Below are 70,954 nucleotides of genomic sequence, written 5' to 3' on the forward strand. Positions count from 1 at the left end.
GCCTCATGCATGCGACGCAAACTCTCTGCCACTGAGCCACAACCCCAGCCCCTAAGCCCAGAATTTCTGTCAGCTCGTCCCAGCCCAGGAAAACACAGAATATGCCGCAGCCCATTCTGGGCAACCAAGGCCCCAAAACCTAAAGGAATTGCCACTTGAGAGGTTAGAAAGCCCCGCCCCCGGCCGCGGTATAAAGCCCAGGAAGAAAGCCAGAACCCTGGGCAGGAACCCAATGTCGAGGGGCGGGGGATGGATGTAGGTGCAACGCAAGCTCAGTCAGGGCCGGAACTCAGCGTCTGGGCTCCCTCCCCGTTTGGGCCGGAAGTGAGGAAGGTGGGGCTGGTCCTTTCCTATGAGAAACTAGAAGTCCCCAGCGGGTGGAGGCAAGAAGAGGAGTGCTTTTGCGACACTGCCGGCTGCGCGGAGGGGCTGGTATGGGGGCGGGTGTCTGTGTAGAGGCACTCGGAAGGGACCTATATCGCTGTGGCACCGCGGGGACTCTTTGAGAGGACGGGTGTCAGTGTGGCACCGGTGCACGCTGAAGGATCCTGTGGAACCGGGTGGCCATGGGGATGTCGGCGTCGCTGGACGCCATGTGGGAGATGCCCGCGGAGAAGCGTATCTTCGGGGCGGTGTTGCTCTTTTCCTGGACAGTGTATCTTTGGGAGACCTTCCTAGCACAGCGGCAGGTGAGCCTAGACAGGGCCCACCTGAACTCAACACCCGCCAGCCCTAGGCCAGGCTCGGAATGGACCCAGCACCAGTTTCAACCCCGTAACCCTTGCTGGGCCTTCTAACTTGGCCCTATGGCGGACTTGGCTTTTAGGGGTTCTTGGTACCTCAGGGAAGTTTTTCGTGAGACCCTAGGGCCTTAAGAAAGGAAAAGGTAGCCCCCTCAAGTTTGAGCTTATGCCTGCCCTACAGCCTCTTTGGTTCTTTGGGTCCAGACCCAGACTCCTTTATCTTTGATGTAAGCCTTCAAAAGAAAGCTGCTGACATATTCGAATCACAACTTCCCCATGATATTCGTGTTATCCTACTCAACCACAGGATTAGGAAACCATTTTCTGAAAATAAAGATGTTGCAATTCTTCCAAGGACTGACACTCTCTTTTTTCTTTTTGATAAATTTTTCATATTTTTTCTTTAGTTGTAGGTGGACACAATACATTTATTTTTACATGATGCTGAGGATGGAACCCAGTGCCTCACGCTTGCCAGTTGAGCGCTCTACCACAAAGCCACAACCCCCTGCCCATCCTTTTTTCTTTTTCTTTTTTTTTTAATAAATATTTTATTTTTTAGTTGTAGATGGACACTATCTTTTTTTTTTTAAATATTTTTTTAGTTGTAGATGGACACAACACCTTTATTTATTTATTTATTTTTTAAAGAGAGAGGGGAGAGGGAGAGAGAGAGAGAGAGAGAGAATTTTTAATATTTATTTTTTAGTTCTCGGCGGACACAACATCTTTGTTGGTATGTGGTGCTGAGGATCGAACCCAGGCCGCACGCCTGCCAGGCGAGCGCGCTACCGCTTGAGCCACATCCCCAGCCCCTGGACACAATATCTTTATTGTGGTGTTGAGGATCGAACCCAAGGCATCGTTCATGCTAGGCGAGCGCTCTACCTCTGAGTCGCAACCCCATCCCCCTTTTTTCTTTTTAATCTCCTTAAAGTACATATGTTTTTGCCAAAAAAAGTATTATATTTACATTATTTTCGTTAAAAAATTTTTAAATAGTATCCTAGCGGCACACACCTTTGGCCCCAGCTACTCTGGAGGTGGAGGCAGGAAGAGCAAAACTTGGAGGCCACTATGGGCAATTATTTGTTATGAATTATGAATCTGTCTCAAAATCTTAGAGGGTGGGGGGGGGCGGTAATCCCAGCAACTGGACCGTCTTTAAAAAATAAAAAGAGCTGGGGATGAAGCTCAGGGGCAAAGCGTCCCTGGGTTCATTTCTCTGTAACAAATAAAAAATGTGAGGTGGGGATGGGGTTTGAAGATGTAGCTCACCGGTTGAGCACTTGACTAGCATGCCTCAGTCCGTGGGTTCAATCTCCAGCACTGGTGGGCGGGGATGGGGGGAGTAGAAGGCAAAAATTACTTAATAGCTCTCTAAAGATAATCCTAATAAATAGCTTGAAAAATTAGAGATCTGAACTTTTTTCCCCCAGTACTGGGGATTGAACCCTATAACTCTTAAGATTGAGTTATGTCCCAGCACTTAAAAAAAAAAAAAAATTGAGACAGGGTCTTGCTAAATTGCTGAGGCTGGCTTGGAACTTTGGATCTTCCTGCCTCAGCCTCCAGAGTAGCTGGGATTACAGGCATGGATCACCTCACCTGACTGAGATCTGAACTTTTAGTACTGGGGATTGATCCCAGGGATGCTTTACCATTGAGTTACATCCCCAGTCCTTTTTATTTTTTATTTGAGAGAGGGTCTTGCTACATTGCCTAGACTGGCCTTGAATTTGTGATCCTCCTGCCTTAGCTTCTTGAGTTCCTGGGATTACGGGCATGTACCACTGTCCATGACTAGATCAGAACTTTTAAATGAGTTTAAATGTTTTTTTTTTTTTTTTTTTTTTTTTTTTTTTTTTATAAAGAGAGAGTGAGAGAGGGAGGGAGGGAGAGAGAGAGAATTTTTTTTTTAATATTTATTTTTTAGTTCTCGATGGACACAACATCTTTGTTTGTATGTGGTGCTGAGGATCGAACCCGGGCCGCACGCATGCCAGGCGAGCACGCTACCGCTTGAGCCACATCCCCAGCCCCAAGTTTAAATGTTTAAATGAGTTTAATTGACATTTTATTGCAGTCTTTCACTGTTGATTGCTTTATTTAGAATCTTCTGTGTTGTCACTGATGATGGTTGTAAAAACCTTTCTAAATGTTCTCTCTTGAGCATTTCAGTCCTTTCTCTTTTCAAATTTTTTTTTCTCAATTTACATTCTACATGAATCTATAAACAGTTTTAATTTTTTTTCTCAATAAGCTATTGACCATCTATCTGTCTTACTTTAATAATAAGCCTTAATAACTACTTATTACTAAGTAGTAACTAACTACTAAGTAGTAATAACTACTTATTACTAAGTAGTACTAAGAGTAACTACTTTTCAGTAGTGCCTCTACTGAATTATGCATTATTTAATGCCCTCAACTTTTATTGACATACAATATATAGAGAAAGCATTTGTTGCAAAACCATTGTAGAAGATGTTTCTGTCCTATTTTTTGGTACCTGCTTCCTGTGGTATGTCTCATGAGCCAAAATTACCTTTTAAAATTTGGCATAATGAGAAAATTGATCTTAGAGACCTGATAATTTCTTTGATTCCTTAAATCTCTCTTAATTTGGACCAAATTTAATGACTAGCAACAATATCTATTATTGCTTGTGGTTAATATGTTTGCTTCTCTTTTTCACAGTTGTATTTTTTTTTTTTCTGTATTATAGGACATAGTCATACCCAGAAAGAGTGGCACCCTTGTGATGTTAAAACTTTGGTTTGCATATGTAAAGTGAAGTGTGAGGATAATCCTGATTTTTATTCTACGTAGTCAGCTAGCCTCATATTCTCTTGTTCTGCCTTTAACTTTTCTGCATCAGTTGTTTCAGTAATCAGTGTACGTGACCAAATGTAGTATTTTCGTATATATGAAACACTCTGCAGATGTGCAGATTAAGTGACAAGTTAATGCTATAAACTATTCAATGTAAGATCATAAATTACTATTGTAATAAATAATTGACTGTTTTGTTAAAGTGTTTTCTTTAAAATATTTCAGAGAAGAATATATAAAACAACAACTCGTGTACCCCCAGAGTTAGGACAGATCATGGATGCTGAAACATTTGAGAAATCTCGACTGTATCAACTGGATAAAAGTACTTTCAGCTTCTGGTCAGGACTCTATTCAGAAGTTGAAGGCACTGTGAGTAATTTACGTCTTGGAGAGATGGTCTCTCAAATTATTTAATACTTTGCAATGTTCTCATTTTTGTATTTTTATGACACAAAAGAGGGTACTATTCCTACCAGTCCCATAGTGCTTTCCTAACCTTTATTGTTGCTATTTTTTACCCACTTGGGACACTTTTATGTCATAAGCATGATCTGATATTTATGATTTCAGTAGCTATCGAGATCTAATTCACATTTCATAAATTCACCCTTTAAAATGCACAATTCGAGTGTTTTATTATAATTATACAAATAACGTGATTCATTACAACATTCTCACACACACATAACATAATTTGGTAAATTTTTTTTGCCTAGTACCTTCTGTTTTCTCCTCTCCTCTTGCTCCTTGGCCCCCTTCTTTACTGTACTAGCCTCTCTTTTTTCTGAGATTCTCCTTTTTTTTTCCTCTTTTTTTGTAACTCCCATATATGAGAGAAAACATATGACTTTTGACTTTCTGAGTCTGGCTTATGTCACTTAACATGATGTCCTTAGATTCCAGGCATTTTCTTGCAAATGACATAATTTTGTTCTTTATAACTGAATAAAACTCCATTGTGGGGCTGGGGTGGTGGCTTAGTGGTAGAGCACTCCCCTAGCATGCATGAGGTTCTGGGTTCAATTCTCAGCACCACATAAAAATAAAATAAAGGTGCTATGTTCACCTACAACTAAAAAATAAATAAACTCCAGGGGCTGGGGTTGTGGCTCATTGGTAGAGTGCTCGCCTAGCACATGCAAGGCCCTGGGTTCGATCCTCAGCACCACATAAAAGTAAATAAATTAAAAATAGAGGCATTGTGTCCAACTGCAAATAAAAAAATGTTAAAAAAAAAAACTCCATTGTGTATATATGTCATATTTTCTTTATGGACACTTACAATGGTTCCAACTTGGCTATTTTGAATTGCACTGCTAAATACATGGGTTTGCATGTATATCTATAATATGTTGACATTAATTCTTCTGGATAAATACTGAAGAGTGGGATAATTTTGTTATTGATAGTAATGGGTGTGGAATAAAAGAATCCGAAACATATCGGGCGTGGTGGCACACACCTGTAATACTAGTAACTTGTGAGGCTGAGGCCATCGCCAGAGAATGACAAGTTTGAGGCCAGTCTGGGCAATTTAGAGAGAACCCTGTCCCAAAATAAAAAAGAAAAAGGGCTGGGGATATTGGTTAGCTCTGGTTTCGATCCCTAGTACTGCAAATAAAAAAAAAAGAAAGAAAAAAAAAAAGGCAGATACACAACTGCATAGTCAGTTGAAATACGATGATTTTCACCTGCAGGTCAGTTGTGACAAAGGACCTTACTATGTGTGTTAATCTTTTTTTTGTTGTGCTATGCTGGAGATTGAACCCATGGCTTTGTGCATGCAAGGCAAGCACTCTACCAACTGAGCTATATCCCTAGCCTGCCAAAGGAATCTTTCTGAAGCAGTTTTGATCTTGTTATTCTATATAAAATCTTTCAGGGGGCTGGGGATATAGCTCAGTTGGTAGAGTGCCTGCCTAGCATTCATAAGGGCCTGGGTTCAATCCCCAGCACCACCAAAAAAAAAAAAAAACTTTCATTGGTTTGCTGTTTTCATTAGGATAAAGTACAAACTTCCTGGCTTGGTTTATGAGGTCCTTTTCAATCTGGCCATAGAGTCTTTTTTTTTTTTTTTTTTTGGATAGTTTTTTAGTTGTCACTGAACCTTTATTTTGCTTATTTATATGTGGTGATGAGAATTGAACCCAGTGCCTCACACATGCTAGGTAACCCTAGCCCTGGCCACAGATCCTTGAGGCTCATCTTTTTGTTCCTTCCCCTTGAATCTTCTTTCCCCTTCTTTATTGACTATCCTATACCGAGGTTGGCTTCCTAGGACTTGGCATGTTTTTTCATGCTGGTATCTCTGCCGAAGGTGCCATTTTCCTCGTGTTTCATGACCACCTTCTCAGTGGAGGTTGGTTAATCCTTGTTCTTCCCTTAGAATCCAGCTGACTGAGACATCATCTCTTCTAAGAAATCATTTGAAAACTCCTTGCCCCTCAAGACTGATCAGAGTACTTCACTTTGTATTAAATATATTTGTTTAATTGATAGATCCTTTTTAAAGAAGGGGTACTTTAAGATCTGTTTATCATTTTATTCCTGGTGCTTGACATATATAATAAGCACAAAACTCATATTTAGTCATTGAAATAACAAATGAGGCAATTTTAGCAAAACACAGGACCAGTCTTACCTGCATGCTAAAAAAAAAGAGAGGCTATGTGTTATAGAGCAGTGTTTGCCATCCTTTTTCATGATCTCCCCTTCATTACCCCCCTCTTCTATTACACTTTTTTTTTTTTTGACCCCTTCATGAATTTTTTTTTTTTTAAAGAAAGAGTGAGAGAGAGTGAGAAAGAGGGAGAGAGAGAGAGAACTTTAATATTTATTTTTCAGTATTTGGCGGACACAGCATCTTTGTCTATATGTGGTGCTGAGGATCGAACCCGGGCCGCATGCATGCCAGGCGAGCGCGCTGCCACTTGAGCCACATCCCCAGCCCCCCTTCATGAAATTTTAATATCCCAGATCTGTTTTTTTTTTTAAATAATTTTCTTTTTTTTTTTTAAGAGAGAGTGAGAGAGGAGAGAGAGAGAGAGAGAGAATTTTTAATATTTATTTTTTAGTTCTCGGCGGACACAACATCTTTGTTGGTATGTGGTGCTGAGGATCGAACCCGGGCCGCACGCATGCCAGGCAAGCGTGCTACCGCTTGAGCCACATCCCCAGCCCTCCAGATCTGTTTTTATACTGTGGGTGTATATATTTGTGCTTCATACATAAAAAGAGTAAGATTTTAGCTGGGCATGGTGGCACATGCATATAATCCCAGTAGCTTGGGAGGCTGAGACTGAAGGATGGTTAATTTAAACCAGTCTCAGCAACTTAGCAAGGTCCTAAGCAACTCAGTGAGACCCTGTCTCTAAAATATATTTAAAAGGGGGACTGAGGATGTGGCTCTATGGTTAAGTATCCCTGGGTTCAATCCAAAAAACAGTGAAATTTTCCTTTCTACTGTCAAGAAGAAAGTTCATGGTGTAGAGATTCTGAGTAACTTTGAGCTTTGTGATTAGTTTGAATCTCAGCTCTGTCATACTAGCTTTGTGACTTCAGACATTCTAACCATTTTGGTACCCCAGTTTTCTCATTCATTAAAGTGGTATGGGAATAATAGTTTCTCATAATATTGTTGAGAGGATTAATTGAGTTTATATATGTAACATTTACAGTTGGGGTCTGATCCATTGTTAAGTGCTCCATAGTGTAGGCTAATACTATGTTTGTCATCACCATTGTTCCTTCAGAACTCTCTCAGGTCTACCAGTTCTACAAAGAGAAAGATTCCTATATCTTTGAAAATAATTGAGATTGGCTACCATAATTGTTACATGAATTAAAGAAACAAAACTGTATTACAGCTTTGTTAAAATGATGAGAATTGTCAGGGGCAGTGGTACACACCTATAATCCCAGCTACTCAGGAGTGTGGGGCAGGAGGATTGCAAATTCCAAGTCAGCCCAGGTAATTTAGTGAGATCCTGTCTCAAAATGAAAAAAAGGAGGGAGAGGTTTGAGATGTAACTCAGTGGTAGAACTCCCTTTTGGTCAGTCCTCAGTGTAGCAGCAAAAACAAAAGACAAAATTGTCTAGCTAGTCATAAAATTTTCCTTGACAAATATGAAATTGTGATTAGATCCAGTTTATTAGAACTGCTTTCATTTCCTTAAGGAAATGGAAAATGACATACTGGAAGAGATAAATCAAATCTTGGTGTTTGTTTTTTTTTGGGGGTGGGATACTGGGGATTGAACTCCCAGGAACACTCAGCCTTTGAGCCACATCTCCCAGCCCTATTTTGTATTTTATTTAGAGACAGGATCTCATTGAGCTGCTTAGTGCCTTGCTTTTGCTGAGTCTGGCTTTGAACTTGCAATCCTCAGCCTCCCTAGCTGCTGGGATTATAGGCATGTGCCACTGTACCAGCAAAATCTTGGTATTTTATTCATTTATTTGTTTGTTTATACTAGGGATTTAACCCAGGGCACTCTATTACTGAGCTACACCTGAATCTCTCTCTCTCTCTCTCTCTCTCTCTTTTTTTTTTTTTTGGGGGGGGGGGTGTGTGTGGTGCTGGGGATTAGAACCTAGGGCTTTGTGCATGCAAGGCAAGCACTGAGCTATATCCCCAGCCCCTATTCTTTTTTATTTTTATTTATTTGTTTATTTATTTATTTATTTAAATATGTATTTTTTAGTTTTCGGCGGACAAAACATCTTTGTTTGTAAGTGGTGCTGAGGATCGAACCCGGGCCGCATGCATGCCAGGCTAGCGTGCTACCGCTTGAGCCAGATCCCCAGCCCTTTATTTTTATTTTGAGACATGGTCTTGCTAAGTAACTGAGGCTGGCTGCCACTACACCCAGCTAATTTGGCATTTTAGAAAAATAAATAAAAGATTTGGGCTGGGGATGTGGCTCAAGCGGTAGCGCGCTCGCCTGGCATGCCGCGTGCGGCCTGGGTTCGATCCTCAGCACCACATACAAACAAGATGTTGTGTTCGCCGAAAACTAAGAAAACAAATATTAAAATTCTCTCTCTCTCTCTCTCTCTCTCTTTTTAAAAAAAGAATCTATTAAAAAAGAAAAATAAATAAAAGATTTGGAAAATAAAATTGCATTGGCTTTTTGGGCACACAGTCTTTTCAATATTGACTTTTTAATTATATTTTTATTAATCAAAGATAATTTAGGTATTGAGACATTGAAAATTAGTATTAAAATTTGTTTTCTTCCAACTAAACCAGGAGAGGTAGCATTATTGCAGATTATATTTGACTTTAATTAACTTATCTGAACATTTTTTTTTTTCTGTTCAGGGCTTTAGTAGGAATTCAGCCTTCAGAAAGAGATGGAAATAAAGCTAGTGAATTTAGACACTTTCCTCCTTCCTCTCTGGTGATTGCTTCATTTTTCTTTTTCTTTTAACTACCCCCTCTCCCCTGCTGGGCCAGGGCCTTGAGTGTGCTAAGCATGCTTCTACTATTGAGCAATATACCCAGCCCTGATAGTTGCTTCTTTGAAGTTCTTTAACTTACCCCATTGATAAACTGGCATGGAAAGCATTTTCAATCTCCATGGTTATCACTAGTAAGTAATTCCAGCAAAGATGGGCAGTCACTTGGTTATTATGGTTGGTGATCATGGGATTAACTCAGTTTTTTCTAGGAGATGATAGAAGTTGGGTGAATATGTATATAAAGTAAGAGGCTTGCAGTAAGCTGTGGCTTAACTAGAAGCAGTACTGATGGGCTAAAGCTGGGCACAGTAATCATGATTTGCACTTCATACAGTTTTTATGCTCATTGTTTTGTTTGATGTTTACAACAATGAAATAGAATGGATAGGCATTATTATTGCCTTCATAAGGAAGTGAAGGCTCAGAGAAATTAAATGGCTTAAATTAAGTGAGACAACTGGGTTTTAAACTCTGCTGATCTAAGTCTTTATAATTATATGGAAGAAACAATTCTTGAAACTCTAAAGATGATAACCTGAATGTGCCAAATTTATCTCTGGGGAATTAGTAGCTACATTTACCATTGGATAGGAAGCAAATTTGGTGTTACTTTGAAACTGTTCTCTTTAAAACAAGTTAATTGATTCCTGTTTTACATTGATAAAAAGTGTTTTTGTCACAAAGGGTGAGATTAACTTAGACCATTTATCTTAATACTTTCTACCTGAGGAAATTAAGCAGTGGCATTATGAATGTCTAGCCTCTCTAAAACAGACTCCCCCCCCCCCCAGTCACACAGATGTCAATAAAAACCCTGTTCAAGAAATGGAATGGCTGGGTGCTGTGTTGTAGGCCTTCAGTCCCAGCTATACTGAGGCAAAAGGATCACTTGAACCCAGAGAGACCAGTCTGAGAAACATAGTGAGATCTCATCAAGAAATGGAATGGCGGGGGTGGGGCTGGGGTTGTGGCTTAGTGGTAGAGCACTTGCCTAGCAAATGTGAAGCCCTGAGATAGATTCCCACCCCTATACACACACACACACACACACACACACTCAAATAAATGTCCATCAATAACTAAAAAAAAAAAAAAAAAAGGAATGGCTGAGGAATAGAGAAGAGTAGAAAAAGCTCAAATTGTTGCTTCTCTAATTTCTGTGTGTTTCTGTGTGAGCAGTTTTGCCTTTTGTAGCCTCATTTGTCTCATCTTTAAAATGAGAAGTGGTGACTTGGGAGGCAGAGGAGGAAGATTATAAGTTGGAACCCAGCCTGGGCAATTTAGCCAGACCCTGTCTCAAAATAAAATGGAAGGAAGGAAGGAAGAGATATATGATTTTACCCAGAGTTTCAGTTGCCTTGTCTATAAAATAGATTATTATACTCCCGCCACGCCTGCTTTTCAAGACTATACCAATGTAGTATGTATAAAAGCACTGGGATTGCTTTTGTTAGGAGCATTAATTTTTTTTTTTAAGAGAGAGAGAATTTTTTTAATATTTATTTTTTAGTTTTCGGCGGACACAACACCTTTGTTTGTATGTGGTGTTGAGGATCGAACCCGGGCCGCACGCATGCCAGGCGAGCGCTACCGCTTGAGCCACATCCCCAGCCCCAGGAGCATTAATTCTTGTCCTAAGACATTCCCAGGAGTGTGCTCAGTGAGATTATTAACATAGGGAAATGTTATAGTTCACCATGCTTGATTTCCTGGTCCCCAAAGTAAATTAAACAAAGTTTGGAACAGCAGTTTCCAGTTACATTCATAAATCATTCAAAGTTCATATTTATTTAAAAGCTGGACTTTTAATAATAGGTGTTTTAGCCTTTCACCAAAAGCATCTACATTATTTATTAGTGTTGGGAATAGGAAAAAGAAACGATAACCCAGGTCAATTCCCTTAATAACTGGAGCATATGCCAAATAGTAGTGCCAAATCATGTCTTTTGGGAACAGTGTTTACTTAACTGCCATGGTTGAGATAATTGTAAGGTGAAGATGCCTGGATATAGAGGTAGGGAAGCTTATAAAACAGCAGTTTATTTAAATTATTTTTAAATGTTCGTTTCCATCAGATTCACCTGTAGCTGGGCCCCACTTCCAGTATCTGATTCCGAAAGTCTGGTTAGGGCCCAAGAAATTGCATTTCTAATACATACTGCTGTTGTTGCTACTTATGACTAAAAGTCAGACTTGAGACCTGTGATATTAAACCAGTCCAACATACTGGTAAAAATCGAAACAGTAGATAATATAAAGTATAGGTAAGGTTGTAGAAAATAGGAACACAAAGATGCTGCAGATGGAAAAGTACAGAAAGCAAATTGTGGGATGAAAAGTATAGTATGGGGCTGGGGATGTGGCTCAAGCGGTAGCGCACTCGCCTGGCATGTGTGCGGCCCGGGTTTGATCCTCAGCACCACATACAAACAAAGATGTTGTGTCCGCCGAAAACTAAAAAATAAATATTAAAAAAATAATAATAATAAAATAAAAAAAGAAAAGTATAGTATGATATCATTTTATGTAGTCTTAAAAATACATAAGTCACTGTATTATTCATACATACAAACTGGGAATGAAGGCATATACCTGTAATCCCAGCAATTTAATTACAAGTTCAAGGCCAACCAGGGCAATTTAGTGGGACCTTGTCTCAAAATAAAAAATAAAAGGTTTTGGGTATAGTTCACTGGTAGAGTGGTTTCAATCCCCAGTGCCACAATAAGTAAATACATATATAAAAATGGAAAGCATATCGAAAAGATATCCATGAAATATGATAGTGCCTAAATCTCTCAAACCACGCCTTGGTTATAGCTCAGTTATGGTAGAGCCCATGCTTAGGATGTACAAGACCACGGATTTAATCCATAGCACAAAAAAACAAAATAACCCTCAAACCACGAGAAACCATGTCTGAATTAATAGAAATATTGTGCTGCTTTTTTTTAATATTTATTTTTTAGTTTTAGGTGGATACAATATCTATCTTTATTTTACATTTATGTGGGGCTGAGATCGAACCCAGTGCCTCGTGCATGCTAGGCGAGCACTCTACCACTGAGCCACAACCCCAGCCCCGAAATATTGTGTGTCCAGAGAAAAAATAAATTGATGCCTTTTGACAAAATGAGGTCCAGAGATTTAGCATCTGTTGTGAGAAGTAGAGTTATTGTTTTATTTTTGGGTTTTTTTTTTTTGGTGTCTGTGTATGTGTTGCTGGGGATTGAACCCCCTCATGGGTGCCAGACAAGACCTCTACCACTGATCTGAACCCCTATCTCCAAAAGTCAAGTTTCTTAAGCATGCATTCTTTTCAACTTCTGAGCTGTTTCTTTGTTCCTGATGTTCTGGTGATTTGGTGAATGTCTGTGTTCACTAAATCTCCCAAGACAAGGGAGGTACTGATAAAAGGGCCTGCTCTTATGAATCCCTGACCCCTACCTCAGGATTCACCTTTTGCTGACCCGAAGAAGGCAAAGATATCCCATTCTATCCCATGATTTGGTAAATTGACTTGACTTTCTACTTCTATATCAGTACTGACACTTAAGTTAGTCACAATGGCATGAACCATATTTATATTTTTAGTTATCGGCAGACACAACATCTTTGTTGGTATGTGGTGCTGAGGATCGAACCTGGGCCGCACGCATGCCAGACGAGCACGCTACCACTTGAGCCACATCCCCAGCCCCAGCCAGTGGTTTCTATTCTTTTTTTTTTTTCCCTAAATATTTATTTGTTTATTTTTATGTGGTGCTGAGGATTGAACCCAGTGCCTCACACATGTGAGGCAAGCACTCTGCCACTGAGCCACAATCCCAGCCCAGTTTGTAAAAACGCATATTTTATTCTAAATGAAGTAGGTGTTTTTTCTTCTGTAATTATTTTATCCTTTTTTCTTTATAAATGCTCTTATGTTACATAATAGTTTCGAGTACTGCTGAGATGTAATCAAAGTATGCTTTGTTTTGTAGCTTATTCTTCTCTTTGGAGGAATCCCTTACCTCTGGAGACTTTCTGGACGATTCTGTGGTTATGCTGGCTTTGGACCAGAATATGAGGTATGTGATTCATTAGCATATATTTGTCAAAATCCTTTTTTATGCTTGCAAACTTATACTAAAGTTAACATTTTGGCTCCTACCATCATTAGACTTGCTTCTCTGGCTGTACAATCCTTGTCTGCCCCTGTATTAGGATGATACTGGAGACTGTAACAAACCCCCAGATTTCAGTGGCTTATCACAATAGTTTTTTTCTCATTCATGTAAAAGCCAGGTGTATTTTTAGTTTGTAGATGACTTTATTCCATGGGTAAACTAGGGTCCAGTCACTTTTCATCCAGTGTCCTAGAGATAGTGGAGAGATTACCATCTTCTTATTTTCCCTCACTCCCAAATCATGCCTGGCCTTTGCCATCACATTTCATTGCTGAACCTGTCATTTAGTCTACCCAGATGCAAGGGAGCTGGAAAATGCACTCTGTGCTTCTTAGGAACAACTCTGTGCAATGAAAAAGAAGCATGAATTTGTTGAACCTATACTAAGCATGTTTGGGTCCTAAACATTTAGCAGATAAGACAGAAAGTTTGAGCTGCTTGAGTTGACCATCCACTTTTATAAGAAATCTAGTTATTATTTAACACTTTACTCAAGGTAAAGTGTTAAGCCTGAGACTCTCCATCTATAATAGATACTACAGCACTACTTCCTGACTTCTACTTGAAAATTGCCAGATGTTACTTCCTTCCTGATTGTGTATTTGAAATCCTGAATCTCCTGTATGTGTAGGCATACCGGGTTTTAATTCAGCTCATTCTATGTCCCTTTTCTGAATACCTTTTCTGAGGCAATCAGACTCTTTAAGACCTCTCTTTCCTATGTAATCTCTTTATCTGCACAAGTTTGGGAGTTTGATTTGCCATGTGGTATGAAAATTTGCTTACACATTCTCTGCCTTGTTTCATAAATTATTTGTGATGGTTTGCTTTATTTTATTTTTTTTGGGTACTGGGGATTGAACTCAGAGGCACTCAACCACTGAGCCACATCCACAGCCCTATTTTGTATTTTATTTAAAGACAGAGTCTCAATGAGTTGCTTAGTGCCTTGCCTTTGCTGAGGCTGGCTTTAAACTTGCAGTTTTCCTGCCTCAGCCTACCTAGCTGTTGGTATTACAAGCATGCGCCCACCCCCAACCAAATTGCTCTTAAGTTTTTAAAAAGAAAGTTTTAAAAAGAAAGTTGTGTTTCCGCCGATAACTAAAAAATAAGTATTAAAAATTCTCTCTCTCTCTAAAAAAAAAAAAAACAAAAAACTTGAATTTCTGGAAAAAAAAAAAAAAGAAGAAGAAGAAGAAAAGGAGGTTGATCTCAGCTAGGTATAGGCAGTATGTGTTTTGGCAAAAATTTCTGCTTTTCCAAACTACCAACAAGGGTCTCATAATCAGTGTCCTTATTTGTGGACAGTGAGATATGACCTCACCCTTCTCAGCAAATAATAGACTTTGAATGCTTTGGAGCTCTTTTGCTGTATCATGAATTTGAGGTGAAATGAGTTGGTTTATCTTCAAAAAAGGGGTGCATTTTGCCATTACTAAAGATGGGTTGGTCTGAGTCATTCCCCTTCATGTTATAGGACTTTTAAATGTTCTATGTCCCATGGCTTTGAGGTGTTCACTGACAGGAATAGAGCCAGATCTTGTTGCCTTTGAGAAGCAATGGATTAAAACCCTTTTCCCCCCACTGCATGGGAGTATCCTGTCCTAGGATATTTTTTCCTTTCTGGGTTGGTTTAGAAATCTTCTGAGAAGGACTAGGATTGTGGCTCAGTGGTAGAGCACTTGCCTTGCATGTATGAGGTCCCAAGCTTGATTCTCAGCACCACATATAAAATAAAGGGCTATTGACAACTAAAAAACTATTAAAAAAAAGAAAAGAAATCTTCTGAGAAAAGCTGCTGGTTGTATACTCTTCACATTTCCCCAGGGTATCTTTCTGTCACGCTTCCTTTATCAACTTTTGTGAATTTTAGGAGTAAACCGTTCATAAAGAGGAGTAATGGAAAGAAGCATTTGAGTTCAGATTATGAAAATCTTTAGATGTACAATAAATTTAACCAGCCAGAAGTGCCTATAATCCCAGCAACTCAGGAGGCTGAGGCAGGAGAATCATAAGTTCAAGGCCAGCCTGGGCACCTACGTGTGACAGTCTCAAAATAAAAAATAAAGAGGATATAGCTCAGTGGTAAAGTGCCCCTAGGTTCAATCCCTGGTACAAAAAAAAAAAAAAAAAGAAAGAAAGAAAGAAAAGTAATTATTGAGGGTAAGTTTTTGCATTTTGTCTTTTTTTTTTTTTTTTTTTTGTGAAAAACTGGGTTTACCCTACCCTTTTTACCCTAGTCCAGATTTTTTAAGTCTCCATTTTAAGTTTCCCTTCCTGTCATCTTGTCATCTTCCACACACTGGGTGTTACTTTCTCTCTCCATACTTTTGCAAATTGCTTGAAATTCCTCCTCCTCTCTCTTCTTTCCTGTCCCAATAATTTCTTTCTCTCCAGAAAGGCATCTCAAGCCTCATTAACTTTGTAAGCCTTTCTTGAATTCATCAGCATGTGTTGTGGTCTCTTTATGAATTTTTTTAACCACTTTATCTATATGATTTAAGATTACTTTGGTATAGTGCCTGTGTAATAGAAGAGTAATTGTTTTGTTCTTTTACTCCTTCCCTTGAATTAAACTTTTTCTGAGGACAAGGGTGATATTTCAGTTTGTGTATTAACCTTAGGATCAAGCACATTGCTTGGAATAGAATGAGTACTCAGCAAATATTTGTTGATTTGCTCCCTAGTAGTTTATTTGAAGAATGAATTACATTAACTGCATTCCCAGCTACTCTGGAGGCTGAGGCAGGAGGATCCAAGTTCAAAACTAGTCTTAGCAATTTGGTGAGATCCTGTCTCTAAATAATAATTGTAAAAAAGGACTGGGAATGTAGTTCAGTGGTAATGCCCCTGGATTCAGTCCCCACTACCAAGTCAGGTGGGGTGAGGAGGACGAATTATATTATATTATATTATTAAAAACTGCCATTATTTTTTTCCTGTGCCTAGATCACTCAATCCTTGGTGTTTCTGCTGTTGGCTACACTTTTCAGTGCATTGACTGGTTTGCCATGGAGTCTTTATAATACATTTGTGATAGAAGAAAAACATGGTTTCAACCATCAGGTATAATAAAAAATACAGGATTTTTTTAACGTGAAAATGTTCTGTGCTTTTGTTTAGTGCTGGTAATAATTTTAACATAATTTGCTACTTTAGAGAATGAATTAATTGTATGATAAAGATCATAATTTAAAATAAAGTCTCGTATATCGGGGCTGGAGTTTTAGCTCAGTGGTAGAATGTTTGTCTAGTGGTAGAGTGCTTGTGAGGCACTGGGTTCAATTCTCAGCACCTCATATAAATAAATAAAGTAAAGGTCCATTGACAACTAAAAAAAAAATGTTTTAAGTCTTGTTATGGGGCTGGGGCTGTAGCTCAGTGGCCGAGCACTTGCCTAGCATGTGTGAAGCATTAGGTTCGAGCACCATATACAAATAAAATAAAGTCATTCTGTTCATCTATAACTACAAAAAAAAATTATGAAAAAAAGTCTTGTTATAAATTCTTTGAACACTAATGTTTAGTGTTTTTCAACTAGTAACATTTAAGTGAATTTATCTTATGCTGTAAAATGCAGAAGATTTACTTATTATCTTAGGTTGCCTAGTGTCAGTCATATAATACAGACTCACTGCATGTTAATTTTAAAAATTGTTCTAGTAATGTATCCTTTGTATTCACTTGCTGGCTATTTAAAAAAACAAAAAGTTTCTCAGTTTCTAGTGGTGGTATTTTCTTTTTTTAGACTTTGGAATTTTTTATGAAAGATGCAATCAAGAAATTTATTGTGACTCAGTGTATTTTATTGCCTGTGTCTTCACTTCTGCTTTACATTATTAAAATTGGAGGTGACTATTTTTTTATATATGCCTGGCTCTTCACATTAGTTGTTTCTCTGGTGAGTAAAATACTTAATTTTCTTTTACAAAAGTTCCTTCATGATATCACTATGATATAGTATTCACTAGCATGTTAACAGTTCTTAAGAAGAAGATGAAATATATATAGGTGCTCCTATAAATTTCCCTCTGGGCAGGCACAGTAGTACATCCCCGTAATCCCAACCACTTGGGAGGTTGAGGCAGGAGGATCACAAGTTTGAGGCCAGCCTGGGCAACTTAATGAGAACCTGTCTCAAAATAAGAAGGGCTGGGAGTGGAGCTTAGTGGAAGAATGCTTGCAAAAACAATTTTCCTTGATTTTTGCTTTTGGGTATATAAATGGAAGAGTTGATGGACTATACATTTTCTTCTTTTTACGCTGACTCTTACAGATCCTAAAAGCTAGTTATTGATCACTTTTAATGATCCAGTTTCCAGGCAATTCTGGGTTGTGCATTCGTGAGTTGCCACCAGAATGGATAACATTGAATGTGATAATTTAATGACTTTTGACTGAACCCCAGAGCCTTAAAATAAGCAAGACTGTTTTGAAGAGAGATTTAAGAGGGACAGGAGAAAGAAAGCATACACTTAATATGGCTTTCTTCTGCCTTCACTTTTTTTTTTTGCCCCTCTTCTCCTCTCCCTTCTTTGCTTCTCCTCTCCCTTCTTTGCTCCTTCTTCCCTGTTCCCTTTCCCTTCTTCGTTTTATCCTGTTTCTCTTCTCTTTAATCCCCCATTGCCACCTCCTCTCCTTTCCTCTCTTCTTTCTCCTTCCCTTGTTCTCAGTTCTTACCCCCTCATCATCTTTTCTTTCTTTCCCATATGCTAAATTGCTTCATAGCACAAATACGACACAATCAAATTGCTTGTTCACAGCCCCCAGAAAATATCATCTGTCAGTTTTTCAGCTTCGCTGATGATGATGTTTATTTTAATCTGAATTACATAATGTTCATTGCTTTACTTCCCACTGGTGGGATCAGTATCAGCAAATGGGTGCAAAGCAGATTTATAGATACGTATGGCAAACTGAACTAAGAGGAAATACAACAGAGGAAATACTCGGGAAGTGCCTAAACAGGTACTGTTTTAACCCTAGTAGACAATTATGAATTGTGGGTAATTGATTTTGGCAGAAAAAACAAACAAGTAACAGGTCTGGTAACAATGTACAGTCTCTTGTGATGTTTGTTTGTTTAGCACAGACTTCAGGTGTATCTTGATTACTCTGAAAGGGAGAATTACTTGTTATGATTGGCTTATGGTGTTCCAGCAATCACTAAAATAGTTTTGACAGGTCTATTTATCACCACCCAGATGTTAGTCATGGTAAGTAGCATTATCTTCTTAAATAAAATTGACAGATATACTATATTATAAGACTACTACTTTGATTTAATTCCAATGAAACAGATATTAAGCTGTTACTGTTTGGGACTATTTGAATCTGGGAATACCAGAGTGTTTCCATTCTTAAGTTTGGGGTGGATGTAATTGTTTCAATATAATTGAATCTATATAATAATGAATAGTTTTTCTTTAAGAACATATTCATGAGTTATTCTGACCTATTTTCAGGTTCTTGTCACAATCTATGCTGATTATATTGCCCCCTTATTTGACAAATTCACACCTCTGCCTGAGGGAAAGCTTAAACAAGAAATTGAAGTAATGGCAAAGAATATTGACTTTCCTTTGACTAAGGTGTATGTTGTTGAAGGTAAGGCTACCTGAGGGTAAGGGTTTATTCAAGTGTTTTGTTTTGAGTACTCTATTCCTAAATTTTAATGAAAGAATGAACCAGCTTTTATTATTTGTTTGTTTTAATTTATTATTTAAGATTTTTAAGAATTAATGACATAGTCCAGGGATAGAAACTGGGGTTTTGATGCCAAATCCTGCTCCTGACTGCATCTGTGTTTGGTGAGCTTTATAGTATTGTTTCTAATCTTTGAGGCCTTTTTTACTTTCTGGTATGTTGTATATTAGACTGATTTATTGTCTTATCTACTTAGCTCCTTTAAGTAATTGAGTTGGACTCTTTTATAGTCAATTCCATTTAGCAATAGTAAAACTGTAAAACAATAGTAAACAATAGTAAAGCTGTAAAATAAAACATTTGTTTCCTCCAGTATTCTGGAGGACTCTGTTTAACCTGTGGATTACCAAAACTATGGTACCTTTGGGTAACTCAGATTAGTTATACTCTGCTTTTCTGATGACTGCCTTTGAGAGTTAAGCCATTTGCTTGTATAAGACTACTAAAGTCTCAAGGAAGCCTACAAAGATGGAAAGAAAAACTGTTTTGTGTGATATCATGATTTTCATAATCTATAAATTAAAATCCTTTTAAATGAGCTGGGCGTGGTTGCGATATGGCTGTAGCTTGGAGGCTGAGGCAGGAAGATTGAAAGTTCAAAGCCCTTTATACACAATGGAGAATTACTCAGCACTAAAAAAATGACAAAATCATGGCATTTGCAGGGAAATGGATGACATTAGAGCAGATTATGCTAAGTGAAGCTAGCCAATCCCTAAAAAACAAATGTCAAATATCTTCTTTGATATAAGGAGGGCAACTCAGAACAGAGCAGGGAGGAAGAGCATGAGAAGAAGATTACCATTAAACAGATCGAGAGGTGGGAGGGAAAGGGAGAGAGAAGGGAAATTGCATGGAAATGGAAGGAGACCTTCATTGTTATACAAAATTACATATAAGAGGAAGTGAGGGGAAAGGGAAAAAAAACAAAAACAAGAGAGAGAAATGAATTATAGTAGATGGGGTAGAGAGAGAAGATGGAAGGGGAGGGGAGGGGAGGGGAAGGGGGGATAGTAGAGGATAGGAAAGGCAACAGAACACAACAGACACTAGTATGGCAGTATGTAAAAACGTGGATTGTAACCGATGTGATTCTGCAATCTGTATACGGGGTAAAAATGGGAGTTCATAACCCACTTGAATCAAATGTATGAAATATGATATGTCAAGAGCTTTGTAATTTTTTGTACAACTAATTAAGAAAAAAAAGAAAGAAAGTTCAAAGCCCACCTCAGCAGCAGCGAGGCACTAAGCAACTCAGTGAGATCTTGTCTCTTTAAATAAAATACAAAATAGGGCTTGGGATGTGGCTCAGTGGTTGAGTGCCCCTGAGTTCAATCCCTGGTACAAAAAAAAAAAATCCATTTAAATGAATATAACTAATTTTGCTTCTGTAACTTATCAGCTATGGGATCTTAGAGCCTCATCCCTCTGGGTTTTAGTTGTGTTTTCACTACAGTTTGGCAAATATTTTCTGGAAAAAGCTAGATAGTAAATATTTAAGGTTTTGTAGGTTACATGGTCTCTGTTGCAACTATTCATCTCTGTCATTACAGTGTAAAAGCAGCCATAGACAATGCATAAGCACAAAAACATGGTTGTATTCTAGTAAAACTTCGTAAAAATACTGCAGGTTGGATTTGGTCTGTAAGCCATAGTTTGCTGATGCTTGCTATAAACAGAAATGTCACTAATGAGAAGTAGTTATGTTAGGTAAAGGCGTAGAAACTGAGAAGCAGTTGCAGAAGGAGAGAACAAAGATGGATGCAACTGAAAAGAATGAATTTAATAACAACTAGAAAAGTGTAAAAGTCTCAGACATTTAGTGGCTTCTGAGGCTTACAGTTCACTAAGGACACATTAGAACAGTTTTAAGATTCTGTGAGGAAATAGTAGTAGAATAAACCAATTTGTACTTCTTTAGCCTCCAGAATCACTACATTTTTAGGTAATATTCAACCAGTAACACATTAAAATCACTATAGTAGAACAATTTCTAAGGAGTTTTTACTGAAGTGATCCCTAAGTTGCTGATCCCTTAAGTTGTGAGCAGGTAATATAAAATAATAGGTAATAATATAACAGTAAAGGTAATCAATAAAATGTGATATGTAGATATATAGATATCACATCAATGGTATTTCTATTTTAGATGAAATATGGAAGGCTTTCTGAAGGGTTATGATATAAGCTGGGACTTCATTGAAAATCAAGGTTTGAGTAGGACAGCAATTACATTTTTGAAGTCAGGCTATGGAATCAGTAGGCTTAGTTTTGAATTCTAGCTATATTGTGAATTTCCTGTGTGACTTTGGGCAACTTAACTTTTGCCAAATAATAGTTTCCTTATCAACTGCATGTTTTCTATTGTTGTTAACGATAGTAACCTTCCTCAAAATATTTTGAATGAATGAATATTGTCACATTAAAGACTTATTAGTCTGGTAGGGATATTATAGTGAAAAACTGAGAATCCTACTCTTAAAAAAAAAAAATCAGATAGCCATGCATGGTGACACATTCCTGTAATCCCCACAATTCAGTAGACTGAAGCAGGAGAATCACAAGTTTGAGGTCAGACTCAGCAATTTAGCAAGACACTAAGCAACTTAGCAAGACCCTGTCTCAAAATAAAAAGGGCTGGGATTTAACACCCCTGGGTTCAAGCATCAGTAACCAAAAAAAGAAGCAAATGCCGTGCAGAGAATTAAGTTAGTATCATGTGATGAAGGATAACTGTAGATATTTTGGATTGGAGAAGACCTTGCTGAGCAAGTGCCTATTAAGCTGAGACCTAAAGGTAGGGACCATTCACACTGAGCAATGGGAAGACCTTCTCAAGCTTGCCTTTTTTAGGCACCATGAAAACGTCCAGTGTGGCTACAGCAAAATAGGACAGTATTATCAGGTAACCTCTGAGACTTAGGCAAGAGTCAGACCACATAAATCTTTGTAGTCAAGGTAAAGAGTTTAGAGTTTATTTTAAGTTCAATGGGAAAAGCAATCAAACTATGTTGGGCTGCTGTAAGGAGAATACATTGTAGGAAGAGAAAGAGTGGAAACGGAGAGAGCAGTTAGGAAATTGTTGCATTAGAAGTATGAGACCTCAGAATAGTAACACAGTTTTTTAGGGCCTGATTTCCTATATTATTGACAAAATTGGACTATATGTTTGACTCTTTTTTTTTTTTTTAAAGAGAGAGAGAGAGAGAGAATTTTTAATATTTATTTTTTAGTTCTCGGCGGACACAACATCTTTGTTGGTATGTGGTGCTGAGGATCGAACCCGGGCCGCACGCATGCCAGGCGAGCGCGCTACCGCTTGAGCCACATCCCCAGCCCTTATGTTTGACTCTTAACATTCAGGCTACCAAACCAAAAAGTGACATAAAATGCAATAAGTAAATAAATAAATACTACCATTTATCAAAGCTTTATTATATTCTAAACATACTGTCAAGTAATTTACATTAGAAATATTGAATAGTTTCAAAATCCACATTTTCTATTTAAGAGATCTCTCATATCTTCTTTTAAAGGAAGGCATGTAAGGTGCTATGGTGCACACCTGTAATTCTATTTATCTGGGAGGTTGAGACAGGAGGATCTCAAGTTTGAGGCCAGTTTGGTCAACTTGGCAAGACCCTGTCTCAAAATAAAATTTAGAAAAAGGGATGTGGCTAGTGATGTAGCTCAGTGGCAAAGTGCTTACCTAGCATGTGCAAGAACCCAGGTTCCATCCCCAGGACCTCAATAAAATACAAATAAAAATAGCCAGGCTTGATGGTACACAAATATAATCCCAGTAACTGGGAGACTTGAGGCAGGAGAATCACAAGTTTGAGGCCAGCTTCAGGAACTTAGCAAGACCCTCCCTCAAAATGCAGAATTAAAAGGGTCAGGACTGGGAATTCAGTGCTAAAGTAGCCCTGAATTCAATCCCCAGTACCACAAAAAAAAAAAAAAAAAAAAAAAGATGATGACGACTATTTCATGAAGTAGATATTAATCTCACTTCATAAACAGGAGACTAAAGCTTAAAGAAAGTTTACTAAATTTATATGACAGAGCCAGGATTGAGCCTAAAGTCTATAACTCTTATCTACTATACTCATGGCACATTGAAGAATATTTGCAAATTAAAGAATACATAAAAAAGAAACTAGGGGCTGGGGATATGGCTCAAGCGGTAGCGCGCTCGTCTGGCATGCGTGCGGCCCGGGTTCGATCCTCAGCACCACATACAAACAAAGATGTTGTGTCCGCTGAAAATTAAAAAATAAATATTAAGAAAAAAAACTGAAGGATTTTTTTAAAAAAAAGAAACTAAAAATTGACCATAGTTTAGTTGCTATTAGTTACTGTTAAAAATTTAGGTATGGCCGGTATGGTGGTGCATGCCTATAATCTCAGCAGTTTGGGAGGCTGAGGCAGGAGCATTGCAAGTTCCAAGCCAGCCTCAGCAAAAGTAAGACGCTAAGTAGCTCAGTGAGATCCTGTCTCTAAATAAAATACAAAATAAGGCTGGGGATGTGGCTCAGTGGTTGAGTGCTCCTGAGTTCAATTCCCGGTACCCAAAAGAAAAAAAAAGAATTTAGGTATGTTTTCTTGTAGTCTTTGCTGTTGTTGTTTTTGTGGTGCTGGGAATTGAACCCAGGGCTTTGTGCATGCAAGGCAGGCCTTCTACCAGCTGAGCTATACCCCCATCCCTTTCTTGTAGTATTTGTAAAAATAATTATGGAAGCAAGTGTTCTATTTTAAAAGATTTAGAAAAGAAAAAAGTAAAAAAAGAGGAAACAAAAATCCATAATTCTGGAAGCTAGTGATAAACCCTTCAGTATTTTAGTACATTTCTTCATAAAAGCTTTTTTTAAATGCTTTTTATTGTTTATGCTTTTCATTTACATATTTTTTTCTTGACAATACTGGAATCTTATATATGTGAAGTTTTGTATACTTCATAATACATTGGTTAGGTGTTTCTTGTTAAAATTCTTTGAAAGTATAATTTTTTTCTGGCTGCTTAAAAATACCATTTCATAGCTTTACCATCATTAATCATTCCACAACTGTTGGATATTTAGAATTATTTTACTTATAAAACTGTGATGAATATAAATATTTGTGTCAGGAATGCAGGGAAACAGTCCACTGCTGGTGGTGATTTTCATTGATACAATTCTTCAGGTGTTAAACAATTTGAAAATGATATGTCCTTTTTAGTAGTTCAGTTTTGTAGGAGTCTCTCCAATGGACCCCAAACTTTTTAATTATATTCCATGCTTTGAACTGTCTTTTCCTTAGGATCTAAACGCTCTTCCCACAGCAATGCTTATTTTTATGGCTTCTTCAAGAACAAGCGAATAGTTTTGTTTGACACTCTACTAGAAGAGTACTCTGTACTAAACAAAGACATCCAGGAGGAGTCTGGCATGGAACCCCGCAATGATGGAGAAGGGGACAGTGAAGAAATGAAAGCTAAAGTTAAAGTGAGTTCTTACTTTCCTAAGAGACTGTGCCTTAGTTTGTATACACAGTGCCTTGACAACTCAAAATGACAACAGTTTCTATGCAGTGAGTGTTGGATTCAAGGAGACTACCAAATAAAAAAATACTATGGCTCTTTTATAGTTCTGGTATTTGGGAGAGATTACTACTATAATTATATGCTAACTACCTTGCAGGCTTTTACAGATCATAAATATATGTATATGGCTTCTTCAAGAACATCAAATAGTTTTGACACTCTACTATTTACAATTAAAGAATTTCCACAGGGAAGATAAAGAGAAGGTAAACATCTAATTTTTAGGTTCATTGAGACAGCAGTTATAGGCTTTGGCACCCCAGAGACAATTTGAATCCTGTTTCTGCTTTTAGTAGATGTGTGTCCTTGATTACATTACATAATTTAGCCAGTTTCATTGTTTAACATGTATTTATGAAACATGTACTGTGTGCTAAAGTTATTTTGCTTCTCATTAGGAGTACAAAAGCAAAGAGGCAGACTTTCAAAAGCTTATAATCTAAAGGGGACATGGTCACATAAGCACACCACAGTGTTGTGTTGCTACTGGGGAGCTTGGATTCTAGGGAACGAAAGAGAAAACATTTCTTAAATCTGACCTGAGAAAGTTGCTTCTGGATCTTTTTCCTCAATGAGGTCCCCTGATGCTGCCTCATAAAATTTACCAACACTAAAGGAAGAAAAGGAAAAAAAAGGAAAAAAAAAATAAAGGAGGAAAAGGGACAATGATAAGAAGTAATACAAATCTCATCAAAAGCAGTCCCAAGTATTTTGATGTATAATTGAATGTGCCCCTGGCTTTGGTGTCATTACAGAGATGATTTTAGATCCCTATTTCCTTACCAACTATGTAAATCTGGGCAAGTAAGTTAATACCTCTGAGTCTGATTTCTTAACCGAAAGACCAGCAGGATTTCTCTCAACCTTGGCACTACTGACATTTTGTGTCAGATAATTTTTTTTGTGTATGTGTGTGTGGAAGGTATCATATGCATTGTAGGACATTCAACAACATCAGTGGCTTCTCCCCATAGACTAGTGACAGATCCTCATGTCCCCCCAAGTTATAAAAACCAAAAATGTTTCTGAAAAATCGCCAAATATCCCTGGGGTTGGAGTCAGGATGCAAGATTGGGACATACCGAACTAAAGAACTACTTAACTTTTAGGGTTGTAACTATGTGAAAAAGCTGTACTCATACGGCGTGGTTGGGACATACTGAACTAAAGATACTTAACTTTTAGGGTTGTAACTATGTGAAAAAGCTGTACTCTTACTGGTGTGGTGGCGCATTTTAGGAGGCTGAGGATCATGAGTTCAAAGCCAGACTCAGCTAATTAGCGATTCGCAGTTCAGTGTGACCTTGACTCTAAATAAATACAAAATAGGGCTGGGAATGTGGCTCAGTGGTCGAGTGCCCCTGAGTTTAATCCCCAGTACCCCCCCCCCAAAAAAAAAAGTAAGATTGGTTTACATTTTTACTACCAAAAAATATTATCACTTGAGCATCTGCTTTGACCCTAAATCGGTGACCTAGTAGCCAGGTGTAATGATGCACACCTGTAATTCCAGTGATTTGGGAGACAGGAGGATCTCAGGTTCAACCTGCCTGGGCAACTTCTCAAGACCCTGTATCAAAGTAAAATAGTAAAATTAAGTGCTGGCTTGTAGCTTAAAGGTAGAACACTCTTGGGTTCAATCCTTAATACTGCAAAAAAAAAAAAAAAAGTCAAGACTTAGTTAAGTGCCTAGCCTGTTATAAATATGTAGATGAAACAAAATTCTGTGAAAGGATTAGATAGCATTGTTAGAGGGTTAATACCTTTGATTATGTTTGTTTTTTAGGATATTAGAATAAAAGCCACTTTGGTCTGACCTAGTATCATATGATTTTAAGCAGGGAAGAGATCTTCAGGTCATTTTATGAGTAGGAAAATTGAAGTCCAGAAAGGGTACTCAGTAACAACACTAAAGAATCATGCAGGTTCAGGGCTGAGGCTATAGCTCAGTGGCAGAGTGCTTTCCTAGCATGTGTGAGGCACTGGGTTCGATCCTTAGCACCACATAAAAATAAATAAAACAAAGGTATTCTGTTCATCTACAACTACAAATGAAAAAGAGAGAGAGAAGAATCATGCATGTCCAGCATATCAATTGCTTAAGAGGCATCCACATGCAGGGGATGATTACATCATACTTAAACCCTTTATTTTATGTATTTATTTGTGGTACTGGGAATTGAACCCAGGGGCACTTTACCACCGAGTTATATCCCTGGCCTTTTTTTTTTCCTTTCTCTTTTAAGACGGGATTTTTCTAAGTTGCAGAGGCTGGCCTCAAACTTGAAATCCTCCTGTCTCAGCCTCCTGAGTCACTGGGATTTCAGGCATGTACCACCATACCCAGCCTATTAGACCTTTAATGTTTGCAAGCACAGTTTTATTTGCTGTGGGGTTGTTTGAAGTGTGTTGAATGGAATTTGACTTCTTTTGCTGGCTTCTTGAAGAGGCTGCTTTATTTCATTGATTTAACTGTAAATGTTTTAACATCTGTCCTTAAGTTACCTGACAATATACATTAGATATAGTCTCACCCTAATTATAACAGGGGAGAGAAATAGACTATAAGGCAATGTGTGATAAATATCATGAATGGCTGAAAGAGTGTGACTTTTAGATAGCCAGGTAAGAATGCAAATTCCAGTGGTCAAACAGGTTTCTGAGAAAGAGGATATGTGAAGGAGACCGAATTTTAATTTGGGGATGAGGCTTTTCAAGGTAAGGAGCAAAGAAAGCTGTAGAGATAAAACACCTTACTGCTGTTCTGAAACTAATGATTAATGGATTTGTGTAGATGGAGATAGAAAGGTAGATCAAGACTAGTTTATAGAATGGTCAATACATCAAGTGGTTTTTTCCTGTGACCTGGAAAGTATAGATTGATTTAGGTAGAAGTCAATGCTTGTTTTAGGAAGATTAAAATTTGGTGGTAGCACATAAGAGAAAGCAAAGATTTCTTTCTTTCAGAGGCAGGGAGACTTTTAGGGCCTACTGCATCAGGATAAGCATGAAATAATAAGGTTCTACGCTAGAATTCAAAGTCAGAAAAAGTGCAAGAATCATAATAAAGGATGGATTTAAAGTACTTGTGATATTAGGGGAGTGAAAAGGGTCAAAAATTGACTCGATCATTAACTATATTGCTTTCTATTGTGAGTAACACTGATGAGATGGTTTTAGGAAGTTTACCAATAATATAAATTTGAATAGTTATGTATTTATTAATGTACACAAGGAAGAGATGAAATTAGCATGTCGAGATCATAATTTCATGTATATTACTGCTAAGTTTTATAAAGGGAATTGGTTTAAGGAGAGATTAAGTAAATAGGTGGAGAATACACAAATGTGGCAAAAGTTTAGGAAACTGATTTATTCAGCACCTGCTACTTATGGCCTACTGTGTACGGGGGATACAATATGGACAATCCCCTTCCTATGTGGAAAGGGATACAATGACAGTTTTAAACCTGAATGATTAGAGAAGATAAAGTTGTTTTTTTTTTTTTTTTTTTTTTTGTGTGTGTGTGTGTGTGTGTGTGTGTGTGTGTGTGTGTGTGTGTGAGAGAGAGAGAGAGAGAGAGAGAGAGAGAGAGAGAGAGAGATTGATTGATTGATTCATTCATTCTTGGAATGGAAGCCAGCACTTCACACATGCTAGGCAAATACTCTATCACCGAACTACATCCCCAGCCCAAGCATTTTATTTTTAACAGAAGTTTTAAAGAAAACTAATGTTATCTAAAATATTTCCTTTTAGAGATAATTTCTATTAATATTTTGATAAATGCTTACATTTTAAAAGATATCTATGAAACTTACTCTCTGGAATTTTACCTTTCACAAGACAAATGGAATAATTGGAACAATGTGTCTCAAAAGCAATAAGAGGAACAATTAAAAATATATGAAAACTGCTTTTGTACAAGAAAGCAAGTGTGAGGGTTATGTTGAAGTCCCAGCTGATAAATGTAATAAAAAGGACACATACTCCAGAGAGGTAGGCTTTATCCAGTAAGATGTTTTCATTTCTCAGCCTCCTTTTCTTCATTTCTACAGTGAAGATAATACTTGCCTTCTTACCCAGCTTAGTGTTGCCTCAAATGAGGCAGCATATGAGTTTTATAAAAAGGAAAGTACTATGGGAAAATAAAAAATGGGTCATACTTATTTCTGTTCTTTTATGTAAATTAGTGCAGGAAGAAAAGATAATCCAGTTCTGTCTGAGAATCTACCACAAATCAGGTCTCTTTTCTTTGGAAAGTGATCCTTGTTTAAAGCTCATTTCATTCCATATCAGCATAGCTTTGAATGTGACTCCCACACTGTTCTAAATAGCTTTTTAAATCCAATATCAGACCAAGAGACAACTGCCTAATGGAAAACTATCTAATAGACAATTGGTTGTTTTGTAAAAGAACTCAAAATTCACACTGGAATGCAGTTGACTGGTATGAACAGAAACCTAAGGACCATGTTACCTGGTGATTGAACCTAAGGACACTTTAACATTGAGCTATACATCCCCAGATTTTTTTTTTGATTCTTTTTTTTTATTATTATTAGTTGTTCAAAACATTACAAAGCTCTTGACATATCATATTTCATACATTTGATTCAAGCAGATTATGAACTCCCATTTTTACCCCGCCCAGATTTTTGTTTGTTTGTTTGTTTGTTTGTTTGTTCTGGGGAGAGTACTGGAAATTGAATCCAGAGGTGCTGAGTTAACCACTGAGCTTAACCACTGAGCCACATCCTCAGCCCTTGTTATTTTTTTTGAGATATATTCTCACTAGGTTGCTTAGGGCCTCCTTAAGTGGCCTTGAACTTGCAATCCTCCTGCCTCAGCCTTCAAAGTCATTATTAGGTTTTATAAACATTATACTTCATCATTTATATGCTCTATCATTTGTTTTTTAGTTCAGTAATAATTTCCAAACATTTACATATGTGCCACTAAAATTGTTTATTTTTTATGACTGATGCACGATGAATAATTTACCTTTGACTTCATATTTTGTGTAAAAGTTGAAAACATAGCCAGGCAAGGTGGTACATGCCTATAATCCCAGCAACTCAGGAAGTTGAGGCAGAAGGATCACAAGTTTAAAGTCAGCCTCAGCAAAAAGCAATTCAGTGAGACACTGTCTCTAAATAAAATACAAAATAGGGCTGGGAATGTGACTCAGTGTTTGAGTGCCTCTAAGTTCAATCTCCCAAAAAAGTCGAAAATACAAGCCTCTGGCATCAGACTACTTGGCTTCAAATCCCAAATTTTCCACTTTTTGGCTGTACAGTTATAATCAAAATAGTTATTTTCTCTGGCTAGATTTTTTTTTTCATCTGTGGGATATAAGTGGGAATAACAAGAGTACGTATCTTATATAGTGGTTGTGATATATAATAAGATAAGTATGCAGTACACAGGCTTGGTATATGGTTACTGTTTAATAAATGTTAGTAACTTTTGTTTTTATTTTTAAAAATCTTATATATGTGCTAAAAAAAGATAAATGTATGTGTGTGTATGCACATACATATAGATGTGATTGTCTTTTTATATAATATTGATTTGCAAAGTTACATGAAATCAAGAGAAGCAGAGCTTCAATAAATTTTTTCATAAATTTTAATATTAGTTTTTACCTTATTAAAATAATGCAAGCTTATTGCTTAAAATTTCAAAACACAAAAAAAGCTTATGAAATTTAGCAGTTTTATGTTCCTTCCTTTCCTGTGTTCCTCCTCCGCCAAGTCCCCTCTCTCATAGATTTCAGTTTTAGTTGTTGCTTTAGACATTTATTTGCACATTTCTTTTTTTCCTTTTCTTTCTTTTTTTCTTTTGTAACCCACCATACCACTGAGCTACATCCCCAGCCCTTTTCATTTTGAGGCAGGGTCTTGCTAAATTGCTCAATCTGGCCTCAATCTTTTTTTTTTTTTTTTTTTTAAAGAGAGAGTGATAGAGGGGGAGAGAGAGAGAGAGAGAGAGAAAGAGAATTTTTTTAATATTTATTTTTTAGTTATCAGTGGACACAACATCGTTGTTTGTATGTGGTGCTGAGGATCGAACCCGGGCTGCATGCACGCCAGACGAGCGCGCTACCGCTTGAGCCACATCCCCAGCCTCTGGCCTCAATCTTGTGATCCTCCTGCCTCAGCCTTCCAAATAGCTAAAATTGCTGGTGTGCAACCCACTGTACCAGGCTTCATTTACCCATTTCTATGTCTGAGTGATATATGTATGTTATTGACTGTTGTCACTATTGACTTTCTATTATGATAAATGAGGATTTATCTCTCTTGTCCTAACATCTATTTTGCCTTCCCCCAATTCTTCCAATATAATTATTACAATTCTAGTTTTTATCAATATTCAGTATTTACATTATTGTACCTATGCAATTATTATTCACTACTGAGCATACCTAACCTTTTTTCCATCCTGGTTAATAATTAACTTTTATATGTGCTAAAATTTTTTCTATCTTTTGGTTAATTGTTCTCATAGCTTCCAGTGTTTCTCAGAATAATTTTCTCCAAGGTTAGTTGCATCCAGTTTTACTTTTAGTTCCCCTCATCCCTCAAAACACCCTAAGAGAGATCTCTGTGCCATTTCTTCTCTGAAGTCCTGCTGTACATCTCTGTGTTAGACTCCCTTGGTCATCCTTGTTTCTAGGTTGGAACCCGTGTTGATTTATTTTATTCTCTTGGTGCCTACATCCTATACCAGTTTGATTTCATGAAAAAGCTGGTACAGTGATGGAAGATGATGATCATGGAAGATGATCATCATCATGGAAGATGATGATGGAAGTCCTCACAGACTGTCTTTGAGTCACCTGGTGCAAATCAGGTTGGAGTACCCTCTGTGTCTGGTATTGTTCTTTCCTTCACTTCTTTCCTGTGCTGATCTCTTGTGTTCTCTAATGCCTGGCTTTGTGTACTTGACTCCCTCATTTTGGTAGAGACAGGTTGCATAGTTGGTAAAGTTTTTGGATTTGTGCCTCAGAATGGCTTCATTTTTTTTGTCATACTTGCTTGCTGCTTTAACTGGATTATACATTTCTACATTGGAAATACTTTTCCTTCAGGATTGTGAAGGCATTGTTCCATTGCCTGCTTGATTCCAGCATTGCCGATTCATTATCTAAAGCCACTCTATTACTGATCCTGAGTATGTCACTTGCATTTTCTTCCTCTAGAATATTGTTGGACCCTTTCTGTTGATTTTGTTTTATTTATTTATTTTTTATTTTAAATATGGAACGCTTCACGAATTTGCGTGTCATCCTTGCGCAGGGGCCATGCTAATCTTCTCGATATCGTTCCAATTTTAGTATATGTGCTGCCAAAGTGAGCACTTTCTGTTGATTTTAATCCATCATGTTGGGTATATGTATTGTCCCTCTTTAACCTGGAAATCAAGATCTTTGGTTCTAGCAACTTCCTGGAATTATTTTGTTGATTTCTTTTCCTCCTTTTTTCTGTTCTCTCTTTTCAGAGCTCCTGTTATTTGAGTGAATTTTCCTGTCTTTTCTTTCTTGTTTTATATTTCTTAATCTCTTTGTTGTACTTTTTGGATGATTTCTTATCTTCCAAACTTTCTTTTAAGCTTTGATTTGTAAGAATTTCCCATTGTTTTAGCATTCTCTGTTTTTTTTCCCCTGGGTGCAGTATCTTATCTTTTTAAACTTTCTCCTTACATAAATTCTGTTTATTCCTTTTTTCCCCCCCTGGATTTGATCTTCCATCTTAACAGCCTACCTCATATATCTGCTTATTGTTGGTTATATGCTTCTTAGTTAGAAAATTAGACTAAAAACCAGATTGTAATTTCTGTCCCTGTAGGTGATGCTTATCATTTTTGAGCTTCACTATAAGGTGTCCTAAGTGAAATTTGGTGGGCAAATACTGGTGTTCAAATTGTTAGTTCTGTTCTGTGGGATGATCAGAATTCACAGTAGATATTCTTCAGTCTTTTGCCTGGAGGATCTATGCTGGGAGCTGAGTGTGCAGAGAGGACTGGGGTGAGAGAAGGGGAGTCCTCAGTGTTCTGCCTGCATAATAGTAGATGTGAACAGACACATTGCATGTTGCTAGTGTACCTGACCCTCAGCTGTTTTGAATTGCAATTGAAAGGGTCTCTTCTTTTGCCCTTTCTAGAAAGATTAAACTTTCAGGCTTCTACCCTGATGAGGGAGAAGCACTTGCCTATTGATACGGAGTTGGAGAGGGAATCTGGAGCTTTACTCATTTCTCAAAACAGCTCTTACCAAGACTTCTTGCCAGCTCCTCTTCCCCGCAGTTCCAGAGGTACCTGGTGTTGTTTTTCCCCAAGACTTTTGAAGATTCAGCAGTATAAATCAGAATTGGTTCTCCATTTTTTCCACTGCTGGCTTATGAGTCAGCTTTCTTTGGTCCCCTTAGTCAGTTATCATTTGTCCATCTGTTTTCCTGCCTTCTAAATATTGTTGCTGTTTTCCGTTCTACCCACCTCCCCCACACCACCATGGTTTTATATCTTTTTAAAACTAAAAATTTTTTAAATTAAAAAAAAAAAAATCACTTGCTGGGCGCAATGGTAGACCTGTAATCCCAGCAGCTCAGGAGGCTGAAGCAGGAGGACCATTAGTTCAAAGCCAGCCCCAGCAAAAAGTGGGGTGCTAAGCAACTCAGTGCTACCCTGTCTCTAAATAAAATGCAAAAAAGGGGCTAGGGATGTGGCTCAGTTGTTGAGTACCCCTGAGTTTAATCCCCAGTACAAAAAAAAAAAAAAAAGAAATAACTACTGCTAATATTTTGCTGTACTTTGTTTCCTGATTTCTTCAACCAATACACCATTTTCACATCAGAACCTAATCTTTGAAAATATTTCTAATTCATATATATATGTGTGTGTGTGTGTGTGTGTGTGTGTTATTTAATTGTATTTGTCTTGAGCAATTTCTCATGTCAGAATGTAAACTTTGAAAACAATTTCTAATGGGATTATCATTAGCTGTCATGACTATTATGATTTACTTAAATATTGTCTTACTGATAAAGATTTATTTTTCCAGTTTTTCTCTCCCCTAATCTAAATTACTATAGATTAAGTAAAATTAGAGAATATCTGTTTTGTTTGGATTCTGTCTTCAGTGCTTAACCCAGTGTCTCACTAGAGCTGTGATTCGGGAATGTTTTGTTAAGCAAATGAACTGTTTTGCACAGAAGTCTGATTGTTTGTTTCTTTCAGTGCTGGGGATAACCCAGGGCCTTATGAATGAATGCTAGGCAAGTGCTGTACTACTGAGCTACATCTCAGGCTCCTGCTTATTTCCACTATGTTTAGTTTTTTTTTTTAGTTGGACACAAGTACCTTTATTTTATTTATTTATTTTTATGTGGTGCTGAAGATTGAACCCAAAGCCTTGTACATGCTAGGTGAGCATTCTACTGCTGAGCTACAACCCCAGCCCCTGGTTTGGGTTTTTTATTTGTTTGCACTGCGAATTTAATCCAGGAGCATTTTACCATTGAGCTACATCCCCAGCCCTTTTTTTATTTTTTATTTTTGCGACAGGTTCTTGCTAAGTTGCTTAGGACCTCACTAAGTTACTGAGGCTGGCCTTGAACTTGAGATTCTCCTCTCAGTGTTCCCAGTCTCTGGGATGACAGGTGTGTGCCACTGTGTCCCTGATTGTTTCTTTAAGTGAGACTCTATGAAGGAAGATTACTGGGTTAAAAGGTTCAAACGTTTTGAAGGTTGTTTATAATTTATTATCTTTTTATTTTTTGATTCAGAATAAGAAACAAGGATGTAAAAATGAGGAGGTGCTTGCTGTACTAGGCCATGAATTGGGGCATTGGAAGTTGGGACACACAGTCAAAAATATCATTATTAGCCAGGTAAGTTTGGAGTGACAATGTTTTTTTATAGTATAAGAGTCAAGAGGTCAAGGCACAATAAATCATATAGTAGAACGAGTAAGACAGACTTCATAGCCAGGATCCCTGGCTTTCCATCAAAGCTCCTAGATTTAACTACTTGTGTGACCTCAGGCAATTTCCTTAATTTCTCTCTGCCTCCTTGCCTTCATTGAATGATAATATTTCATAGAACTGGTTAAGAATTAAATGTATATATGTATAAAGAGCATGGAATAGTACCTGAAACATGGTAAGTATTTATAAATACGTATTGTTGTCACCATCATTATCACCTCCAGAATTGCTCAGATTTAAGAGCTGTAAAAATGAGAAGAAGCAAATCTAGATAAGTTGGACATTAAGATGCTTTTTTAAAAATACCTTTATTTTATTTATTTATTTTTATGTGATTCTGAGGATTGATTCCAATGCCTAACACCTGCTAGGCAAGCACTCTACCACTGAGCTACAACTCCAGCCCCAAAAATGCTTTTTATAAAACTTTTTCTCATGTTAAAGTAATTTGTGTTCATTGAAAATTATAGAAAAAGTAAAAAGAAGAAAACAATTTCTACAGCGTTTCTCCTCTGAATATTAATACCTTTAAACCAATAAATAGGTTCTCAAGTCCTGGGTAAAATAGTACTAAACCTCCTTTCCTGGTTTTGAGCATCTATAGCCTTAATGTCTTAAGTGGGTCTCTACCTTTCTGAAAGGTTACCCAGTTCTGGGGGATGAATTATATGGAAAGACTTGAGCCCCTGGGGACACATTCCTGTTGCTGTTTGTTTTTAGGTAATAAAATGAGTTCTGTAGCTTGAAGCCATGTTATATGGATACATGGCAATGAGTAAGAAATTAAATAAATCCAAACCTAAGTTCAAAGTAAGTATTCAGTCTAATAAGGAAAATCACTACCCCTTCCATGAAGAAAAGTGTCCAGTGGAATCAGTTTACCACAGGAGGTAGGCTGGTCCCTGAGGTGTGGTACCTTGTCAGTGCTGGTGCCAATTGCATCTTCCAACAGATAGGGCACCTGGCAGGAGCCAATGGGGAAAGATCTGTGTTGTTGACTAGTGTATTGACTCCTTTTCTCTCTTGAGCTCCTTGGTCAAGTCCTAGAATGGCTTGAAGAAGTCGGGGCTGACTTCCATAGAGTAGGTTTCTGCTCTTGACCATCAACAGCCTCCCTACCTCTGGGACTCTTTGTTGAACATTCATATAAAGTCAAAATATCATAGTCTGGGCTAATTTTGGAAGTTTTCAATATACCTTTTCCCCAAATCTCTTTGTTAACTGTTTTCTAATTTTGTTCCAAATCCCTGATCATCCAGCCAAACCATTATTTGCCCACTACCAATTAATGTGTGTGTGTGTGTGTGTGTGTGTGTGTGTGTGTGTGTGTATGTGTGTGTATCCTCAGTTCAGGTCCTGAATTAGATTGCCTGGACAGTGAGATATACTACTTAAAAGTTCCCCTCACTGAGAAATTTCCCTTTGCTACTTCTTTTCAAGACCACCCACCCTGAGAGACACTGCGATGCCACAGCAGTCCACTTTGTGCTGATACCAGTATATTGTATCATTATTTGTACAGTAGGCTCCAGTTTTTTTCTTCCTTCTAAATTAAATGATATAAGGGAACTCATAAGTAAGGATTGGTTGAGGAATGTCAAAGTGGTAAGTGTTGGCATCCTAGAGTATGAACACCTGCTCTTTAACTTCTGCTTCCTGACTTGCTTCATTTGCATGCCTGTGTAGAACACTTTTGGCTGATGATAGATACCTCTGGGCAAATCAGTTCTCAGCTAAGCAGCTCCACAAGTGTCCCATGGCCAGGAATTCTATCTCTATAGGGCCAACAGCAACCTAGAAATAATTTTTCAAAGGACATAGACTGTTAAGTGTGGGCATCTTCTCTAGGAGTTTTCTGTTGGCACTTATCATGGATCCACAGAGTTGTAAGGGGTAAGTGGCAAATCTGCTTACACTTCATCCTGGGCTGACTGGCGCACTTCCTCCCGTTGTCAGCCCCACTCTAAGTGGCAGCTTCTCGAGTCATCTGGTAAATGCTTTGGAGCAGCACACTTAAATAGGGTATGTGTGGCTTCCAGATCACTGATCTGCTAAGAGAAAATAATGGTATTTATTTTCTAACTTTACTACAAAAGGTTGTATTTTGGTACAGGTATTTGGTTTTCTTTTCTTTTTTTTTTTCCCTCTGACCTTCAACTCCTCAGTATAGTCCTATAGAGAACTCCAGGGAAACCTCTTGCTTTGGAGCCTCCACACTAAGGTCGGTTAGGAGCCTTGTGTCTGATTGTGGTCTCAACACCAGAATTCATTCTAGCCCTTTAACTTTGTAGAGAGAGAAAGTATTTCAATTACTGTTTACTACTTCAGTCAACAGTATTATAAGAGGCTCAACTCAAATCTACCCCTGAAGAAAACTATGCAGTTTTAAACATTTGGGGAAAATTTTATTTTCCTTTTGAGAATAAAAGGGAAACTATAAAAATGTCTAAATAACTTTTGCTATAATTACACTAACACCATTCTTAAAACCACACCAATCACTTTTGTAGTATTACGGCACAGTGAAATCAGCCTAGAAATAACTTGATTTTTATGTCCTCCTTTCTAGATGAATTCTTTCCTGTGTTTTTTCTTATTTGCTGTATTAATTGGTCGAAAGGAACTTTTTGCTGCATTTGGTTTTTATGACTGCCAACCCACTCTAATTGGACTATTGATCATCTTCCAGTTTATTTTTTCACCTTACAATGAGGTAACGTATAATCTTTAAAATTATCTCAGATATACCCTTGCTTATTTCAAATCTAGAACCTTTAGGGTAGTATTTTAAAAAAAAAATCAAAACTACGGTTTTAACAAATAGATGAAATAATCTTTTAGTCAGTTGATTGGTCAGTATGAGAAAATAGTAGAAAAAGCTAAGCTATATAAATAAATGTTTGTGTACTTTAGGGAGGTGGGGAGATAAAGAATTCTACTTTAGCAGTGAAAACCTTGATATAATATGTACCTCAGAAAATTAGATGTAGATCAACTACTGGAAAGCCCATGTATTCACTAGTGCATAGATGAAAACCTTCACCGTGAAGGGACTAAAAAATAAAAATTGAGTATACACATGACAAGATTAAGGGAGGTTATATGACTGTGTTCCTCTGATTCTGTTCTATGAACTCCTGCCTCAAAAAAGCCTTAGAGTTCCACTCAGGACCTTCTAAATCAAAACTGGGTGAAGTTGAAGAACCACTGCTCTGTGATAGTTGAAGAATCACTGCTGTGATAGGGGGGTTCCATATGGGTGATAAGACATAGGTTAATGAGACCATGTCACAAATCTGACAATGGCACCATTTCATGATATTTGGTAAGGCTTACAACATAGGCAAGAAATAATACTGGGGATCTAGTCCCTCCATTCTGAAGAATTCTTTCTTCAAGTTGTGTAGTAAGGGTTTTAAGACAAGCTAAATGAATCCTATTTCTTTATTTAAAAAGTGGGTGTGTAGGACTGGGGATGTAGTTCAGGATAGAGCTCATGCACAGACCCCTGGTTTGATCCCCATTGCCACAGAAACAAAAATAAGATAAAACAACAAAAAGTGTATGATGGGGTTCCAGAAAAATGGAGGGCTGGGAATGTGGCTCAGCGGTAGAGCACTTGCCTAGCATGTGTGAGGCCCTGGGTTCAATCCTCAGTACCACATATAAAGATATTGTGTCTAACTACAACTAAAAAAAGATAAATAGATATTTAAAAAAAAAAAAAGAAAAGAAAAATGGAGAGGAATAGATCATATCTGTATAGCATTGTCAACATAAACTAAACTTTGTAGAGAAGTATAAGATTTATTATCTTTAAACATTTTAATACATTTTTAAAATATTTATTTATTTATATATTTTTAGTTTTAGGAGGATATATTAGTTTGTTTTTATGTGGTGCCGAGGATTGAACCCAGTGCCTCATGCATGCTAGGCAAGCATTCTACCACTGAGCCACCACCCCAGCCCCTAAACATTTTAATATTTTGTTTTAACTTTTGTAGAGAATATTAATATTTTATATTATACAGTTTGTTACTGCTTGTAGAATATCAGTTTTATAATAAAATAATCATTTGTCTCTCCACCCCACCCCACCCCAATATTGGGAATTGAACCCAGGGGCACTCTACCACTGAGCTACATCCCCAGCTCCTTTTATTTTTTATTTTGAGACAGGGTCTTGCTAAGTTGATGAAGCTGGCTTTTAACTTGTGATCCTCAGCCTCCCAAGTTGCTGGGATTACAGTTGCGTGTTAATGTGCCAGCCATTTTGTCTTCTGTCACAATTCAGGAATTCCTTAGGGACACTGAGTTGTGTGTACTAAATGAACCCAGACTGCTGTACTTCCTAGCAGTTGTACTTTTTTTATGTGGTGCTGATGATTGAACTCAGGGCCTCATGTATGCTAGGCAAGTACTCTACCACTGAGCTGTATTCCCAGACCTTTTTATTTTTAATTGATAAAGAGTTTCACTGAGTTGTCCAGCCTGACCTTGAACTTGAGATTCTCCTGCCTCAGCATCCCAAGTAGCTGGGATTAGAGGTGTGTGCCACCATACCTGATTTCAGAATATTTTGAGTTAAGAAACAGACATTATGTTATTCAACTTGTAGTACTTCAGTATGAAAAGAAATGTTCCTCTCATAATTTAATTTTCAAATGGATTTTTTCCTTTCATAATAGTCTTCAAAACTTGTATACTTATTCTGGCAATATTACCATAGATCAGAACACTAATAAAAAATTCAATTTTGAAATTGTTGTCAGAATGTGACAATTTTTTAGAATAATATCAGTGAAGAGTGTCATGATCCTTTAAAGGTAAATAAGTGGACCGAGTGTAGTGGTGCACACCTGTAACCCCAGCAACTAAATAGTCTGACACAGGAGGATTACAAATTAGAGGCCCATTTCAGCAGTTTAGCAAGACCCTAAGCTAATGTAGTGAGACCTTGTCTCAAAATTTTAGAAAAATGAAAAGGGCTGGAGAGGTAGCACAGTGGTTAAGTACCCCTGGGTTCAGTCCCCATACCAATAAATAAATGAATATAGATAAATGATTAAGAATATTTTTTAAAAGAAAAAAAAAAAGCTGGGATTGGGGGGTGTTCCAAATACAAATTACCATGACTTAAGTCTGTCTCTGAAAGGTGGTGTGCTCTGGCTTTGGAGTCACCAGGAAGTTCAGCACTATACCTTTGAATTGTGTCACCTCCAGCAGTTTGTCTAACCCCACTGAGCTTCACTTCTTAAACTGTACAGCAGAAGTAAGAGATTGCTAGAGAATATGTAAAATGTCTACCTTAGTTCCTGCACATGGCAGCTTCTCAGAAACAGCTGTTTTTTAGTAAAAATAACATTTGTGTGGATATATTTTTGTGTCTGGTCTGTTTGCTTGGTGGGAAAAGGCACAGTTTATAGTAATTTCTCTCCATAGTTTCCCAAAGTACCAGTGCTGTTTCATTTGACCTGTCCTTCTTTTTACCATAACGGGTTTCAACTGCAGTCTCAGCTTAGAGAATCTTCTGGGACAGCAAAGAGATGCATGATGGCTAAAACATTTCTTTTCCCTTTTCAGGTTCTTTCTTTTTGTCTAACAGTCCTAAGTCGCAGATTTGAGTTTCAAGCTGATGCATTTGCCAAGAAACTTGGGAAAGCTAAAGACTTATATTCTGCTTTGATCAAACTAAACAAAGATAACTTGGGATTCCCTGTTTCTGACTGGTTGTTTTCAATGTGGCATTATTCTCATCCTCCACTACTAGAAAGACTTCAAGCTTTGAGAAGTACAAAACAAGACTGAGATGCTCAGGGTCTATGACTGAAGACATTTTTTATTATTTCTGTCCTGGCAGCATGTTCCAGCTCTTGATGTTTTTAAACTTTTTTTTTTTTAAGACAAATGATTAAGTACAGAAGATTTAAATACATTTACTATCTCATTTCAAAAATGATTTAAATAATCCATTTCTTAAAGGAAACACTGGATAAAATTTTGAGGCTGAATATTTTTAAAGGCATAGTTTTATCTTCAACATCTGATTCACCATCAGTTTGTAAAATTATTTAAGAAAATACAGACCTTGTTTTATTTATACACTTATATTTAATCTGCCTGCAAGGTAATAGGGGCATTTAAAAGAGGGAACATTACTGTTGAGTTCTGTGAGGCAGAAATCATTGTGCTCATGCCTAAGTTGAAACTTGTTTTTACCTTCATGCTGTTATAATTTAACCTGGCCAATCAGTGTTTTAAATAAGAAAGAAAGATAATAGTTGGTAAGGCTAGTATTATTTAATGAAAGTCGTTAGAAATATGCTGTATGGTTCTCCAAATTTCAAATTTCTGTTCCCTCTCTTTGGTGCACACTGATCAGGAATTTCTAATATTGTTTTGAAATTAGAAATTATGTATAGGATGTTTTAAATCATTGAGTTTTGTTTTTGTTTTTTAAAAAATGACAATTTTTATCTTTCCTTCCACCTGGTGGGTGTGGTAGGTAAACTAGATTTTTCTCATTCAGTCATTTTCTTGTAGTTAATTAAAAAATGCATTCTTCCACATAGCAAAAATTGAACAGATTTTGCAATATTAAAAGTGGCAGAACAGGGAAAAAAGAATAACATCTTAAGAGACATACGAGTGATATACTGATGATTCTCTTACAATATTATAGGAAAAATATAGTTTTTTATCTTTCAAGGACAGAAGAGTTTCCATTTTTATTTTTGTAATTTTTATCTGTAATCATAAGTAGTATTTAATTAGGCCTGATTCCAATTTTGAAAATTATAGTTCTTATTATATAGGTAACGTTTTCCATCAAAACAAATGTCATGAATGATTTCCAGTTTTAAAAGCTGTAGGTTTGACTGCTTCAAATCTCTGTCCACTTTTTGAATGAGAACTTATTTTGTGCCTGACGTTCCCACTCACTGATAATGTTTACCTTCTGGGCATTTATTCCAAAGTGGGACCTACTGAGTACCTTTGGTGTCTGGCCATAAAGTCATTTGCTCAGCTGACATTTGAGTGATGTCTTCTTCACATGGAAATATAATAAAAATAAAAATCTAGTTTAGTACTGTATTATTATTTTCCTATAGCTAAAGCACAGCTGTCCTGTGTTTTTTATCCAGCATCCTTTTCCTGTGACTTCATGCTCTGAAAACTGCCTTTCCTTCCTTCTGTGCCTTTAAATACAATTTTCAGTTCTGCACAAGTGAAACATTAAAAATTGCAATGCAGATTTACATAACTTGTCTTTATGATGTAGTTTGTGTGTCATATGTTGCCCACCGGTGTGACTGTTACTTTAGGGGAGTGGGGTGCTAGTGTATGACAATATAGTCCTAATGCTGAGTGTTATCAACACCATTACCCATGTCTCACACAATTCTCTTCACGGCTTACTCCTGCTCTTCATGGCCTTCTTCTGTAGACCATTCCAGTTCTTGCCAATGTTTCCTCAAAGCTTTATTTGTAATCATTTCTTCATTTTGTAACATCAGGTTATTTTGGGTCTGCTTGGTCTGCCCTGGCTGCCTCTTTGATCTTCCTTACATATGGCAATAGTAATTAGTATTTTATTATGTAATTGATCTAGTCACCCACAGTGTATGGATGCCAGAGGCATAAGTAGAGCCAAAAGGAGACTGACTGATGGGTTCCTGAGATGCTGACCAGAATGAGACTCTGCTCCCTGAGATCTGACAGATGAACAGGGAGCAGAATCAAGTTGGTCAAAGTCTGGAATGAAATGGCATGTCACCAACAAAGTTGATCTTTGAATCCAAGGCAGAGCCTGTGTTGTGTGTATATACTGCCTTTATCTGGGTGGACCCTTTGCTGAAGTCTGAGAGCTTGCTAGTATTCTGCCTCTTTGGGAAAGGTTGGGGGAGATGTAGCTCAGGAGTAGAGTGCTTGCCAGGACATCTGCAAAGTCCTGGGTTTAATTCCCAGTACTACAAAAACAAATCATAATGATGTGAGCAAGTAACAAAAGCACCTGTGTGTCAGAATGAGTGCAGTTTGGTGGGATGAAATTGCACTATCAGACAACATGCCCAGGGGAATCCTAGGCTCTTAATATCCAGGATAGTTTCCAGGGAAGAGGACTTCAAGAGTTGGACTAGAGATGAAGAGAAAGATACCCCCATGTGTTCTGAAAACATGAAACTAGGACTGCATATACCTGGTAGGTGGGTAACTTTGTATCTTTGGATCAGAGCTCCCTGTGACTCATATAAGATATAGTAGCCCCTGCCATCCTGGTTTTGCTTTCTGACCATGTTGCAAAAATATTGATATTTGTCCTAAGTCTTTCAAGAGACACTATAATTTTATTATAGCATATTATAATTCTTTTATTATTTTTATCCTCATATTGTGCTTAATTTATAAGCTAAACATTATCATAGGTAGGTAGGTAGGTATGTATAGGAAAAAACAATGTAATAGGGTTCAGTGACTAGTGGTCTAAGCAGATGTCTGGGGCATCTTAGGAAGAGGTAGCCTCAAGTACGAAGGCTTTATTGTGGGGGCCAAGGGACCAGTCTGTGTGCTGGAGGTGTGTAGGAGATACAGTCAGGAGGGAGGGCAGATTTAGTAGGTCATTGTAATAATTCAGGCTTTTGGTGTGGTGGAAACCATTGAAGGTTTGGCACCAAGAAGTGACATGATCTGCCTTAATTTAACAGGGTCACTCTGGCTTCTTTGTTAGGAGAAAGTATAGAAGCAGGGAACTAGTGGGTAGGGGCTCCCATTGCTTTCCCAGCAAGAAGTCCTGTAGAGACTGAAGTGGTAGTTAGGGAGGCCAGCCAGACGGTGTCCTGGATTTGGTAGTGAGCCTCTGGAAGGGGCTGGACTGTTTCCAGCAGTGTCTATGTCTCTGTGTCTCTCGCTGTCTCCCTATCTCTTGGGGATAGAATCCAGTAGCACTCCACCACTGAGCTACACCCTCAGGGCTTTCTTCATTTTATTTTGGAGAGGGGGGGGGGTTTGCTAAGTTGCCTAGAACTTGTGATCCTCCTCCCCAGCCTCCCGAATACCTGGAGTTTCAGGTGTCTGCCACCACACCTGGCTCAATGTCCTTTCTGTTAAGCTGCTTAAATCTCTCTTTTCCTAATTGCAAACAGTGGAGTTGAGTTCCTACTTCCTTTTTGTTGTACTAGATTTTCTGTCTTCCAAGACTTGCTTGTAGAGGGCTTGGTCTCTATTCTTGGCAGTAGTAAGAATAACTGGAACACTTGGCCATTTGAACATACCTCAGCCACCCACAAGCTGAGACCAAGTCTCTTCCTTTCTGGTTTGATCATTGGTGGGGTCTTACTCCTTTGAGCAACCTGAACATATGATTCATTCATTTCGTTAGTATTTTGTTGAGCTTGCTATGTGCTGGGAAATAGAAAGTAAATGGGAGATCAAAATTCCTGCCGTTGGTGTTTTATGTTGAATATGATAAATGTTCAGAAGAAACAATCAAGTACAGGAGGGGACCTGGAAGCCTGGAGCAAGGTGGCGAGCAGTAATAATATTTGGGGGAACAGCATTCCAACAGCAGGTTTAGCACATGTGCAGCATGGCATGTCAGGAGCAGCACCGGGACTGGCATGGCTAGGGTGGAATGGACCAGGGTCTGAGCATAGGGGTGAGGTCAGAGAGGCATGTGGGAGACTTGTAGATCACACTAAATGGGCTGAGTGAAATTCACCCACCAGAAAGTCTCATAAAGGGTACTGGATACTGGTCCTTTGGAATTAGCTCCCTTTCAGTCCTGTTAAAGCCTGAGTCATAAGAAATGAATCATCAATTTCTCTGTGGTAGTTGAAACCCTCTAGTGGACTCAGTCCTGTAAAGTCACAGAGAGGGACAAGAAAAGGATTTGCAAATGAGGAAACTTCAGGGCATAGGTGTGTTCTCTAAGTCCAAGGTTTCAGGTACTAGGACCAAGTATATGACCCAGGTTTATAGTACCTAAGAGCCTGTTCAGGGGCAGCTTTTGTCCTCTTTCCTCCCTCCCCTGGGCGCTCTGTATTCTAAGGGCTTCCTGGCAGGCATTTATCAGGATCTCTGTGGGGTCTGGGGTGCTCTAACAGGATTTGCCAAGCACTAAGAGCAAAGCTATCTTGGTGCTACTCCACCTTGGCCCTTCTGGTGTCCCTGGGATGGGGTAAGCGAGTTCAGTGTCACTAGCATGAATGTTGAGGAAGGGAGAAGTGAGAATGGGCATTCGTGGTAAGGTGTGGGGGGGCCACAGATGATCAGAAGATGCTTGGACCTCACAGGCTGGAATCCAGGGCCTCCAAACAGCTACGGATGGTAGAGTGCTTCTTTTGGGGGCAACACATGTTCACATCAATACTGGGATAAACAAATTGGTTGCCTTTTGAATTTCAGAAGTTCCTAGCTAGCCTAGAGAGAGCCATGGGCTAGTCTCCTCCAGATTTTGATCATCCAGGCCCATGTGTGTTTTTCTCACAGCTTAAAGCCTGTGGAAGGGTTGGGGATATAGCCCAGTTGGTAGAATGCTTGCTCGCATGCACAAGGCCCTGGGTTTGATCCCCAGCACCCCCGCCACACACACACACACACAGCCCATGGAAGGCAACAGCCAGGTAGGTCTTTTTTTTTTTTTTTTTTTTTTTTTTTTAAAGAGAGAGTGAGAGAGGAGAGAGAGAATTTTTAATATTTATTTTTTAGTTCTCGGCGGACACAACATCTTTGTTGGTATGTGGTGCTGAGGATCGAACCTGGGCTGCACGCATGCCAGGCGAGCGCGCTACCGCTTGAGCCACATCCCCAGCCCAGCCAGGTAGGTCTTATATCTTCCACTCTAAGCTCCTACCCCAGGGCTGCACATATCAGGCACCAAAACTCCAGAGGACTCCCAGTTGCCAGGCCCTGACAGGACACTGGGTGTGCTATGTTTGGATAAATATAACATGACTGAGTCCTTGCCACAGATATCCAAATGTTCAGAAGGGGTTTGCCCAAAGCCACACAGCAAATTATCATCTGCCTGCCCTTCCCTAGCTCTTCCCCACAGATGTTCCTCATATAGGCCATGCTGTCTCCATGCTCACAATTCAGGATGTGCCCCACATCCCTCTCCCCTTCCCTAGCCCCTGGCAACTCTGCCCAGGTGGTGGAAGCAGTGCCAACCTCCATCCCCATCCACAAGAAATTGAGCCCATGTCTGGGGATGTAGCTAAATGGTAGAGTGTTTGCCTAGCCTGGGTTTGATCTTCCACACTGCAAAAGAAAAAGGAAAAGAAAGAAAAATTGAGACCAACAACTCATGTTCTGGTTTGTAACTAAGTTGGGGGTTTTTATTTACAGAAAGGCCATGGTGGATACTGGGAAAAGGGGGGTAGAAGAGAGTAATGGCAAAAAGAAAAGGGAGATGGAGTTTAAATACTCAGGTGAGAAGCAGGAAGGAAGTGGGGCTGGCTTAAGGATGCCCACCTCAGAGAAGTCACCCCCAGCAGTCATCCAGTGAGTCCATAGAATAAGAATGGGATCAGGAACCAAGAGGGACCTCAGCCTACCTGTCCCAAGGACAAGATGGCCAGTGGAGAATGGAACAGATAAAGGAGACATTTGGTAACATCCAAAATCGTGCTCCAGAAGGAAAGCCATCCTGTCCATACTGTTCCCTTTGGAGTGTCCACTCTCTGGTGACAGTTGACCTGTCAGCTACCTTTTCACTCTGATGCTCTCTCTTCCTTTTCCCCATGTTTTAGAACTTCTGTCCTTAGGACCACTGAGTCCCAGACAGAAGGTCCTGGGAAAGCTAGTTTCCTGGGCTGGAGTGTCTGTCCACTTCAAGGGGACCCAGGATGCCTGTGGGCTGTGTTCTGTGCTGCTGTTCATGGCCCCTTGATGGATCCCGGCTCAGTGAGTCGGGCTGAGGCATAGGCTGAAGCCCCCAGGCAGGCTGCAGGCTCACAGAAACCTGGCAGTCCCACAGGGCCTGGCAGGCCAGGTCGGCCTGCTTCTCCTGGAGCCCCTGGGGACCCTCTGTCTCCATCCTTGCCGTTGATTGCCTGCCCAGGCCGGCCAGGGAGTCCTATAAAAGAGTCATGTCATTAGGGCCTTCTCCTGACTCAGCTTAGAATTCAGAAGTGGAGAAATAGTTCAGATGGGGAAATGAGGCCAGGGATACCACAGGAAGAAGGGACTCTTCGAAGACAGTGATTCTGAGATTGTCTACTATGCCCAGTTCCCAGTCAGTGAATCTTGGGAACACATGCCTGTCCTTCCCCTTCATGAAGAAACTACATCTCAGGAAGTCCTCAGAGTGCCATTCCACTTCCCAGTCAGCCCCCACCCAGGGACTCCTGGGTGCTCCAAGTTGGATGAGTGTGAAGCATCCATGGAAGAAACCCAAGTGTCTGTGAGTCATTAATCCCCAAGTTCAGGAACAATTGTAGCCAAGCAGGGCCAAGTTCTTACCTGGGATCCCTGGGGGCCCAGGCATCCCAGGGTGCCCACGCCCTACTTCTCCTTGGTCACCCTTCTCTCCACGCTTTCCTGCAGACAAAAAAAGGGGTCTTAGTTTTTCAAAATTTGGAAAATGTTTTTCCCACCTGGTTTGATATTTAATTCATGTTTTACATACAGCAATTATTCCAATTTTGTGCCAGTTCAAAATAGGGGAAAGCTGGAAATGACCACCTAGGGCTGGTTAAATAAAGAGAGGTCCAGACAAAGGATGGAAGACTATGCATCTGATAAAGTTACTTACAGGAAAACATGCAATGACAATATCTAGCATTTACCAAGCAGTAAACTAAGAACAACTCTAAATTACTGCTAAAGGTAATCCCCACTAAACACTATGAGGTCAGTACTATTAACATGTCCATTTCACAAATGATAAACCTTAGGCCCAGAGAAATTAATGGGTAACTTGTTCAGGGTACATAGTGAGCAAGTGGCAGAGTCTGGATTCTATCTGCAGAGACATGGAAAGATGATGTTTATGGGGTTACCAGTAAATAAATAACCTTCCCAAAGCTATAAACAGTGCATTGTTTTCCATCAGTGTGGTTTGGGGGAAGAGCCCAGGGGTGTCTACTCCACAGTCTGACTGAGTTAGGGGTGGGGAACAGGAGGTTGAACTTCAGCCAGCCTTGGCCAAATTCCCACTGCCCAGCCCACACTCCCTTCAGAGAACAGCACTCACCCTTGGGCCCAGTATTGCCAATCTGACCCACAGCTCCCACGAGTCCTGGAATTCCTCGAGGGCCAGGGTGCCCATTCGGGCCCTGCTTGCCTGGGTATCCAGGCGGGCCAGGTGGTCCTGGAGGACCCATCATCCCAACTGAGCCAAGGGCTTCCCGCTTGGCACTCACAGCCACCTCTGCCAGTTGCTCTGGAGGGAGAGAGGGGAAAGAGGTCTATGAGATGGAAGGCAGAGCATCCTGATGGCCCCTGGCCTCTAGGTCTACAAATTGAAAAGTCCCACTTTTAAGTTCCCTTTTCTTAAGGCCCTGTCCAGAGTGATATATCCAGATTTCCTGCAGCTCCTTGGAGGTAGAACTGGAATGAGCACTTGGGACTCCAGATCTCTGGCAAGACCACATGGAGAGGCTCCTGAAGGATGCCCAAGCCCTGAAATGGGCTATGGGGAGGGGTTATCCCCTCCTCTCACCTTGCATCATCTTCAGCACCACATCTTCGATGTGCTGGTCACTAGCAGCTCGGCCCTGAAGGCAGAGAAAGTCTTTCAGGAAGAAGCCTCTGGTTGCCACGATGCCCCTCCTGCAGCTTCTGACCCCCTCCAGATCCCTTATCTTCCCAGAAAGGATTTTTGTTTCTGACTGAAACCCCTTCTGCTTCCTTCCCCAGCATCCTTACCCCATGAGCCAGCCTCAGGGAAGCCAGCGGGCCTCTGGGAACTTCCAGACTTTGGGGGATTAGAGATCTAACTAGCAGAACCCCTCTGCCCTGGGGGCCAACTTACCGCCACGCCCTGTCTCCCTGGCAGTCCTGGCACGCCTCGGTCTCCAGCCTGTCCTCGAGGGCCAGGCAGCCCTGGGTAACCCTGCACCCCTGGGGCGCCAGCATCCCCGCTGGGGCCAGGGTAGCCCTGCTCTCCACGGACTCCTGGCTGCAGGGGGCGGGGCAGAGACAGCGCCCGGTGAGACTGCGCCAGGCTAGGTTAGGGGCGGGGAGCGGAGGGGATGGGAAGGTCGGGAGGAGGAGGTCCCAGGGCAGCCCAGGGAAGTGCGGTAACCTCAGGGAAGGGAGAGTGTGACTCACCTGTCCCTTGGGCCCCGGCTCACCAGATTCGCCCTGCACGTACAGGGAGCACAGTCATATCAGGCGGTGGGTACTCTGGGGTACAAAAGCCCTCGCTTCCCGCCACCCCCGCACTACCCACTCACCTTCTCGCCTTTCTCCCCCGGGAGGCCGGCCACCCCCGGGTCTCCCTGCAGAGAAAGAGTCTCGGGTCAGGTGCAGTGGGGATGTGAAGTGGGGCGGCGCCACCAAGCCTAGGGTAGACAACCTGATGCCCCAAGCTCGGGACCCCACGAAGACTGAACGGGGCACTGGGACTCACCACTCCGCCGCGGGGCCCGGGCTTTCCTGGGGAGCCCTAGAGAAAGCAAGACGAAGGGCTTGGGGAATCTCCCCTCCAGGGAGGGGAGGGGCCACAGGGTCCCCCCAGGATCCCAAGTCCTGGGCCCGCTGTTGGAGCGCTTAAGATCTAACTAAGCTCCCCCAGCGCCCCTCCCCCAGCCCCCTCCCCCAGTTTTGGGGCTGCATTCCCAGAAATTTTCCAGCCCCATTTGGTGCACCTTATCTCCCTTGATGCCTGGCAAGCCTTGGGGTCCTGGGATTCCAGGGGGTCCCTGCTCTCCCTTGGGGCCCTGAGGAGAAAAGAAAAGAGAGTAGTAAATAAACTGAAGTGCCCAGATATGCCCCCAGCAGCCCCCTTTAGTTGGCTATGCTCACCTGTCGTCCTTGGGGACCTGGCTGTCCCACTGGCCCCCTTTCACCCTGGTCACCCTGAAATGGAAAGAGAAGGTCATGCCCTGGCTTTCTGCAGGGGTAGCCACCCCCTGCCAGGCCCCAGACCTTGGCAGGGTCAACTGTCCTCCATTCCTGCTGTCACCAGCAGGGGGTCCTTTGCTCCATTTCACAGACCAGCAAATTGAGGTGTTGCCAGAGAGAGGACCCAGATCCTGAATCTACTAGTGCCAGCTGCTGCAAGTACTCCAGGGGAGGGACCACTGCACCAGACACTTACCTTCTGTCCCACGATGCCCCGAGGACCAATTTCTCCTCTGGGTCCTGGCTCTCCCTGAAGGAAGGAGAAATTGGGGATACACAGTAGGCCTAATAGGACCTATGGGTCACCCCTCCCCACCCATAGATCTCAGCTAATTAGCTTCAATTAGGAAATGGGCTCAGAAAGGAGAAAGGTGGTTAGTGGGTCAGGACAGACACCCAACTAACCCAGAGTGCTCCTCAGATTGGGGCTCCATCCCATGACCTCACTCTGGCCCCACTGAGTGCAAAGCCCTCAGACCTAGAAGAGCCAAAGGCCCCTGTGTCAGTGGATAGGGCACTTACCTCCTTTCCAGGGGGACCAGAAAATCCAGGGAGACCCTGCTGGCCAGGCTCACCCTGCAGGAAAACAATTTTCAGGTTACTCTGGATGACCCAGTTGGCCCTTGGCCTCAGCCCAATGAACACTGAATACAGTCTGCAACCAAATGTATAGGGGAGGGGGAGAGGATGTTCTTGGACAAGTTCTCTGTGTTTGTTTTTCCTCTAGATTTAAAGCCATGCCATCCAGTCTCCACTAAGGCAGGCCAAGGGTGAGCTGGTAGTGGGAGAGCAAGGCGAGAGATAATTTGCATTCAGGCTGATTCAAGAGCCTTGGTTGACCTTGCAGTCATTAAGCCATGCCCATTCCCTGCCCTCCAGCTCCCTTGCTCACGTGGAACCAATTCTGCTCCCAGCTGGGGGTCACCTTACCTTATCTCCAGGACCTCCTTTTGTCCCTGGCTGGCCCGGCACACCCTGCCAAGAGAAATAGACATCAGTTTCTACCCTGGCACAAGGGAACCCCAAGTACCTGTTGCTTTGCTTCCCATCCCGAATCCAGATTTCCTCTGTTCCAGGGAGGGAGCTGAACAGAAAACCCAGGCGTGGAGTCAAAAACTTGACTGTATTTTCCACCCCTGCCCTGAGGCCTGGTGGGAGAAGGAAAGGGTTACAGAGACTGAATTGCCTACCAGGGCCTGTGTCCAGGGGGAAAAGATGAGCACCTTTGTATGTATCTAGGCCCACAGTGAGTGCCTGCAGGCACAGGCCGGACCCACAAGAAGTGGTAAGGAGGCAAGACGTGGTGATACAGCAAGAAACCAGGTGTAGGGGCTAGGGATGTGGCTCAGTGGTAGAGTGCTTGCCTAGCATATGTGAGGCACTGGGTTTGATTCTCAGCACCATAAACAAATAAATAAAATAAAGGTAATATGTCCATCTACAACTAAAAAAAATTTTTTTTTTTAATGAGAGACCAGGTGAGATTTCAATCTCATCAGCCACTCATGCCCTCATAGGGAGGTGGGCGACAGAGTGCTTGACTTCCCGGTCTGAGGAGAAGCAACTTGTCCACAGGCAACCCCTGTGGCTCTACCTGATACTTACTGCTAAGCCCTGGTGGCCTGGGCTTCCTGGTCGTCCTGCCTGTCCTACGTGGCCCTGAAGAGACAAGGAATCAGAAGCACAAATTAGAACTGCAGCTAAGGGTCCATGGCTTCCACCCCAGTGCAGGTAGGGAAACAGATCAGAGGCAAGAAGAGATGTTCCAGAGACACTACAGAGGATTCCCAACTCCAAGGCCCCCAGGATCATGTGAGGGGACTCAAAGCCCAGCAGTTCCCACTCTTACCTTCATACCAGGTATGCCTGGGGTTCCATCCTTGCCATCGATGCCTGGGGGGCCCTGCTCAGGAGGACAGTTCAAGGGAGACTCACAATGGGAATATTCCTGGAGTCAGACCACCCACACATGACCCTCTGTGGCAGCTGCAATATGCAGGTAGGAAAGGGGTCTGCCCATCTCAGGAAACCTTACTAGCCAACTGGGGGAGGGGAGCTGAAGTGGGAAACTCCACAGTCCCTCCTTCATGTGGATGAGTACTCCACATGGAACAAGTTCCCCAGGATCTCTCCTATAGCATCACCCCTATTTATGATTGAAGAAACTAAGGCACAGAAAAGGAGAACTTCCCAGATTTCAGAGCCAGCCTGCATGCAGCAGAGTTCGAATTCAGGCTCTTCTTCCAGGGGTTTAGACAAACTGACCCAACCCTGTCCACATGGGTCAGGGACTGGGTCTCTGGCACTTACAGTTGCTCCCTTTGGGCCTGTTATCCCTTGGGGTCCTGGAGCACCTTGGCTACCCTGCAAAGTAAATAGAGATCACATCACCTTCAGGATATGGAGCCCCTGCCTAGCTGCACAGAGAGGGGTACAGCTGAGATCTGTAGCCTCTGGGTTCCAGAGTACCTGTGGCACAGACCATCCTGTGTTCCTCTGAAGGAGAGGAACTTAGAACCAGGAGGAGGGTGTAGAGGTCAGTGCCAAGCAATGGGGCTAGACTGGGTTCGGCTCTGCAGGAATAGGGATTACTAAGTGATGTTAAAGAATAGTTGTTTGTCAGACACAGTGAGGCATGCCTGTAATCCCAGCAATTTAGGAGGATTTCAAGTTCCAATTTAGGGAAGCCCTAGGGTTAGAGTTAAAGTTTAAAAGGGGGATGAAGGTTTAGTTCAGTGGTCAAGCACCCCTGAGTTTAATCCCCAGTAGTAGGAGAAGAATATTTCTTTATTTTGTTAGTTATAATAATGATGTGGTTCTGTGAGAAAACGTTCTTATTTTTAGAGATACATTCTGAAGTGTTTAGGAGTGAAATGACACAATGCCAAGGATTTGCTTGAGAACCTCAGAGCAAAACAATAAATAACAAATGAAGGAAGAAGGGGAAGGGGGACAGATGAAGTGTGTATGGCAAAATGTCAAAAACTGTGGAACCCACGAGACTGCCATATGGGAGTCATTATAACATTCTCTCTACTTTTATGCATATTTTAAAATTTGCATTAAAAATAAAATAATAATGAAATAGCTAACTGTGCTTTTTGTTCAAATTTTCTGTAAACTTAAAACTGCTCAGAAAAAGTCTACTAATTAAAAAGAAGAAGAGTGAGGAGAACCAGCATCCAACCAAATCCCATTAGCCCCATGGCTGATTTGCTGGAATTTCATTGTCTGGCCCCAGTGACCCTGGGACTGGATCCCATGGCTTCTCCTAAAATCTGAATTTGGGCCAACTGGGCTCTTGGCACAGATGGTCTGAACCATCCCCACACAGTCGCACACACACACATACATACTCGTGTGTGTGTGTGTGTGTGTGTGTGTGTGTGTGTGTGTGAATGTGTGAGTGTGTGTATACATACACCAGCCTTGAGGGGAATAGAATTCTGCCCAGTAGTCTCCAGGGGCACTGGCTAGACAATGGGTGCCTGAGAACTTACCACATCACCCTTCTCCCCAGCTCGACCTGGTGGCCCTCTTGGACCTTCCTCACCCTGGCAATAAGGAACAACAATATAGGTCACATGGGTTCAAGGGGAGCAGTACCCACTCTGTAGCCCTAAGGGTTCCAGCCTGGCTCCAGGGGACACGAGCAGTCTTACCGGTGACCCAGGAGCACCAATGGAGCCCACCATGCCTTTATACCCACGAAGACCCTGGGGAGAGAAAAGGGTTGAGGTCAGTCCTGGCTGGACCTCAGAGGGCTGGTCATAGCAGCTCTTGCAGGACACACCTAGATTTACTTACCGTTTCTCCCTTAGGTCCTGCCATTCCTGGGTAGCCCCTAATGCCCTGGGGACCCTGTCAAAGCAAAAATTATAAAAAGGCAATTACAAGGCCCATTTCATGATATCTTTTTGGACCCCCCTAGCCCTTTTCACAATGCCCCTTTGAAGTAGGCAACATAGTCCCTATCTTGTAGAAGGGAAATCTCATTTGAAGACTCAGAAATGGAGAGGGACTGACCACGGCCACTTGGCCACTTGAAGGACAATGGCAGAACCTGGACTTCAGCTAGGCCTTCCAGCTGACAGCTTTGGTTCCTGTCCCCTAATTCCTGAAAGCCTCAGTCTCCTTCTTCCTACTCAGAAATACTCCCAACTGGACACAGGTCTATTTTTTTTTTTTTTTTGCAGGGGGCAGGGGGGTTACCAGGGATTGAACTCAGGGGCACTCAACCACTAAGCCACATCCCAGCCCTATTTTGTATTTTATTTAGAGACAAGGTCTCACTGAGTTGCTTAGTCCCTTGCCATTTCTGAGGGTGGCTTTGAATTTGTGATCCTCCTGCCTCAGCCTCCCGAGCCTCTAGAATTACAGGTATGTGCTCGGCTGGACACAGGCCTCTTATAAACTAGAGGCCTGAGCAGGGTAATGACCCCATCAAGGGCTCCCAGGAAGAAAGAGGCCACTGGGGAAAGGTGTTTCTTACCGGCGGTCCAGGGATGCCTTGCTCTCCAGAGGCACCCACATCTCCCTTGGGACCCTAAAAAACAAAGATGAATTATCAGACAGGCAGGCAGGTAAAGAGACAAATATAGAGACAAGCAAAGATACCAGTCACCTTTCCTAGCACAGGCATATAGGAAGGACCTTTAGACCATGCAGTTCCACATCACAGGTGGGAAAATGAGACCACACAAAGAGAAGGGACTTGCCCAGAGACACATTGGTCTGGAACATAATCTTCCTGCCTCCCAGCTCAAGGCTCTGTACCCTAGACCCATGGAACAGGGGAAGAGATGAAAAATGGGGACAGGCTGCTGTAGGATTGTCTCCATCTAGCCACCATCTCATGGTCCTCTGCCCTTAGACTCACCGGCTTTCCCTGGCGGCCAGGATCACCCAGAATCCCCCGTCTGCCAGGATGCCCCTGAAGGGAAGGAATGAACTCAGCAGGAGGTCTCTTCCCAAAAGCTTGCTTCTCCCTCTCAGAACAAGGGCTCTTACCTTTACTCCCTGCAGCCCTGGGGGCCCTTTCACACCAGCTGGACAGTTGGTTGGACACTGGAAAGAAAATCCAACAGGACCCCCAGGTAACTTGCCTGGCTCAGGCCAGCTGGTCAGTGCATCTCCATTTTGCCAACTCCTTAAACAGTTTCCCAGTTCACCTGGCTGAATCTCTACCACTGCCCCTCCTCACTACCCATAGACCCTATCTCCATGACACCCTCATCAGCCTTGTCCCAGACCCCACTTCTCACCAGGAAGTCAGCGCTGCCTTCTAGGCCCTGAATGGTTCCTGGGCGTCCCTAAGAGGAAATGTATGAAGATGGAACCTGAGCAGACCCTTTCCCACTCCAAGCCACTTCCCCAGGAGCAAATGGCCATGTGGGGGAGGGGAGTCTGAGGACACTAACCGGTTTCCCAGGGGGGCCTGGGGGCCCTGATGGTCCCTCTGGTCCTGGATCCCCCTGGAAGCAAAACAGGCCCAAATCATACTACCATCCAGTCTTCCCAGCTCCATCTTCTGGTTCCTGCCACTGCCCTGTCCACCCTGCCTTCCAAGACACTTCCTGAGAGTCATTACATGGGGAGATCAAGCAGATTGGCAGAGGATGGTACCAGCCCTTAACCTTCCTGAAAGTCGTGCTTCAGGGTAGACTCAGCAGGAAAAGTTTCTGCCCTAAACCTGGAGGACCGCCCCCCACAACCACCCCACTGGCTAGAGGCAGGTCCAGAAACTATCTGGAGTCCACCCAAGTTTGCCAGCCTGGAGACAGAGAGCAAGAGGCAGAGTGAGGCTGGGACTCACCTTGGGGCCTGGGATTCCAATCTCACCAGGGAGGCCAACAGGTCCTGGAGGTCCCTAGGGAGCAGAAATATGGCTGTCCAGGATGCCCCAGAGCATCAATCCATCCAGGGCAGGAAAGTAGGGATAAGCACCCAAGGCCCTTTCTCCACTATGACTTTTATCAACACCAGAGAGACTAACAGACTGGGGCTTGAAGGATCAAAAAATTTCATATACTTGATGTCTGCCCTGGAGTTCGTGGACAGGCACAGAGTGGGCTAGCAGCGTCTCCAAAGCCAGGCCATTCCTGGCACTATCATAGCATGCTGGCCCCTCCCCATGAAAACTATGCTAGAAGTCCTACTGTTGTCCCCTCCTTCTCTGGGAGTCCCGGGGACCCTGCTGCATCCCTGAGGACTTACAGGAGGTCCAGCAAAACCAGGGCCCTGGAACAGAAGAAAAGGAAATTGGGTTCATGGCTCTCTCTGCAGGTCCTTTCTACCCACAGAGGGTCCCTAGTAGCCCTTGCATATTGTACTTACTGGCAGGCCAGGGGGGCCTGGGAGCCCGGGTTGGCCCTGGAAGAACAATGGGAGAGGATTAGAGACTGGGTCTCTTGGGTCCCTGCTCCTTTCTACTGTAGCCTCTTCCAAACTCCAGGCCTAGGTTGCCCACACTGAGTCCCTAGCTACTTACCTTGACTCCAGGAGTCCCCACAGAACCAGGCTCCCCTTTGGCTCCAGTTACACCCTAGGGAAGAAAGAGAAGGTAGGACAACATGCTCCCTGACCTGGGGGAAAGAGAAGTTTCAGGGGACTCTCTTGACTGGACAGAGGCTTCCTTTCATCATACCCCATGAAGGCCTAGGGACCTTAACACACTTCCTTTCCCCTTTCCCTGGTTCCCTGGGAAGCTATGAAAAGAACAATTATCCTCTTTTAAAAAAATATTTATTTTTTAGGTGTAGATGGACATAACACAATGCCTTTATTTTCATGTGGTGCTGAGGATCGAACCTGGGTCCCGCCCATGCTAGACAAGTGCTCTACAGATGAGCCACAATCCCAGCCCCAATTATCCTCTTTTGAAAGAGGAGAAACTAAGGCCTGAAGACTTGCTGGCCTAGGTTTTATGTCTCCCAGTTTAGAAGTCTAGGAGACCTAGGAGCCTGTGCTGCCGATAAACTTGATGTCTGCCCTAAAGACTTTTCTGATCCTGAGTTTTCTTATCTGCAAATTGAGTTGATTATGTTTCCTATCTGGGATGGATGTGAGAACCAATGTGCTGGTAGAAGGCAATGTAATTGGTAATCTTTGTGGAGGTGTATACAAGTTGGGAGGGGCCCTGATAACCGGTCCCAGCCTTGGTCACACCTCTTGAGCCAGCAGGGCAGAGGCAACTCATGGGTGCCCCTCCTTCCTCCCATTCCGGTGACTGATCTAAATGTACCCCCCAGTAGATATCTGTCCTCTTCCCCTTGGGACTGGCTGTGTCTAGTATCCTATAGCTTTGAGGGCTCTTGGGAGCTCTGTGGTACCAACTAAATGATGTTCCTCTTCTGAGTTGTGCCTTGGATATTGGAGGGGATCCGGATGGATAAAGGAGGAAAGGGTATGGCACACAAGGTTAGCCCCACCTGGTGTATTCAGACTGATCCCCGGATGCCAGAAACGTGAGACTAAGTTCTGATACTGCAGACAAGCAGGAAAACTCTGAACCCTACAGAAAACAGAGCCCTTCTCTGGACCCCAGTTGGATTCAGTGGTGTGAGGTTCCAGTGAGCTCACAAGTCATATGAAGGTAAAGGGGAGGCTTACAGCTGAACATTCTCCATCCTGATGCCCACTCTGAACAGAAGATGAGCGAAGAAGCCAGAACCAGGCTCTGGAAGTCAATAGGCTGAGCCCTACCCTGCCCTGCCCAGTGTTCAGGTACTCACATCAATCCCAGGCTTCCCATCGGGCCCATCTGGCCCAGGTTTGCCAGGCTCTCCCTTGGATCCCTTAAAAATAGAGATGGAGCAAATATTAGCTAAAGGAGAGCAAGAACTGGGAGAATTAAAAGTGAGAATTCAAAAGCAAAAAAGCACTCACCGGAGGGCCAGCTTTCCCAGGGGGTCCCTTGTCACCCTGCAAGATTCAAGTTGATGAGACAACACTGACTCATGCTTCCCCAGTGAGCACCCCTGGTTGGCCAGTACCAAAGGCACATCTCCTCAAGCTCCTTTCTTCTGTTCTGAGTCCCCTCAGTCTGGTATTTTCTGGGAAAATAGCCCCCTTTTCCTCCAAGACATTTGTAGGTTCATTGAAACCAACCCCAGGCAGCTGGAGAGGGGGATATCCACATGCAGGGGGTTTAGTAATGCTGCTGTTGTTAAGGTGTCAGTTCTGAGGCCTGCAACTGGGCTGAGGGCTCTAAGGTAGCAGGGAGAGCTGACCCTCTAGGACTTGGGCAACTGTGGGGAAAAAGGGGGCAGGACTTTTAGAGAAGGTGGGGAGGAGTGAGGTGAGCTGCTGCTCCATTCTGGACTGTCAGATGAAACTAGAGGCTGGGGCAGGGGCAAGGACGAAGGGGGCCAAGAAGGGGTAGATCCAAAATGTTCCCAAGGAGGGAAGGACCTCTTTTCCAGTGACAAAGGACCTTTGGTGAAGACAGTCAGGGCCGGTGGAGTAAGATTCTGCCCCAGAGAGGCCCCCAGGCATTCCTGAGCCTGCAGTAGCTTGGGCCTGGCCGGGGCCCAACTCCCTGGGTTTGGGGGTGGGGACACCATGCTGAATAGAAGTCTGTCCAGACGGTAAACATAGAGCTGACCTCCTGGGGGAGCCCCCAGAATGAGGTTTTTAACCCTCACCATGCTAGGGAGGGCAGGGGAACAAGCCCAGATGATTCTAAATTGCGGAAGAAAAAAGGAAAGGGAAGAGACGGGAGTGTGGCCCCAGTTAGCGGGTCCGATCAAGGCTCCCAGTTATCCTGTAGAGGCGTCTAGGTGTGCCGGGGCGGCGCGAGAGGTTAAGGCGTCTCCTACTCCAAAAGGAGAGGAAAGGAAGGGAGGGGGATAAGGACTCGCTGTGAGCTGTGGTCGTCAGACCGAACAGCGCTCCCTTGTCTGAGGGCGGCTATAACGGGCTCTGCATTTCAGAACTGGGTTGAGGTTTCTGCGGAACAAACAGGCTCCTTGTGGTGCGGGTCGGTGCCGCCTACTGGCGACGGGGGGCACTACAACGTCAGACACATGCTCCCCCATCCCCACCCCATTTCCATCACTCATAAAGTTCTCCTTTGTCCGCCGCCTCCCTTCCCCCTTCCGTCCCAAGTTAGACTCACGTCGATGCCATCAGATCCAGGTACTCCTGGCGGCCCAGGAGGGCCTGGGGGCCCGGGCTCTCCCGGCGGTCCTCTCTGAAAACACAGGCAAGGGTGCAGCCCTCAGTGCAGGATGTTGGGCGTCCCAAGGATTGCAAACGACCCTGGGAGCCGTGTCCTAGTATCGTAACTCCCCTGGTAAAGGGAGCTAGCTCTTCAGGGAGCCACGAGCTCCTGTTTGTTTAGAGCCTACTATGCACTAGGTACTGTGTACCAACCATTACGTCGATTATCTTATTAAATGCTCAGAACTCTCCGGCGAATTCTATTAAGGGCCGCAATTTGACAGCGAAGAAACAGGCACAGAAAGATTAAAGGTTTGTGGACGATTCCTTCCACTGTAACAAGTTGTCCTAGGGCTGTCTTAATGGGGAACAGATGGAGATGCTGGCGGCTCAAGTAAATCACGCATGACACGCATAGTGGTGCCTACCCGGACTTTGATCCTCAATGAATAGTAGCTCGTATTGTTACTTTTGGAGGAACAACAGGTATAGGAGGCGAATTGGCATCTCCTTCTCTCCCCTTGGTGCAAGTAAAACCCCATAGGAAAGTGGAGGAGGCATAGAGAAAGGAGACTTAGGGAGGGGAAGGTGTACTCTCTTCCCACTGGGAGCACCCTGATCTTTCTTCCTTGAAGTGCTCCTCTTACCCAGCAAGCCCTGACTTAGACAGGGGGTCCCACGCGTGCTAGGTGCCCATGCCCTCCCGGGGCCGGGAAGTGCCAGGATGGCGCACCGCAGGAGAGCTGCGACCCGTGCCGGCACCAGACAGCGCGGACTGTATCCTACCAGCGCAAGGGTCGCGTTAGGTGCCCGCACCCCCAGCCGACACTAGGAAACGAGGACCCGCGCGGGTGGGCAGGAGAAGCCTCAGCCCGGCGACAGCGGCGTCTGGCTGGAGCCGGCCCGCCCCGGGAGGTGGCGGGGGTGGAGGCTCTGTAGCCGGGTCAATGGGCAGCATTGTCTTCCCCGCCACCTGGGCTCCCTCGGCTGCCAGGACTGAGCGTCAGTTCCTGCCCTGCGCTGCCTGTCCCGGGCATCTTGGATCAGGGACCCTCGGGCTCCCCAGCTCATCCACTTTCTTTCACGAAGCCGCCCGCATAGAGGGGCCTGCGCCCTGGACTGTCTACCGCTGTCCCCTCGGGCCAGGGGGTGTCAGTAGAGGGTGGGAGACAGGCAAACTCCCGATCCTGAACCCTGGACCTCGAACCCAGGACCCCGCCACCGGAGCGACCGCGGAACTTACGATCTGAGCCAGGGCGAGCCCGAGCACCTGTAGGAGAATAAGGAGGCCGCGGGGGGCTGCCGCAGCGGCCATAACGCGCGGCGGGTTCTGGAGGATGGGTGCCGGTCCACGCACGCACTGGAGGCGAAGGCTGCTCTCAGGCCCGGCGGGTGGGCCTCCGGAATATGCAGCGAGGCGGGGCGGGGTCTGGCGGGGTCTGTCACCTGAGAGCACCAGTGGAGGGAGGCGGGCGTCCTCCGCCCAGCTCCGCCCTGCTCCGTCTGGCCGTCGGTGCCCACCCCCACCGTTTTCCTGACCAGAGCTTGCCAGGCCCCCAGGAGGGAGACAGGGTCTCCTTTCTCTGTGAGGAGGCAGAGAGGGTTGCTGGGAGACTCCTCCGGCCTGACCTTCAGGGCCAAGCATTTCGCCCCCGACCCGCAGTCCCATCATTTCCCCACCTCCCGGGCTGCCTCTGCTTGTGAGCCCCGGCCCCGGCCAGGTCCTCTCTCCTCCAGGACCCAGGCTTAGAGGCCTCGGGTTTTGCAGACTTTGCAGCAGGGTCTGAGCAGCCTCCATTCATCTTGCTACACTTCTGGGGGCTCTTTCCTCTCCACGGACAATCAAGCCTCTTACATACCAAAGTCCTTTCTAGATCAGCCACCTGGTGAATTTCTCCATCTGCTTCTTTCTTCCTCCTGCTTCATTGCCAACTCTTAAGAATGGTCTGTGCCCACCTCTAAACTTCCTTGGCTCCCTGTTTAGTCCCACCTGGGAGGTCACCAGTGAAGTTCAACCCTCTTTAGTCCTCCAGGGAGGAGGCAGTTGGCAACTCAAACGGCCCTTGACCATTCTGGCCTTCAAGCCTTCCTTGCCCAAGCTTCTGTCATTCAGCCCCCCCTTCTTCTACCATCATATCACTTAAGGATGAGGACATATTCTAAGAAAAGTGTCATTAAGGGGCTGGGGTTATGGCTCAGCGGTAGAGCTCTCACCTCGCACGGGTAAGGCCCTGGGTTTGGTCCTCAAGACCACATAAAAATAAATACATAAATTCAGTTATTAAAAAAGAAAGAAAAGTGTCATTGAGATGATTTGGTCATTGTGCAAACACAGAATGTTAGTTACGTAAACTAAGACAGTAATGATGTCACTAGGCTATATGATCTTTTGAAACCACCTGTGTATATGAGGTCCATGATTGATCAACCTCTTTATGCTAGGCATGACTATTGCCTTACTATTCTGTAGCTCCCTTATGGTGTCTCCAGGACTGGGCCTTCTTCTCATTCATCTTTTTTTTTTTTTTTTTTTTTTTGAGAGAGAGAATTTTAGTATTTATTTTTTAGTTCTCGGCGGACACAACATCTTTGTTGGTATGTGGTGCCGAGGATCGAACCCGGGCCGCACGCATGCCAGGCGAGCGCGCTACCGCTTGAGCCACATCCCCAGTCCCCCTCATTCATCTTTGCCAAGTGATCTCTCCCACGTTCATGGAAACAATCATCGCTTTATTCAATGGCATTTCCAAAGCCTACCTGTGTAAAAGCCTCTGGGTTCTCTTCCCTTCCATTTACTTAACACTGGTAAAGTGCTTTGGAATCTGGCTCTGTCACCAACTGTAGGTATGACCATAGGCACCTCAAACAACATGTATGAAAGTCTTAGTGTTCTCATCTCTAAATTGGGAATAATAATAGTCCTTATCTTAAAGAGTTTGTGCAGATTGAATGAGATGTTGTATGGAGATGCTTAACTTAGCACCAACACATAGTGGGTATTGGTACATTTTAATTATGACTTATTGAGTATTCTATTTTTATCAAGATTGCAATTAGTGTGGGAAAACTGACCATAAGCAGATCAGCTAAAATGGTCAAGAAAAACAGCCTTTGGAAACTCTGCCCCACTCCAGCAGACAGGTTAGTCAAGGGCCTGTGCTTTGAAAGGTGGTCCCAGGATTGAGTTTGCCGGGAAACACTTTAGAGAATTTAACTGCTCTGCTTAACAGAGGGAGGAATAATTTAGAGAGTGTAAGAAGATGAAAGGAGGAAGTGGTGAGAGGGGTGAGGGAGGGATGGTGGACACTGCCAGGAGTCAGTGGGGTAATATATGTAAAGAACTTATAAAAACTGGGATGTCCAAGTTCAACTTTAAGATGTTTTTTTGTTTGTTTGTTTGTTTTGTTTTGTCTTGGTTTGGTGGTTTTTTGGTTGTTGTTTGTTTGTTTGGTACCAGGGATTGAACTCAGGGGCACTTAACCACTGAGCCACATCCCTAGCCCTTTTTTGTATTTTATTTCAAGATAGAGGCTCACTGAATTGCTTAGTGCAATTCATTGTTGAGGCTGGCTTTGAACTCATGATCCTCCTGCCTCAGCCTCCTGAGCTGCTGGGATTACAGGCTTGTGCCACTGCACCTGGCTAAGATGTTGGCTTTTTATTGTCAATCTCTTCATGTCTTTGTGGACCCAATGCACAAAGTTCTCATAGAAGTTCTCTTTTTTGTGAGGAAGTTGTGGAAATTGGTTGGGCTTCAGATATGAAGAGCTCACATTGGTGCATGAATTCTCTTGCTGCATAATCAATCATTCAAAAATTTAGTAGCTTAAAATGACAATTTCTTGGATGAGGAACTCAGGAGTGGCTCTGCTGGTTGGTTCTGGCTTGGGGTTTTTGCCATGAGGTTACAGTCAGATGGTGGCTGGGGCTGGGTCATCTAGAAGGCATCTGCATTCACTAGACTAATGTCTTCTTGGGAAGTCTCCAATAGCTGGGTCTGAAATAGTTGGAGTCTTTTGGACGCTACTTTCTTTTAGCCCTCTGCAGGCTTTGTATGAGGTCTCTCTCACATGGTGACTTCAAGTGGCTGAAGCAGTTCAGAGAGAGAATGAGAGAATCAGATGCAAGAGATTCACCTCTTCATTCCCTTGGCCTGTCCTTAGAAACTCAATTCCTCCTTAGAAGTCATACAGTGTCACCTTCACCAGTTCTTTAGTTGAGGCAATTAAAAAGTTCTGTTCAGCTTTCAGGCAGGGGACCAGAACCCCACGTCTTTTTTTTTTTTTTTTTTTGGTGGGGCTCCGGGGGATTGAATTTGGGCACTTCACCACTGAGCCACATCCCCAGCCCTATTTTGTATTTTATTTAGAGACAGGGTCTCGCTGAGTTGCTTAGTGTCTTGCTTTTGCTGAGGCTGGCTTTGAACTCGCAATCCTCCTGCCTCAGCTTCTCAAGCCAGGATTTCAGGCATGCAGACACCCCACCTCTTCGAGAAAAAATATCAAAGTCAAAAAGAATATAGGAAGTCTGGGGCTGTAGCTCAGTTGGTAGAGTGCTTGCCTAGCACATGTGAGGCACTGGGTTTGATCCTCAGCATAAAATAAAGGTATTGTGTCCATATACTATAAAAATATTTTTTTAAAAGAGTATAGGAGATGGGATATATATTGATTGATAAAGTCTTCTTTGGAAAATACAACCACACTTGGGGCTATAAACTGAACCACAGCTGACCAAGAGAAATCCTAGGGAAGGCTATAGGACATGACTATAGGTTCCAGTCAATTGCTTATGGCTCTATTTTTTTTTTAACCAGGCCTTTGTCCTGGGGCTGAATTCATCACCCTATTTTCTGGTTCTCCAGCTTGTAGACAGCATATCATGGAACATCTTGGCCTCGATAATCATGTAAGCCAATTTTCACAAGCCCTTCCCCCGACTGTGTGTGTGTGTGTGTGTGTGTGTGTGTGTGTGTGTGTGTGTGTTTTCTATCTGTTTTGTGTCTCTGGAGAACACTGGCAATCCAACAATAATGCTCATCTTAGCTGAGCATGGTGATACACACCTGTAAACCCAGTGGCTCGAGACTGAGGCTGGAGGATCGTGAGTTCAAAGCCAGCCTCAGCAATTTAGCAAGGCCCTAAGCAACTCAGTGAGACCCTGTCTCTAAATAAAGTATCAAAAAAGATTGGGGGTGTGGTTTAGTGGTAAAGCTCCCCTGGGTTCAATCCCTGGCACCCAATAATAACAATAATAATGCTCATCTTTCATACATTTACATAATTATTGTATATTCATAATAGTATTTAGTATTTATTATATAACATTGTTCTGGTGTTTTACGTTCATTTAGTTTTTATAAAAATATATGTTCATGGGGCTGGGGATGTGGCTCAAGCGGTAGTGCGCTCGCCTGGCATGAGTGCGGCCCGGGTTCGATCCTCAGCACTGCGTACAAACAAAGATGTTGTGTCCGCCAATAACTAAAAAGAAATAAATATTTAAAAAATTCTCTCTCTCTCTCTCTCTCTCTCTCTCTCTCTTTCTCCTCTCTCTTTAAAAAAAACAAAATAAATTCTCTCTCTCTCTCTCTCTCTCTCTCTCTTTAAAAAGAAAAAGGAAAAAAATATATGTTTATGAAAACATTTTCCTAACTAATTAAAAATGTTTTTGTTTTTATTTTTTGTGGTGCTGCCACTGAACTATAGCCTCAGCTCTCATTTTTCACTTTTTAAAATCTGAAGCTGCTGTGGCATCAGGACTTTATGGTTTCCTGCTCCACGGGTTAAAATGCCACTGCACTACTGATTACCCAGTGCTTTCGTTTTTTTTTTTTTTTTGAGCTGGTTATAAAACTTAGGCTCAGGCATGCTAAATGCATGCTCTACCATGAGCTCCATCCACCCCAGCCCCTTTCCAGGGCTCTTTTTTGGAGGAGGGGATACCAGGGATTGAACTCAGGGGCACTTGACCACTGATCCACATCCCCAGCCCTATTTTGTATTTTGTTTAGAGACAGGGTCTCACTGAGTTAGCACCTCGCTTTGGCTGAGGCTAACTATGAACTTGCCATCCTCCTGCCTCAGCCTTCTGAGCCGCTGGGATTACAGGTGTGGGTCACCATGTCTGCTCCAGCACTCTTGAGGTGTGTGTTGGACATGTGCTCCTCTGTTGGAAGTCCTTGTGGCATTTTCAAGGGCTTGATTCTTAGCAAATATTTAACCATTTCAGTTTTGCATTGCATGTGTGTGGTACTGGGGATTGCACCTAGGCGTGCTCCACTACTGAGCTACATCCCCAGCCCTTTTTATTTTGAGACAAGGTCTTGCTAGGTTGCCAAGGTTGGCTAGCCTCAAACTTGTGATCCTTCTGACTCTGCCTCCTGAATCACTGAGATTACAGGTGTGTGTCACTGCACCCAGCCCAATTTTTTATGTATCTTTTCCCCAATATGGACATCTCTTTTTGTACTTTTCACTTTAGTAAAAATATGCAGTTTATTAGAGTGCTGTGAACCCCTGCCATGTTTTCTATGATCTACAAGTAAAGGCTGAAATGCTTTATCTTTTTTTTTTTTTTTGAACCAGGGCAGGGATGGGGCACTCAACCACTGAGCCACATCCTCCACCCTATTTTGTATTTTATTCAGAGACAGGGTCTCACTGAGTTGCTTAGCACCTGGCTGTTGCTGAATTTGGCTTTGAACTCATGTTCTTCCTGCTTCAGCCTCCCCAGCTGCTGGGATCACAGGCATGTGCCACCCACCTGGGTATCTGGAATTCTTGATCTGGTAACTTCATGAGGAATCTAACCTGTACCAATAAGTGTCCAAACCTTTTGACACAGTGTGTAGGCAGCCTGGGGTCCTGTGAATGACTGCAAAATCCCTGCCATATGTGCAGTGATTGTTCTCTTTAGAAGCAGCACCTGCCAAATGTCACACCTGAACTTTGTCACTGTGCATTTTGTTTACACAAGAAAACTGAGGCTTATAGCGATGAAATGTTTCCCCAGGACACATGTTATGGGCCACGCGCTATATGGGCAATGACCAAACAAGCTCCATTTTGCCCTGAGACTCCACATCCTGTTAGAAATGCTTCTCCCGTAGGACCACCCCGCCTCTGTATCCATCAACAGTTACTTAGCATAGCATGTTTGGCAACACAAAATGCCAATTCTTATACAATGAAAAAGTGTTCTCTCTTTGGTTCCCATTTTTCTTGGACAATGTATCCTGTCAGAGATTGACTGTATGTTAATAACCATCCTTTTTTAAAAATATTTATTTATTTTTTAGTTATTGGCGGACACAACATCTTTGTTTGTATGTGGTGCTGGAGGATCAAACCTGGGCCGCACGCATACCAGGCGAGCGCGCTACCACTTGAGCCACATCCCCAGCCCCAATAACCATCCTTTAACTTGTACTCAACTAGGGATATTTTAGCCCACTCCCTTTTCTGCATATGATTTTAGATCTTATGACATTTGTTTATGGTTTTGAATCATAACAAAAGCCACTTATGTTTTAATATGGTTTTGGACTATAAAAGGTATACTCAAGGGGCTGGGGTTGTGGCTCAGTGGTAGAGCTTTTGCCTTACACGTGTGAGGCACTGGGTTTGAGCCTCAGCACCACGTAAAAGTAAATAAATAAATAAAACAAGGATATTTACAAAAATGTATATTTAAAAAAAAGGTGTTCTCAAATTCCGGGAGGGGATCAAAGGGTGTAGACTTACAGCCTATCCCTTGGCCTGCCAGCTGGTGGATCCGTACTGCCAACTGGTGAATAAAGGTTCCTTCTTATGCTTTAAGATCTACTTGATTATTTATTGCAATCTCACCTTAACATCACCTGTTTTTTGATGAACCCAACCTAATTCCACCTCAAGATTGGGAGCTATCTCATCACAAAGTTATGAAAAGTTCATTTCTCTTTTAAGATTCTTATTTTGCGTGACCATACCCTGATGTTTAAACTTGTTTGAAATTCCCGCCCATGCTCTGAACACTCCCATGCCTGGCTCTCCTTGACCAGATAACAACCCTCTCTAAAACCTCAGCTGTGCCTCATAAATCCTGATGCTGGAATCTCAATTTACTCCCTACTTTGAAATGTGAAGCCATGTAGATCACTAACCTGCTATCTGCCTTTGTATTATGCTTGCCAGAACCCTGTTAGCTGTAAACTCCCAAGACACCTCCCGCCTTTGTAACTTTTTGTGCTATAAAAACCTTTCTTCCTGGGAGAGCTGTTGCTGTTCTCTAGCCAGGCTTTTGGGCGAGACAGTCACTAGCCAGCTCTCTTGTGTACACAATATAAGCTTACTTTAATTTGGTTTAAAATTGGAGTCGGTGGTCTTTTCTTTGCGTCACAGGCTCAACATTCTTCCATAGGTTTTCCCTCAGGGTAAGTCCCAGTACAGGGCATTTCTTCTCTTTTCCACTAAGGCCACATCATAGGTATTTTGGGATACACGCAAAATTGAATGATAGACTGGAGTGGGGGGAGTGGCTGGCAGGCCACAACCTTTTGTGGGCTTTGTTCTGCTATTCTTAGCCTTTCTCAGAGAATTCTTAGAATCTTCTGTTTAACTTGAGGCCTGGACCACTCCCCTTTACACCCCTCAGACCATTAATCTCTAACTTTCCAATCTCCAGGGCCTTTCTTCCCCACTCTGACAGAAAGGAGAGCTGGCCTTGAAAGGCCACCAAAGGCAGCCAGCTAGCTTCCCCCAATCTTTCTCAGGCTCCCAGCAGCAGGGCAGCAGTAAATCAGGCTGGCTGGTACTCTGGCGCCACCTCTTGGTCCTGTTCTGCAGCACAATGCTCTAACAAATGGATCAGGGGTGGTAATAAAAAGCACCATTCTCTGCAAATAGCAGGGAGATGTAATGAGGAGAGAGAGAGAGAGAGAGAGAGAGAGAGAGAGAGAGAGAGAGAGAGAGAGAGAGAGAGAGGGGGAGAGAGAGAGAGAGAGAGAGATATGAAGCTGTGGGAGAACTCAAGGAGTGAGAAATTATAGCTTCTGGAGAACTAGAACTTAGAGCTTGGATTCAGCTAGAATGGGGTCCTGTTTCTACCACATGTTGATTGTGTGAATGTGGGGAAGTCACTTTACTTCTTTGAGCCTCAGTTTCCTCATAGGAAGAATACCTTGATGTTCACAAAGTGCTTAGCACAGTGTCCAGAAAGCTTTGGATGCTTATTTCTCCTGGAAGGAACACTGTAAGCCAAGGCAAGGAGTGGGACCCATGTTCAGAAAACAGGGTAGATGACAGATGATCCTTTGTCCCTCCAAGGAAGCGCAGTCACATATAGTCGGGTCAATGGAGCAAGGTGGGACAGGGGATGGCCAATTAATGGCAGCACATGAGAGGAGCTGAAATCCTTCCTGGGAACAGCTGTCCATCTAGACCAAGCCCAGCCCTAAGCAAGTCCACTCCCCTGGACTCTGGCTGTGCTCATATGTCTAGGCAGGGAATGCTTCCCACCTATGCTTCCTTCTCCAGCTAGAAGAGAGCTCCCCAGACTCCTCTAAACTGCCAGTCCTGACCCTGAATATATCTCGCCTCCCACGTGTTCCATCTGATGCTTTTCCAGTTCAGATTTCACACTGATAAGCAACGGTGCTGGTGTCTGTTAGCTATTCTCAATTATCTTCATCCTAACTCTCTTCATACTTTGGGCTCTTTCAGGGCCACCTTATCCACCCCCATTGACTTTAACTATTACTCATATGCTGGTGAAGCTCCATCACCCAGAGCTTCAGACCTACTTATTCAACTGCCTTTTAGATGCTCCACAGATGACATGCCCCAGATGAAATATCTTCTTACCCACAAACCTATCTCTCTTCCTGTGTGGCCTACCCTGCCAATGATCCCACCCTCTGCCCTATTGCTTAGGCCACAAATATGGGTGTTAGCCTAGACTCTCCCCTCTCTCCCTATAGAAGTATTATCATCACACCCCAGTATGTTTATCTAATCCATTCTCTCCTCTCCATCCCCACTGAAACCACCTTCCTCACTAAGCAGTATTTTATTTGCTTAGATAATTGCAACTGCCTCTATTTTTTATTTAAGTTATAGTTAGTTATACATGACAGAAGAATGCATTTTGATGCATCATACATAAATGGAGTATAATTTCTCATTCTTCTGGTTGTACATGATGTAGAATCACATGGGTTGTGCTATCATATGTGCACATAGAGTATTAATGTCTGATTCAGTCTACTGTTCTACCCCCAGACCCCTGCAACTGTCTCTCTCTCTCTCTCTTTTTTTTTTTTTTTGGTACCAGGGATTGAACTCAGGGGCACTAGACCACTGAGCCCCATCCCCAGCCCTATTTTGAATTTTATTTAGAGACAGGGTCTCACTGAGTTGCTTAGTACCTCACTTTTTGCTGAGGATGGCTTTGAACTTATGATCCTCCTGTGTCAGCCTCCTGAGCTGCTGGGATTACAGACATATGCTACCACACCCGGCTGCAACTGCCTCTTAATTTGACTTCTATCTTCTTTCTTCTTTTACTTTGAGTCTCAGTTTCCTCATAAGAAGAATACCTTGATGTTCATGAAGTGCTTAGCACAGTGCCCAGAAAGCTTTGGAGATGACTGAAGGGACATATGAATAACACACTTCCCCTTGTGTACCTTTCTTGAGGTTCTAAAAGGGAGTCCATTTCCCAGCCTTTTCCACCTTCTAGAAGCTTCCCACATTTTTCAGTTCATGGTCCCCTTCCTCCATCTTCAAAGCCAGCAAAGTTACATTTCTCTGATCATTCTTCCACAGTAAAATCTTCCTTTGCTCCTTTCTTCTGTCTTTCTCTTCTGCTTATAAGGACATTTGTGATTACATTGGGCCCATCCAGTTAGTCTAAAATAAGCTCCGGGGACCAACTCAGGATCCTTAACTTAATCACATCTGCAAAGTCCCTTTCTGCCATGTAACAGATTTGCAGGTTCTGGGAATTAAGGACATGAACATGTTTGGAGGGCTATTATGCTGCCTACCACTGTCTGCTCCCTGGCCCCCAAACACTCATGTCTACCCTATGTGCAAAATACATTCACCTCATTCCCTAAAAACATCAGCCAATTACAGGGTCAACTCAAAGTCCAAAGTCTCATCTAAAGCTCATCAGCACAATGATCTTATTTGGTACTGGATGAAACTCATTGAATGTGATCTTCTGTGTTCATGTGAAACTAGAAAACAAGCTCTCTGCTCCCAAACAATGATGGAACTGACACAGGACAGTAAGCAGGTACAGACAATCCCATTCAGAAAGAGAAAATTAAGAAATAGGGGAGTCACCAGTCCTGAGCCATTCAAACTTAAGTCAGGCATACTCCATTAGGTTTCAAGACCTGGGGGCAATCCTCTATGGTTCAAGGCTTGCTCTCTGAGGCATTCTTCCGTCTTCATGAAAGGTAGCACACATTTGCAGCTCTGTAGTTTTATGGACCATTTCCTGCCTGTAGGATTTAGGGGATCCTACAGTTTTCTTTTATTTCATTCTCTGTGTCTCTTTCACTCCAAAATCCTGGTTCTCTGGTATTCAATTCCCAGACACCATAGTGAGTTTTGAGGATCCACTCCATCAGACAGAAGGCTCTCCCACAGATACACCCTGTATACCCATTTCTATTTTTGTCTTCCTTTGAGGTGACTGAAGGGACATATGAGTAACACACTTCATCTCTCCAAAAAGCCTTTTCTGTGAGGGAATGAGCTGACCCTTTGGTCTTCCTGAGGTAGAGCAAAAGGCCGTTCAGCCATCTCTTCAGCTTTTTCTCTCGAGCACACTTTCCTGATGGTGAACGTGGTCATCCTAAGATCCTCTGCCGTCTGGGTAGGCTGATATTTCCCAAATCATCCAGTCCTGAAAACAGATGGGCCATTCTGCACTTCTAAATGTAAGGTCAGGCAATGGCAGCAACCAAAAGGAGGCAAATTTTAAAAGGCCGCTGAATGAGGCTTTATTGAGACTCCACTCCCAGGCAGAACTCTATCAGACCAACAGAGCAGATAGGAAGAGGGTCTGAGGAGAAACCACGTAGCGGCTCCATGGGACTGGAATTTTACGGGGCTTAGGGCAAGAAGGGGGAGCTTGGGACAGGAAAAGGGGTTTTTAGAGTCCCTTGTCCCTCTGGAGTTGGTTGGGGGAACAGGCTGAGATCCAGGATTGGCCAGGAGATCCCACTG

General features: G+C 42.2%; 2 protein-coding genes and 1 non-coding gene across 4 annotated transcripts; 1 reads left to right on the forward strand and 2 right to left on the reverse strand.

Annotated features, from left to right (window-relative positions):
* Window positions 1-375: 375 nt before the first annotated feature.
* Window positions 376-41,747, forward strand: Zmpste24 (zinc metallopeptidase STE24). Of its 2 annotated transcripts, XM_077791017.1 has the most exons (11): window positions 376-689; window positions 3,804-3,950; window positions 13,028-13,114; window positions 16,163-16,279; window positions 16,962-17,114; window positions 18,679-18,820; window positions 24,224-24,408; window positions 34,296-34,400; window positions 35,937-36,101; window positions 37,066-37,209; window positions 40,083-41,747. In XM_077791017.1, exons 1-11 carry the CDS (start codon window positions 567-569, stop codon window positions 40,305-40,307), a joined length of 1,593 nt encoding a protein of 530 aa, XP_077647143.1. In that variant the 5' UTR covers window positions 376-566; the 3' UTR covers window positions 40,308-41,747. The 2 variants fall into 2 exon arrangements, with proteins under 2 accessions (XP_077647143.1, XP_026268695.1); XM_026412910.2 differs by lacking the exon at window positions 35,937-36,101.
* On the reverse strand, window positions 31,767-31,873 carry LOC113199814 (U6 spliceosomal RNA). Its single transcript, XR_003302986.1, has one exon. It is a non-coding gene; the product is annotated as a U6 spliceosomal RNA (small nuclear RNA).
* A 4,628-nt stretch (window positions 41,748-46,375) lies between the features above and the next one.
* On the reverse strand, window positions 46,376-60,045 carry Col9a2 (collagen type IX alpha 2 chain). Its single transcript, XM_026412909.2, has 32 exons — window positions 59,974-60,045; window positions 58,687-58,761; window positions 57,456-57,491; window positions 57,302-57,364; window positions 56,059-56,112; window positions 55,905-55,940; window positions 55,785-55,808; window positions 55,384-55,437; window positions 54,989-55,042; window positions 54,833-54,880; window positions 54,579-54,635; window positions 54,448-54,501; window positions 54,061-54,114; window positions 53,376-53,429; window positions 53,231-53,284; window positions 53,069-53,122; window positions 51,879-51,932; window positions 51,418-51,471; window positions 51,174-51,227; window positions 50,499-50,543; window positions 50,091-50,144; window positions 49,765-49,818; window positions 49,470-49,523; window positions 49,313-49,384; window positions 49,075-49,110; window positions 48,899-48,943; window positions 48,774-48,806; window positions 48,475-48,621; window positions 48,163-48,217; window positions 47,695-47,883; window positions 46,962-47,039; window positions 46,376-46,575 (listed from the first exon to the last, which is right to left on the reverse strand). Exons 1-32 carry the CDS (start codon window positions 60,043-60,045, stop codon window positions 46,376-46,378), a joined length of 2,067 nt encoding a protein of 688 aa, XP_026268694.1.
* Between the last annotated feature and the right edge of the window lie 10,909 nt (window positions 60,046-70,954).

The sequence above is a fragment of the Urocitellus parryii genome, chromosome 11 (assembly GCF_045843805.1).
Source record: "Urocitellus parryii isolate mUroPar1 chromosome 11, mUroPar1.hap1, whole genome shotgun sequence".
In the NCBI taxonomy this organism is placed as follows: Eukaryota; Metazoa; Chordata; class Mammalia; order Rodentia; family Sciuridae; genus Urocitellus; species Urocitellus parryii.

Coding starts and splice junctions, on each gene's coding strand:
- Zmpste24 (XM_077791017.1), top strand. CDS start 567: ATGGGGATGTCGGCGTCGCTGGACGCCATGTGGGAGATGCCCGCGGAG. Junction 17,115..18,678: donor TCACATTAGTTGTTTCTCTG/GTGAGTAAAATA, acceptor ACCTATTTTCAG/GTTCTTGTCACAATCTATGC. Junction 36,102..37,065: donor GGTTGAGGAATGTCAAAGTG/GTAAGTGTTGGC, acceptor CCTCCTTTCTAG/ATGAATTCTTTCCTGTGTTT.
- Col9a2 (XM_026412909.2), bottom strand. CDS start 60,045: ATGGCCGCTGCGGCAGCCCCCCGCGGCCTCCTTATTCTCCTACAGGTG. Junction 55,438..55,784: donor CTGGTTTTGCTGGACCTCCT/GTAAGTCCTCAG, acceptor TCTGCTCCCTAG/GGACCTCCAGGACCTGTTGG. Junction 54,636..54,832: donor AAGGCAGCGCTGACTTCCTG/GTGAGAAGTGGG, acceptor TTTTCTTTCCAG/TGTCCAACCAACTGTCCAGC.